The following is a 72089-nucleotide window of genomic DNA, read 5'->3' as shown; positions in this document are numbered from 1 at the left end:
GGTTCTGAGCAGCGCTATCATAAATCACCAGAGTGGAAATCCCAGAACAAGATTAACCTTGAATTAATGGATTGATAAACTTGTTTCTTTTTAGCAGTCATCAATGAATAAGACTTTAGGAGATTATCTGATCTTGGTTCCTCATTTTATATTTACCTTTTGGGGTCTAATTTAACTAAAAATACAGCCTGACCCTGTAGTCTTTACTCCCATGACTCATCCAGTTAAAGTCAGTAGGAATTTGAGGAAGGATTAACCCCCTCCTATACTGCAATGAGCCAACATTGCTCAAAAAATGGGAGGGAATATGGCTAACAGGTTAGAGAAGAGATTCATGGGCTGTGTCCTGTACTGATTATGCCAACAGTTCACTTTGTGGCATGGGGACAGTTATTTGACCCTACCACCTCAATATATCCACGTCTACAAAGGAATAAACACCTGCCTGCCTCAAAGAAAGGCTATGAGGCTTAATTAACCTTTCTAAAGTGCTGAGATCCTTGGATGAAAGGTGCTTTATTCAGTGCTTACATAATAAGTAGGGCCCTACCAAATTCACGGCCATGAAAAACACATCACGGACTGTGAAATCTGGTCTTCCCCCATGAAATCTGGTCTTTTGTGTGCTTTTACCCTATACTGTACAGCAGGGGAGATCAGCGTTTGTCAAATTGGGGGTCCTGACCCAAAAGGGAGTTGCGGGGGGGAGGGGAGGTCACAAGGCTATTTTAGGAGGGTCGTGGTATGGCCACCCTTACTTCTGTGCTTCCTTCAGAGCTGAGTGGCTGGAGAGCGGCGGCTGTTGGCCGTGCGCCCAGCTCTGAAGGCAGCGCCCTGCCAGCAGCAGTGCAGAAGTAAGGTGTCTGTACTGCAACCCCCCATACAATAACTTTCTGACCCCCCCCCCCACAACTCCTTTTTCGGTCAGGACCCCGACAATTACAATGCCGTGAAATTTCAGATTGAAATCACTGAAATCATGAAATTTATGAGTTTAAAAATCCTCTGACTGTGAAATTGACCAAAACGAGCCGTGAATTTGGTAGGACCCTAATAATAAGGCGGTAGGCCTATGGCTCCAAACCTGCAAACACACACATGCACAGTTTTTAAACAAGTGTACAGCCCCATCGTAGTCAATGGTACAACTCACCTGATTTGGGTTAAGCACGTGTGCCCGTGTTTTCAGGACTGGAACTCCAGGCGGCTGGGAGGAGCTCTAAAAATGATATGTGAGGCATACAGCCTATTCCAGTTTTTATTTATTTGTACCTATTTTGCCTGTTGATAGATTTTCAGGTATAAAGCCCCCCAAAGCAGGGAACAATTAATATCCCTTACTGACCAAGGAGCTGATCCTGCAAAGGGAAGTCCATCTGCAAGGGTCCTTTTTCTTTTTTTACATTGGGCTCTGTTTCTGCAAAAACAGAATATTAAACATTTATACTGTTACTTTTCTTTTTTCTTACACTGCCCTGACCCTGTAAACACTTTAGGGCTTGTCCTCACTACTGGCTAAATCAGTGCCACTGCTATTGATGCAGCAGAGTTGATTTAGCGGGTCTGGTGAAGACATAATAAGTTGATGGGAGATCCCTCTCCCGTTGACTTCAGTACTCCACCTCCCTGAAAGGCAGAAGCTATGTCAACGGGAGAGCATCTCCCATTGACGTAGTGCAGTGTAGACACCTCTGTAAGTAGATCTAAGCTACATCGACTCAAGTTACTTAACTTATATAACTTAACTAGCGTAACTTGGATTGATTTACCTCGTTAGCGTAGACCAGGCCTATCACACATGCTTCAAGTTGATCACAAGAGTAATCCTACTGAAGTCTATGCAGTACTCACCTGTTGAAAGGTACGCAGGTATGTAAGTATTTACAGGATCAAGGTCTTAGTTTGGATAACGGAAGCTCAGTGGTCAATTCCTTTTGGTTTATATACCATAGTCACTTTCATGTGTGGATTCTCATCTACCATTAGTCTGTTCTGGGTGGGTTTCTAACACTGTGCAGGAGTGTCTAAGGGAGGGAATTAGGCTCCCAATTCGCATTAAATTCCAATGGCTGGAATTGTCGAAGGAGTTTAAATGCCTATTGGCTTTTGTAAATCGTTAAAAAACAGCCCCCAAAACTAAATGTTTGTAATACCTGCTTGCCATAGTTTCTTTAATAAAAGTTTGAAAATTCTACTCTTCCTTTGCAATTTTAGATATTTCTAGTAAACATGGAAAACGATTGAAAAGTAAGGGTCTCAGCCATTCTGCCTATTTTTCATAGGACAGTTTTACATTAAGTTAATATTAACTAATTGCAAAATGAGCTCTTGTGGCTTAATAAGAAAATCAGATCTAAATCTAGCTGCTGTGTAATTATCTTAAAATTATGCAAGCAGCAATACATAATTAAAACTATTCTTCTAGTGCAAAAATAGGAAGTCAGGCATGTAAAACCACATCTAACCTTAGAATGAAATAATTATTTGCGTATGTTGTATAATTCATAAACAATCCTGCATATCAGAGGTGAGAAAAAATGCCAAATAATTGCCATAAATGATTGTTAGACTTTAAATATGAACTTGCTCTGATCATGTTTACTGTTCATTAGTGCAACTCTAGGCCCTGGTTTTGCAAAGCACTTAGACTCCAATCCAGGAAAGCATGTTAGCACATGCTTAACTTTAAGTATATGCTTAAGTCCCATTGATTTTGGTGGTGCTTGAATGACTGAATAGGGGCCTTAAACAAGTGGCATTGACTTCAGTTAGGCGTGTACTTAAATGCTTGGTTAAATCAAAGCCCTACTGACCAGGTTTGTGATGCAAATGTTTAGGGAAAGCTAATTTTAAAATTTGCTTTCTTCATATATTTGAGTACATGAGCTTGAAATTACAATTCCACAAAAGTGAGCCATTTGTGTGATTGCGTTTTAGAAGCACAGGTGATTGAGGAAAGGAATTCCTAGCTCACATGCTCAAATTCTCACAAAAGGCACATTTTAAAATTTGTATGAAGAACCTGATAACAAGAGCTCGATTCTTCTAATCGGGGAACCAAAAGGGTACTATATGGCTCATGTGGCCAGTCACAAGAGAGCTCAAATTTCACATGTCAAAGGGTAAACAAAATTTGTGAAAAATATTTAAAAACTGCATTGAATTTTTTTTGAATAATGAATTTAAAAAAAAAAACAACAACAGAAAAAGAGGCAAAGTTCATCTACTGCATTTGTTAGGATTTATGCACTCTGCTCTGCATATATTTGATACTACTGTAAAATATTTTTAAACAGACATAAAAAAAACATTCAAGAATCAGGAAATTGGAAAGTTTGCACGTGTAACCTTAACTTTGCCCCCTTGAATGGAGGCATTACAAGAATTTCATTACGTGGTCACATATTAATTTTCCCTGCAGGACCTCCAAACTCATTCAAAGCCTGATCCAAAACACCTTGAGATAACTGGGGAGGAAAACATCAGATTAGTCATATGGTATTGTTTCTATTCCCTCATTGGACAAGTCTTGAAGCACTTCTCTCAGAACACTGGCATATGCTCTGAAATTGACTCTGAGTATTTGTACCTGTTAACTGGACTGCTTGAATATTCCCAGAAAATGAACACAGCAAGAGATGTGACTGTTGCTGATGCAGATTCACTGGATAATTCTAATAAATATTCATGCACCTTTTTGTATTATTCTCCCATGTTTTAATGGATGGGTTTGAATGGTGAAGGTGTCATTAGCTCCTAACATAGTTTCCCACTAGGTCTGAATTGTTAAAAAAAATCAGACAGTATCTCAGTGGAAGTTTTGGGCCTGATTCTCTTCTGATTTTCACCCTTTTAAAGCAGGTGTAAACTCCATTGATTTTAATGGAGTTACTCCTATACACTGGTGTAGTGGGGAAAAAAAGAGATCCTCCTTATATTACATTGGCTCTTATTTGCTGTTCCCTTTAAGACACCACTGAGACTGGGATCCGATTACATCCAATGCATGCTCATTTCCAGCTTTTGCTTGGGAGCTGCTCAGCTGCCTCGGGTATGTATGGATAGACTAGGGATATTGGCCCAAAATCCCTGCTGGGCACAGCGACAAGGGTAATGGTCACATGCACAGGAGGGGTGATTATTGATCCGGTGGCCAGTTCTGTGTCAGCCTCAGCCACACAATCAGAAAGTACATCAGCTGCCTGTGTTTCACAGGGAACTGTCTGCCAGCTTCAACAAGGCATCTGACACGCCACTTCCACCTGGAGTTTCAGGGGTGGGGTAGGTGCTAGCTATACTGTTCTGTACCAGCTGGGGAGGGGGGACTCCGTGCTGGGGAGCTCTGGCTGATTTCCAGCCTCTTTCTACTTCCAAAATGGTGAAGAAAGAGTGGGAGCAGAGAAGAGAATCAGTGATGTTGACATTTGCCGCCCAGTGCTTTTTTCTACTTGTTTATAATTTATAGAGTCTCTGAATCTAGAAATAGAAAAGTTATTAGATTTGCTAGTCCAGAGAAGGGGAAGGGTGAGGCTAAGGTTAGACACATTTTCATATAAAGTGAAGTGCCTTTTGGAGCAGCATGTATGGGCTTCGGCCGCGGGGTATTGCCAGGACTCTTTTTCAGGGACACTCGCTTTCCCCCATATTATTTTCTTGGGTTTTGTATTCTGCAAGTTTCTTTTATGGAGACAGATTGCTATCTCCAGAGACTAGCTAGCGTCTCCAGTATTCACACACCATTTGTCATGTTAGAATACTATGAGCAGAGAAAGCTCACAGAGCAAACCAAAGGGGAGCTAAGTCTCTGTACAAGTAGAACGTTATGCTTCCATCAGAAATAAGGAAACTCTCCTTGAATGGACAGGCTGCATTATTAAAGGAGTTAGCAGACTAGATGGACCAGTGGTCTGAAATCTGGGATACAGCAATGACAATCCCTGATGCTTCAGAGGAAGGCAATTCCTTCCATCAGCGTACGACTTGGAACATTAGAGTTAAATACTTTTATTTAGCTAACATAGCCACATATGTTCTTAGTGGTCACTGAAGTAAATAAATTTCCAGCTATAGTATATTGGTCTTGATATAATAAGTTTAGATATTGTATTTGTTTCAAAGATATATATATTCACTACAATTAGAAACTGGTACTGGAGGCATTACATTGATAAACTATCTTGTACATTCAATTAGGGGATGAAGTTTGATGCAGTAACATTCCCTGAAAGAAAAATACATTGGTTTCTGCACCCAGGTCTAGCATGCATCAGGTTGTTCAGCAACTTTTATGCCTACCGTGACCTCAGCCAGCTTCCTCACAGCATGAGATGATGCCAGGAGACAATCCCAAATGTTCTATGGTCCATCCCTTGAGATCAGGCCCCTAAACTATAGGTAAATAGATCCATCATAGGAGCCTCCCGTTCCTCCTCTTCATCTACTCCAACAAAAGTCTTAGGTTACCCAATGTATCACATTGAAACAGTAACTGCTGTGCTCCTTAAGATTATCGGTATCAGACACCATGGCGGTGAAGGTCATGTAAGTACTTAGGACTGAATGGTCAAAAGAAGTTAGACGCTCAGCGTCGCCAAGCCCCACTTATAGGCACCCGGATAAAATCACTGTGATTCGCAAATCCTGAGTGAGATGCCTAAGATCCTATACAATGAATGGGGAGAGAGAAGCGCCTTAGATTGTAATTCACAAAAGTCAGCACACTATGTGGGGAGCTACCTAAATTAGCCAAAGGGAGATGCCGATGACGGGTATGTGCTACCCCTACCCTTCTCATGGAGACAGGCACCGGCATCTCCTTTTGCTTGTGATTCCCTGCTGGGTAGAGCACTCACCCAGGATGTGGCAGACCCCGGATCCAGTCCGCTGGCCTCAATTATTCTTTAATTATTTATCCAGCAGGCAACCGCTTCAACAGGAGAGGTGGAGGAAGACACCTGAAAATATCCCATAGCCCAGTGGTTGGAGCACACACCTAAGAGGTGGGAGACCTCTGCTGAAATTCTTTCTTCTCTGCTGGCAGAGAGGGGGGAATTCATCTTGGGTCTCTCACATCCCAGTGAGTGCTCTAATCACTGGGCAAAAAGAGATAAAATGGGCACCTCCTCAAGCTGTTTCATATGGAGTTAGGTGACCTCTGAGCCCCTGAGGTGAGTGAGGTGGCCGAATGCCTATTGTACCCTGGTTTGAGAATCACTGTGGGAGCTTGCTAAGAGATCGGTGCCCAGACACTCACAGGGAGGCAGCATTACACACGCTCCCCGGAAGGAGCACGGGGAACTCTTACTACAAAATTGTAGGTGTCACTGCATCTGCAGTAGAGCCCAAACCAGGACGTACGCACCTGAAATAGGGACTTAAGCACCTCGCTGCCTTTGAGCATCCGGGCCTCATACAGTGCGTCTTTTTGTTCCAACTTACAATAGTTCACATCAGAGTAGCACCCAGAGGCCCCAACGAAAATCCGGGTGCCACTGTGCAAGGTGCTGCACATAGATATAACCAGAGAAAGTCCCCTGCCTCTGAAAGCTTACAGTGTGCACAGTCCGGTTTCTCATTCAGAATGTGGCTTTGCAAAGAACAATGTATTCCAGGAGGTTAGTCCAAGAGCTATTCATTTCAGAAGGTTAATTTTATTGCCCTCTCTGTGAGGTGTTGTTATTTCTGCGCTGTTCCTATAAAAGACTTGAAATAAGATGCTTAGATGTGCTTGCCCGTTAGTGTACTTTAAATTGAAATGGGCTCTGTGTTTCTTTGTCACGCCACAAGACCGAGAATGCTCTGGCTGTTGGGCACTGCTCTGGTGATGCAAAGGAGCCATAAACCTGTTGCCCAGCTCAGTTTTCTAGGCTATCAGCATGACACCTGATACTCAGCGCCTCACCGGAATGGAACCTTAAATGTAAAGGTTCCACTGTGGTGCAAAGAGAAGTGTCCAACTATTTTCCTGAAGCACTGAAATGAAATAATACCTCAAGCATCATTTAAAAGATAATTGGCATTTGAGCATGCTGGAAGCGTTAATCCATTGTCTATTTTGTTGTCATCTCGGTTTCAAATTGCTCCCAGAAGTTCCCCTCTAAATACTACTATGATTTGGAGTACAATTTCCATTAATTGTCACCACATTTAATATATTTTTAAAAATGAATCCAGGATAATGACTACTTTGTTATCTAGTTGACATTATCCAATGAGACGTGCTTTATGTCATTACAAATTTAAAGAGACACTGCTTGGGAAAAAAACAGTATTAGTCGCTTTATAGCAAGTTGCACAAGATGTTAGCTAGGGCTATTCAAGAAACTGCAATAACCAACAGCAGAGATATTGCCCATCTCCCTCTCCTTTAGTTTACATTAATCGCACCGACCCCTTCCTGCTACTCCCGCCCTGAAGGAATTAATCCTTCCCCCGCCCCTTTTCCCCCACAACATCCCTAGCTGCTTCTGTCTCTGGGGGCCTCCCCTGGCCAGATGCGGAGGACGTATAGAAAGTTGCTGAGGGCTAGATTCAAAGCATATATAGCTCAATGGGAGTTATCTTTCCATTGACTTTATCAGGCTCCAAGAACCCACAGCTCCCATTGTTGTCAGTGGTACCTGAAGGCGTAGCATCTTGCAAAATCTGTTTGTTACTTGTTGGGTTCATCAAGACCACCAGTCCCTTTTCTGGACCCTGAGCTTCCTTTACTGTGTTTCAGTTTTCCACTCTGAGAGAAATAGTAGTATGGTTTGCAGAGTATTCAATGTTTAATTATAGTCACTGCTTTATGCACAAATCCCCACTGGATCCATCAATGGGAAATTTCAGGTACTCAGAAGCTCCTAGAACTTGCCCTACATTTGAGTTAACATTTACCCCTGTGCAGAGGGCCATCACAAAGCCTATGCACTAATTAAGTCCCTTTTAAGACAGAAGGCCTAGGCACCTCTTCAATCCTATGGGCTGAAATTAGATTGAGTTGTGCCCAGGCCTTAAGAGGGACAACTGATGCCTAGGGCTTGTGCTGGCCCTCTTTGCACAGAGGAGAATTTCACACTCAGTGCACAGTCTTTTAGGGTCCATTTATATATACCTGCACATTCATGCACAAACACACACACAAATATATAAGAGCTGGTTGGAAAAATGGAATTTCTGACTGCTAGATGCTGGGACTGAATGACAGGGGGTGGATCACTTGATAATTGCCCTGGTCTGTTCATTCCCTCTGAAGCACCCAACATTGGTCACGGTCAGAAGACAGGATACTGGGCTAGATGGACCTTTGGTCTGACCCAGTATGGCCATTCTTATGTTCTGTTCTGCAGGACATTCTGATAGTTCAAAACATAAATAAATTTTGAATCAGAACAAAAAGCCAACATTTTCCACAGAACAAAAATTCATTTTAATAACGTCCCAATAAAATAAAATTTTAAGTATATAATAAAATAAGTATTTAAATATAAGTCAAAATGAAATGAAAACAAAATGTTTTTACCTTCTCGAAACAAAACTCTTGTAAAACTTTTCCATTTGACAAAACTGCATTCTCCTACAGAAAACTGTCCAGGCAAAAAATTTTCAGCCACCTATATTATATATGTTTTCCAGGGACTTCTGTTTTTCCAGTCTACATAGCTCTCCGTTTGACAATGCTTAAGTCACATGAAGGCATTTTCCAGCTATGCCTTGGTGCATTAATCATCATTAGATTTGTGATCATAGCCAAAGCTATTACTTCAACCTCTTGTCATTTTGAGAAAGTGGGTCTCAGCTAAAGAAACTGCAATCTGTAACTCCTCTAAAATAAAATAAAAAGCAAGTACAAAAAGAAAAGTCTGATGACTGGGCACTATTATCGATGTGTAATGCAGCTTTAAACCCATTGAAAATATCAGGAAATTGAATTGTAATTTTCATCACAATCTCTTCAAAAGATACCATGAATTTTCCACTTCCCTTAAGTACTGGGGTGAAAGTTTGGTTCCACTGAAGTCAATGGGAGTTTTGCCATTGGACTTCAATAGGGCCAGGATTTTGCCTCCAAATGTTGTATACAGACAGTATCCACCCAGAGCATGAGCACCTTGCTATCAGTGCAAGTCTTCAAGAAAGATGGGGCCGTGACCTTTCCCTTTAGCCCACCCACCTCAGTTGTCAACCATCTATATAATACACTGTTATATTCTAGAACCACCAATAATTTTACTGCAGAAAGGGCTGTACATCTTCCCCCGTGACCTTATGCATGACATCCCAGAGCTTAAACATGCAGTCTGCTGCCCACACCCTCTTGTTAGTCCCCCTTAAACACCCACTTATAGCATAGTGAATCTTGTTGATTTGTATAGAAAAATCTGTTTCATTATTCCCCTTCCCTGACCTCTGTCTACCTGTCTGTCAGTCCTTAGACTGTGAGATCCTTGGGGGTGGGGACTGTCCTTTTTTGTGTGATTGGAAAGAACGCAGTTCACTGTCAGCGCTACTGCAAACAAATATCTCCTGCTGGTAATAGCTCATCTTAAGTGATCACTCTCCTTACAGTGTGCATGATAAACATCCATTTTTTCATGTTCTGTGTGTATATAAATCTCCTCACTGTATTTTCCACTGAATGCATCTGATGAAGTGAGCGGTAGCTCACGAAAGCTTATTCTCAAATAAATTGGTTAGTCTCTAAGGTGCCACAAGTACTCCTTTTCTTTTTGTCTTCCAACAGTGGCCAGTGCCAGGTGCCCCAGAGGGAATGAACAGAACACGTAATCATCAAGTGATCCATCCCCTGTCACTCACAACCAGCTTCTGGCAAACAGAGGCTAGGGGCATGATCCCTGCCCATCTTGGCTAATAACCATTGATGGACCTATCCTCCATGAATTTATCTAGTTCTTTTTTGAACCTGTTATGGTATTGGCCTTCACAACATCCTCTGGCAAGGAGTTCCACAGGTTGACTGTGTGTCGTGTGAAAAAATACTTCCTTTTATTTGTTTTAAACCTGCTGCCTATTAATTTCATTTGGTGACCCCTAGCTCTTGTGTTATGAGAAGTAGTAAACAACCCTTCCTTATCTACTTTCTCTACACCAGACATGATTTTATAGACCTCAATAATGTCTCCCCTTAGCCATCTCTTTTCCAAGCTGAAAAGTCCCAATCTTATTAATCTCTCCTCATACGGAAGCCATTCCATATCCCTAATAATTTTTGTTGCCCTTTTCTGAACCTTTTCCAATTCCAATATATCTTTTTTGAGATGGGGAAACCACATCTGCACATGGTATTCAAGATGTGGGCATACCATGGATTTATATAGAGGCAACATGACATACTTAACAAGATACACTTAAAATTTTGAACACTCTTTGGTATGACATAAGCCCTTGGGACCTATAAGAGGGCATCAAGTCAGAATATGTAACTGATAAAAAATTAATAATTTTAACATCTCCTTTGCAAGAGCAATCCATTACTAAGCCCTGGTCTACACAGGGGAGGGGTGGGAATTGATCTAAGTTACGCAACTTCAGCAATGTGAATAATGTAGCTGAAGTCGATGTACTTAGATCTACTTACTGTGGTGTCTTCACCATGGTGAGCTGACTGCTGCCGCTCCCCTGTCGGTGGAGTACTGGAGTCGACGGGACAGTGATCGGGGATTGATCGCTGCCCACTGATCCGGCGGGTAGTGTAGACATACCCTAACAGTCCTACTGCACTTTTAAAAGCTTGACTGAAGCGCTAGTAAACAGCAGTATTGTAATAAATGCTAATAGCTTCTTGCTTCTAAGTGACTTTTAGAACTCTTTGCCTGTCTTATGTACAAATACAAATATTTATGAGGAAGGCTGCTTAAACTTAGTCAGACTTTAAAGAACTGACCAAAACTTACCTGCCAAATTCAAACTCCTGAAATCTGAGCCCCCCAGCCCTTCGCAGAAAAAGCAATGGTAAAGCCTAGAATGCTTAACCCCATTGTGCGAATATGCTGTTACTAATATATACTAATCAGCAACTTTTGCCAGTTGCTCCAGAACATCCCTTCCTACTGTGTCAAAGCAGCGTTATATTTTGGAGAATTTTCTGAAACCGGGACTATAAAAAAGCCAGATGCTGTAATGTACCAGCGCTGGCTTGCCTTTACATAAATAGTCATTGCTCTACTGGGCCAGATCCTCAACCGTTGTAATTAAGTGTACCTCTATTTCCGTGGAAAGAAGCCAGTTTATACCAGCAGATGATCTGGCCCATATATCTGTGTTTTTGGTTTCATCATCAGTACAAAGGGGCTGGGATTACTACCAACTTCAGAGTAGTATCGGGGTGTTTAATTCATGGGCGTGTATAAAGCATTTTGCAGTCTTCAGATGGAAGGTGCTAGAGAAGTGTGGCATATTACCATTATGTAAATAAGCTCAGGTGTCCTTCAAAGGGTGCAAACCTTTGTAAACCTTTTAACAAACCTGGGCTGAATTCCAAGTGCATAACAGGCCCCGAAAGCTGGCAAATTTTGCATGGCTTCTGATTTCCCTGGGACTATGTTACACAGCTCTAGAAACACCAAAGGGCACTGTGTAACATTGGCATGCATCATCTTCCTTCTCAGCAAGCCGAAATCCGAGTCTCACCTCAAATTACCACACATTCTGAAATAGCAAACCCAAGAGAGAGATGAATCAGGAGTCTCTCTCAGATAAAACATAGGCTGGGTTTTAAACTGCATTTCTGTGAGCAAATTTCTATCCGTTACCATGACAGGAAGTTAATCGTTTAGAAATACCGTCGAACCTCAGAGTTCCGAACCCCTCGGGAATGGCGGTTGTTCATAACCCTGAAATGGTTGTAACTCTGAACAAAACGTTATGGTTGTTCTTTCAAAAATGTACAGCTGAACATTGACTTAATACAGCTTTGAAACTTTACTATGCAGAAGAAAAATGCTGATTTTAATCATCTTCATTTACATGAAACAAGCACAGAAACAGTTTCCTTGCTTTGTCAAATCTCATTTTTTAAAAAGTTTCCCTTTATTTTTTTTTCATAGTTTATGGTTAACACGGTACTGTGCTCTATTTGCTTTGGGGTTGGTTTGGTGTTTTTTGGTCTCTGCTGCTACCTGGTTGTGTACTTCAGGTTCCAAGTGAGGTGTGTGGTTGACCGGTCAGTTCGTAACTCGAGTTCTACTGTATTATCACTCTCTATAAATCTCCATCCCTGTGCCGTTGGTTTTCTCAAGGTAAATTCTTTGCTCCCAACTGATTTTTGTCTCTCAACTATACATTTGTTTGCTGAAGCGGTAACCCCTTCTGCATGTAGCTACCAATCAGCTCTCCTTATCACCATCACTAAATGCAAGGGTTGTAGGATTAGCAGACCCAGAATTATGAAGATGTTAGGGAAGAAAAGTTCTAAAGCAACTGAGCTGCAGATGTTATCTGGCTGGTGTTTCACGTTACCTTAACATTTGCTATTTAGAAAAAAAAGTCCTGGAAGAATTTTCCCCTCCCACAAAGCATTATGCTTCATAGTCACTTCTCGGTCTAAATAATAAAATGAGTAATGGTTGTGTCCTAGATAAATGTATTCTTCTATTCTTAAAAAGCATGAATTGCCAATCCAGCAAAAACCCAGTTTCTCTGGGTTTCTAAAGCAAAGTGAAACCCATGTTCTAGGTTACGTGTGGGTCAAGCCAGGGCTCATTTTATTCAGCTGCAATGATTTCAAGTGTTTTCCTAATGTGTCCTTTGTCATTTCATTCTTTCTGTCTTGCCGAAGCCATGCTGCACAGGGCAGAAGCCGTGACTGAGGAGACCCTTTCTGAGGTGTGCGCGTCAACACAAGCAGGTTTAAGGAAATCAGAATGAAAGGGATAGACATTGCTTCCTGCTAAAGAGAGAGGCATTGAATGTGACTTTTGTCTTTCAAGGCTGTAGCTGCTAGAAGTGTTTCAAGAGAGGAATTCTTATGTATCTATGCTGATGAAGGAGTAAGAGGTCAGCTTAGGGCTCTGTGTACACTACAAAAACAACCATGTTCCTGAGACTCCTCTGACATTGGGTATGTCTACATCGGAGCTGAAGGTGTCATTTCTGGCTCAAGTAGACATATCTACACTAGCTCTGACTGAGGTAGCATGCCAAAAATGAAAGTGTAGCCAGGGCAGCGTAAGACGTGGGATAGGCTAGCTGCCTTGAGTATGATCCAGCTGAGAGCCTAGATACGTACTGTGGTGGCTAGCCCCTTCTGTTACCTTTGCAGGTGCAACTCAGTTCTATTTTAGCGGGCTAGTTTTGATTACATCTAGGGTGGGTATGTCCACTCAGGCTGGAAATTACACCTCCAGCTTCAGTGCACACGTACCTGTTCTGACACCAAACATGACTGTGGCAACAGAGCAGGCGGTCGTCAGAAATGTGACACCTGCGGTTGCCTATACCGAGTATGCATTAATAAAGTCATTAAATTAATAATGTCATTAAACCAGTAAATAGCCTGAGGCCAGCCCAACTGGGAAAGCACTTCTCTCCCCTTTGAGACACTGCAAAAGGTGAGGCACTGATCCTAGATGCCCTACAATATTATAGAGAGGCAGGTGGCTGGCCAGGCATTCTTCATAAGGCACTCCCTGTGCAATTCCTTTCTGGACCTGGATTTGTTGAATACGGGGCACGCTGCTGGCCACATTTGTTTTGCTGGGGCTTTGAGGAGAGTACATAGAAAGTAAAGAACTGGCAAACTTCCTGGAGTGGTGGAAGAGGTGAAAGTGACTGAAATTTGTATCTCATTTTGTAAAGCTGTTTATGGGCACTTTTTTAGTGTTCCAAACGGCAAGAAAAAAAGAGAAGGTTGTTTCTTTAAGTTGTTTCTTCAAGCTATAACAGCACTTCAGTGCTGTTGCACCTAGCAAAAAGTTTACCTTGCAGAAATCTTTAATTCAACATCACCCATTTTTATGGGCAAGAGTCCGGTGTAGAGTCCCCTGTTATACATGTGGGGGGTTCCACTTAAGCCACATGTGCGGCAAAGTGAGTGGATTGATTCAACTGTCACTAACTATGCATGTAAAGCTCTGAAACTGCCACTGCCTGTAATTAATGTCTTCACTCGATCATTAGAACCACGTGTATGCCAGCAGAAATGAATGACAACTGGAATTCCTTTGCTCATAGCATAATGTAATTCAAAAGACCTGGCTGTTCCTCTGCTTATAGCGTACACCACTGTGGAAATGTATTATTTTAATCTGTTCTATGTTCCTTCTTTTGCCATCCTGTAAGTGTGGGCCTGTCTTCACAGCAATGTTAGTACAAGGTTAGTAGAACTCGAGTCAGCAGACCCTTGGTTTGTTAAACTAGGTCTTGAGAATCTACACTTATTTGTAACTCCAGGTTAGGAATGGCTGAGCCCTGGGCCCCAACCTAGGGATCCAGCATCTCCATGGCATTAAGAGGGGCCAAGTCCAGCCACTCATATCCCAGTCATCATAGTGCCCTCCCAAAATGTGGCTGCTCTAGCCATTTGATTGTGGTGGAGTGTGGAAAAACTTGACTCTCCCGAGGACAAAGAAAGCCAGATTGTGGGATTCCGGGATACCTTTGGCAGATTGCCACAGCAGGAGTCCAGTAGGCCTGCATCTACACTGCAAAGCAATAGGGCTTGAGCCCTGGGTCCCAGCTTGACTCAGGCTCAGGCCCTCCACCCCCCTGGGGTCCTGGGACCTTGGGTCCAAGCCTTGGGTTAGCACAACTTGTGTGTAGACTGAAGGGGTGCTAGGAGCCTGAATTCAAACCCTGGGCTTACATTGCAGTGTTAACATACACTGTATTCCCCCAGTGGGCAGACAAAAAAGGCTATTGATTTGTAATAATATAGCATTGTAATTAAAAGAAATAGTGAGGCTCTTGTAAGCATGCATGGCCGTCCCTCCCTGTCAATCTGTGAGGGAGGCCACGCCTCCTCCCAGCCACGCCCTTGTTGCGGTGCTCACTCTGAGGGGACTTAGCTGTCTTTAAAAGGGGCTGAGGCCACCTGACCTGAGCGGAGCAGCAATAAGTCTCGGCGCTCAGCAGTGTTCCCTCTAATTTTTTCCACGCAGCTGCATGATATTTTTGATTCACATTTAATTTATGATCCATTATAGCTCACAGACCATTTTCAGCAATACTGTCACCTAGCCAGTGATTCTCTATTTTGTAGATGTGCATTTGATTTTTCTTTCCTAAGTGTAGTATTTTGCACCTGTCTTTACTGAATTTCATCTTGTTGAATTCAGACCAAGTCTCTGATTTGTCCAGGTTGTTTTGAATTCTAATCCTGTCCTCCAAAGTGCTTTCAACCTCTCTCAGCTGTGTGTCATCCACAAATTTTATAAACATATTCTCCACTCCTGTATCCAAGTCATTAATGAAACTATTGAATAGTACTGAACCCAGGACAGACCCTTGAGGGACCCCACTAGATATGTCCTCCCACCTTGACAGCAAAACACTGATAACTGCTTCCTCGCCTATAGCTTTCCCCATCCACTAGGCCAGCAATCCAATCAAAGACTAGTTTGATTTGGCATGATTTTCTCTTGACAAATCCATGCTGGCTATTCCTTATCCTCTAGGTGCTCTCAAACTAATTGTTTAATAAACTGTTCAAGTATCTTTCCAGGTATCAAAATTAGGCTGACTGGTCTATAATTCTCTGGGTTCCCTTTGCTTCTCTTTTTAAAGACAGGTACAATGGTTGCCCTTTTCCAGTCCTCTGGGATCTCACCTGTCCTCCATGAGTTCTCAAAGATAACTGCTAACGGTTCCAAGATTGCTTCTGCTACTTTCTTAAGTATTGTACGATGAATTTCATCAGGCTCTGCCAACTTGAATACAGCAAATTTATCTAATTATTCTTTAACTTCCCCCGTATTTTGGCTTGCAGTCCTTCCCCCTTGTTGTTAATATTAATTGTGTTGAGTATCTCGTCACTATTAATCTTTTTAGTGAAGATGAAGCAGAATAGTCATTACACACCGCAGTCTTCATGATGTTATGTTTTAGCTCTTCTTCCCTGCTAAATAGAGGACCTACACTTTCCTTTGTCTTTCTCTTGCTTCTAATGTTTTTTTCAAAAAACTCTTCTTTTTTGCTTCTTATATCCCTTGGTACGTGTAATTCATTTTGTGCCTTAGTCTTTCTGATTTATCCCTACAGGTTTGTGCTAATATTTTGTATTTATCCTTAGTTATTTGTCCATATTTCCATTTTTTTAATAAGTCCTTTTCCATTTTCAGGTCAGTAAAACTTATCCTGATGAAGCCATATTGGCCTCTCAGTAGTCTTCCGGTCTTTCCTTTGCATCAAGATAGTTTGCAGTTGTGCCTTGAGAAACTGCCAGCTCTCCTGAACTCCTTCATCCCCTAGATTTTCTTCCCATCGGACCTTACCTACCAGTTCTCTGAATTTGTTAACGACTGCATTTTTGAAGTCCATTGTCCTTTATTCTGCTGCTCTCACTCCTTCCTTTCCCTGGAATCATGAAATCTATCATTCCATTGTCACGTTTACCCAAATTACTTTCCGCCTTCAGATTCACAACCCTGTGCATACACACAATGCCTATGCTATTTGTGCCACACCTGCAGTGCTTGTATCTCCATTTCAGTACCTAGCTTATTGAAGCCTGAGTGCATTCCTCAGAGATTTCTCTTGCTAGATAGATGCTTGGAACTATATGTTTCTCTTACCCTGAGTCTGTTACTGTGGGAGCATGGCCTGTTGTAACCACAGCAAAAATCCCTCACAATGAGAAACGTGCTACACAGTTTGCATTCCCACCGGTGCATTTCATTACTTCAGAACAGGTAATTTGATGGTGCCAGTTGAATCTGAGGGTTCATTATCATTGAGTACGAACAGCAACTGTGCTGAGTGTGGTCCAATGGAAAGGATACTTGTCTGGGTGTAACAAGACCTAGGTTCTGCCACTGTCTTGCTGTGACCTTGGGCACCTCTCTGTGGCTATTTCTCTTCCTGCTTTTTAGTCTGTCATGTCTACTCAGACTGTATGCTCTTCAGGGCAGGGATTGCTATCTGTATGTAGAATGCTTAACACACCGGGGCCCTGATCTTTGATGGGTCCATAAGGTTCTGCAGTAATATGTACTATAATTATTTGTATAAGTATATATTGTGACAGAATCAGCTGTTCGCGCGGGAAGCCGAGGGGGGGCAGGCTGAGAAGCAAGCAGTGGCTTCGCGCTCAGCCCCAAGGAGGCGGAGGTGAGCTGGGGTGGGGGGCGCAAGGAGGGCTGCCCGTGCCCTAGCAGGTAACCTGGGGAGCGCGCAGGGGAATTGCTCCCCACCCCAGCTCACCTCTGCCACCCTGGGCCTGAGCACGAAGCCACCACCTGCTTCTCAGCCCTCCCAGGCTTCCTGCCGAACAGCTGATTTGCGGGAAGTCAGGGGGGAAGAATCAGAGCGGGGCGGGGAGCTGCCTTCAGGGGAGGTGGCGGAGGTGGAGCGGAGGTGAGCTGGGGCTGGGTGCGGGGTGGGGAGCTGCCAGTGGGTGCTCTGCACCCACCAAATTTTCCCCGTGGGGGCTCCAGCCCAGAGCACCCACGGAGTCGGCGCCTAAGGAGCCACTTTTGATGTGATCAGTGGGGAGAGTAGCTGCTCCCCCTGCTCCCCCCAGCTATGCTACCCCGCCCCTAGGAGCCAGAGGGACCTGCCGGATGCTTCCTGGGAGCTGCCCCAGGTAAGCACCACCGGGACTCCCCACCTCACCCCCCAGCAGGTCCCTCTGGCTCTTAGGGTCGGGGTGGGCACCCACTACGGTGGCCCACAAGACCCTCCTGCCCAGTTCTGGGGGCAGTCAGGGAACAGGGGAGTGGGGTGGATGGGACAGGGGTCCTGGGAGGGCGTCAAGGAACGCGGGGGGTTCGATGGTGCAGGAGCCCCGGGGGCTGGGGTTGGGCAATGACCCCCTTGTGGGGTGAGGAGGGAACCGGATGTTAAGTTTTTGGCAGCTCATCACTGGCTCTGACTGACCAAATACAAACACCTGACATCTGCCTCAGTGGGCCGTTTTTCTAGCTTTCTGATCAGTGCCTGAAGGAAGTAGATTTGGTACTAAAGGCACTCAGAGTCCTGTAGCAGAGGCAAGGATGAGTTGTCTAACTGCTCATTTGGAGACCCGTGCTCCACTGATATTCTCAACACCTTTCCTAACACCAGAAAGACGAGTGACAGCTGCACTGAAGCCAAGCCTGTTGAGTACACCATAAAGTTCCCTTGGGGACAAGTGGGGATCTCTGTTCATGTAATTCAGGACAGCTGGTCACCAAACAGGACACTTACAGGCAGACAAGACTCGCCTACATCAGTCAAGTCATCAAGGTCACCAAGTAACTCAGAATAAACCCCTTTGCAGGTTTGACTAACATGTATTGGTCTTATGTTTTATTCTTCCTCCAAGTCCACAGAGCTCACACTAACTTCTGTCCTTGTGCTCTCCCCTGCTCTGATTGGCTCAGCTCTCAGACTGTGAATGAAATATACCAAACTGCCCACCCATGATGACAGCTTTCTTTACAGCTTCAAGAAAATGTCTTGAGCATGCCTAGTAACCACCGCACCCTTCTTCTGGAAGTTTCTGGGCCCTTCTAGACAAGTTGTCCTGCCCTGCTCATGTGTGGAGATACAGGTGATCCATACAAATCAATGCCTCCTCCCCACTGCTTCAGACACATTAGTTAAATTTATTCCCATTGGTTGTCTCCTTGACATTTGCAGGTAGTGCTTCAATTCACAAGACTAGAAAAAAGTCAAGAAAGATTCATAAGTAACTGGATAACTGGGTGCCTGGTAGTGGGCTTTAAATCCTTCCACCTCTACCTCTCCAGTTCAAATCAAGGCCAGAGAAGTGGCAATTGAGGTCCCAGTCCTGCTCCCTTTGAACTCAGGGTCAATGCTCTTATTTACTTCAGTAGGAGCAAGATCAGCCCTCGTAACTGTCATGCTGTCTGGAGTGATTCACCGCTGTGAGTGCCTATCTCAGGGCAGACTGTTGAAAGCAGGGTAAACACCCCAAACTGGTTGTATGTTCTATAATTGGATTTCACCAACTCAGTCACAAATATGAAGTGCTGGATCACTGTCTTACCATGGAGTCACAGACAGTCCCCTTAGGCTGTCCAGTCTATCTTGCCACCCAGGCAAGCTTTATTTACTGATAAATGGTCATTTACTCCAGGAATCACAAAATATTCAGGTTGCTCCGAGTCCCAAGTGACCAATCACTTACCCCAGACCATTTTGTACCGGAGATCTCACACCAAAGACAACACTTGCAGCCAGTCCTGTAATGAACAAACTCAAGGTTTATTAACTAGGAAACAGGAATAAGAGAGTTATTTACAGGTTAAAGCAAGCAAGCGTGCATACACAAATGAGTTTCAGTCTGTGATTCAAATGGTGACAGAATTGTAGTAATCTGTCAGTTCAAAATGTCTTTCAGGGCTAACCCATGCCAAGCAGCGTGGGGATCTCTTTGCTTATGTTTAGGAATCTTTGGCCCCTCAGAGTCCAGACAGTATCAGAGAGAGTCAGTTTCTTCTTGCCAGAGATTTTTATTCCCTCCACTCCAGAGTCCCAAACTGATGGGATGAGTTCATCTGTAGATCTCCTCTTCTTGGAGGGAGTTAGGAATACAATCCACAGGGCCCCGCTCTGTGGATGCTACACAATACCTCATTTGCCTTCAGTGAGCCATCTTGAACACTTTCCCTTAATTAATGCTTCTTTTCCTTTTGGGTGAGTTACACAATAACAGAGGTTTACAAGGCAACCACTCAATATAACTTTATACCATGGCCTGTAGAGGTAAAAAGTGAGATCAATACCTGCAGTATGCTACAAGCATTTTTATAAAGTTTAAACACATTCTTATCAACTTAACATCTAATCTAATATATATATATCTATATCTATATACTATATATAGATAATGCTAACACACAGGTGTAACAATGCTGGTTCTGGTGGGACCTAACTGAGAGTGCCAATTCAGGAGAAATTGCTAAAAGCAGGGCAGTTACAGCCCAAGCCTGGGGTTTCTATGCACACCAAGGCAAACCAAACCAGCCAGACAGAGAGGACTTTGGTTTTACCTCACTGGCTAACCACAAGTCACACAAGCAATTCCCTTAGGCACTCCAGTTTCCCAGTATCACCACCAATGTCACTCCTTATGGGGACAAATGGTTATGAAAACCAATACCCCAGAAAAGGAAAAGAGGTTCTCTCGATCTTAAAGGACCAAGCCCCAGACCCAGGTCAATATACAAATCAGATATTACCCACAAAGCACACTGTTGCCAATCCTTTAGAATCTAAAATCTAAAGGTTTATTCATAAAAGGAAAAAGATATAGATGAGAGCTAAAATTGGTTAAATGGAATCAATTACATACAGTAATGGCAAAGTTCTTGGTTCAGGCTTGTAGCAATGATGGGTTAAACTGCAGGTTCAAATCAAGTCTCTGGAGTACATCCACAGCTGGGATGGGTCATCAGTCCTTTGTTTAGAGCTTCCGTTTGTAGCAAAGTCCCTCCAGAGGTAAGAAGCAGGATTGAAGACAAGATGGAGATGAGACATCAGACTTTTATAGTGTTTTCCAGGTGTAAAAACACCTCTTTGTTCTTACTGTGGAAAATTACAGCAAAATGGCATTTGAAGTCATATGGGCAAGTCCCTGAATACTTTGCTGAGTCACACGGTGTATCTGCAAAAAGAATCAGGAGTACTAGTGGCACCTTAGAGACTAACAAATTTATTTGGGCATAAGCTTTTGTGGGCTAAAACCCACTTCATCAGATGCATGGAGTGGAAAATACAGTAGGAAGATATATATACACAGAGAAAAAGAAAAGATGGGGGTTGGCAAACCAACTCTAATAGGACAAATCAATTAAGCTGGGCTATTATCAGCAGGAGAAAAAAAAACTTCTGTAGTGATAATCAGGATGGCCCATTTCAAACAGTTGACAAGAAGGTGTGAGTAACAGTTGCGGGGAAAATTAGCATGGGGAAATAGTTTTTAGTTTGTGTAATGACCCATCCACTCCCAGTCTTTATTCAAGCCTAATTTAATGGTGTCCAGTTTGCAAATTAATTCCAGTTCTGCACTTTCTCGTTGGAGTCTGTTTTTAAAGTTTTGTTGTTGAAGAATTGCAACCTTTAGGTCTGCAGTTGAGTGTCCAGGGAGGTTGAAGTGTTCTCCGACTGGTTTTTGAACGTTATAATTCTTGATGTCTGATTTGTGTCCATTTATTCTTTTACGTAGAGACTGTCCGGTTTGGCCAATGTACACGGCAGAGGGGCATTGGTGGCACATGTGTATCTGCCGTCTCTCAATGAGTAAATTGTATAGCTTATGGGCCATCAAGCAGGCTAGGTAGAGCTGACACCAACGTGTCTGGGGTGTTGTCATAAATATAAAGGGAAGGGTAAACCCCTTTGAAATCCCTCCTGGCCAGGGGAAAGCTCCTCTCACCTGTAAAGGGTTAAGAAGCTAAAGGTAACCTCGCTGGCACCTGACCAAAATGACCAATGAGGAGACAAGATACTTTCAAAAGCTGGGAGGAGGGAGAGAAACAAAGGGTTTGTGTGTCTGTCTGTAGTCGTCTTGGCCGGGGACAGAACAGGAATGGAGTCTTAGAACTTTTAGTAAGTAATCTAGCTAGGTATGTGTTAGATTATGATTTCTTTAAATGGCTGAGAAAAGAATTGTGCTGAATAGAATAACTATTTCTGTCTGTGTATCTTTTTTGTAACTTAAGGTTTTGCCTAGAGGGGTTCTCTATGTTTTTGAATCTAATTACCCTGTAAGATATCTACCATCCTGATTTTACAGGGGGGATTTCTTTATTTCTATTTACTTCTATTTTTTATTAAAAGTCTTCTTGTAAAACACTGAATGCTTTTTCATTGTTCTCAGATCCAAGGGTTTGGGTTTGTGGTCACCTATGCAAATTGGTGAGGCTTTTTATCCAACATTTCCCAGGAAAGGGGGGGTGCAAGTGTTGGGAGGATTGTTCATTGTTCTTAAGATCCAAGGGTCTGGGTCTGTAGTCACCTAGGCAAATTGGTGAGGCTTTTTACCAAACCTTGTCCAGGAAGTGGGGTGCAAGGTTTTGGGAAGTATTTTGGGGGGAAGGACGCGTCCAAACAGCTCTTCCCCAGTAACCAGTATTAGTTTGGTGGTGGTAGCGGCCATTCCAAGGATAACGGGGGTAATATTTGTTACCTTGGGGAAGTTTTGACCTAAGCTGGTAAAGATAAGCTTAGGAGGTTTTTCATGCAGGTCCCCACATCTGTACCCTAGAGTTCAGAGTGGGGGAGGAACCTTGACATGGTGGCAGCGGTGGGATTAACCTGAAATCATTTTGAGATCCAGTTGAGATTTTTTGAACTAGAAATACAGATTTTAAAAAGGAATTTTTAGGAAGTCCAGAAGGCAGCTTTGAAACTGAAAGCAGCTTGGTTTCTCTCTGCTTTGTGGCCAAGCAGAGACAAAAGGGGATTATCTTGTGAATTGCAGGTTTTCTTGCCTGGAGGCAGGGTACTTAACTCCTGCAGGGAAATTCACAGTCTTCCAACCCAGAGGTTTTTTTTTTTTTTCTTTTCTTCCTAAAAGTAAATAGGGGGTGTGTGCTCTACCCATTTGCCTGGAGACAAAAGTGGCAGGGTTTTTTTTTAGGATTTTGATTTTTTTTTTGTTTTACAAGGAGCACAGGTTTGAAAAGAAATTTTTTTTCTTCTTTGGGCTGGGTAAGCAGGTTTCCAAGTAGTTGGAGGTTTTTTGCTTTAATTTGGGCCCAGAGCAGAGACAAGGGAATTGTCTTTTTCTGTAGGCTGACAATCACTATCAGAGAATAGGTATTCTATTCCAGCACAGCAAAATTTTACAGCCAAGTTTGTTTGTTTATTTCTAAACCTCGGGTGTAAAGTTAGTTAAAAACAGAGAGGTTAGAATGGCCAAATCCTCAGCTCGACTACAGCTGGAATTAGCCAAATTTCAGGCTGAGGAAAAACAAAGGGAACATGAAAGACAGATAGAACTCATGCGGCTGAAGGAGGAGGAGAAGGAAAAAGAGAGGAAGCATGTGGAGGAGATGGAGAGGATAAAGGCCCAGCAGAATATACCAACAAACCCTAGCAATCCTTCTCCAGGTACCACTTCCCATCCCAGAAGGTTCCCCACCTACAAGGCAGGTGATGATACTGAGGCCTTCTTAGAAAACTTCGAAAGGGCCTGCCTTGGGTACAACATCTCTACTGACCAATACATGGTAGAGCTGAGGCCGCAGCTCAGTGGACCCTTAGCTGAGGTGGCAGCTGAAATGCCTAAAGAACACATGAACAAGTATGAACTATTTAAATCCAAGGCGAGAGTCAGAATGGGGATAACACCCGAGCAGTCTCGTCGGAGGTTCAGAGCCCTAAGGTGGAAACCAGACATGTCATTTACCCGACATGCCTACCACATTGTGAAACATTGGGATGCCTGGATATCAGGAGCAAGTGTTGAATCTCCAGTAAATTTGCCCTTCCTAATGCAAATGGAACAATTCTTAGAGGGTGTTCCTGAGGAAATAGAAAGATACATCCTAGATGGGAAACCCAAAACTGTAATTGAGGCAGGAGAGATTGGAGCCAGATGGGTGGAGGTGGCAGAGAAGAAGAAAACTGGTCGCAGTTGGAGCGGAGACCAGAAGGGACCACCCCAGACCACACCCTATTACCGGGGGCCGCCCAAAGCCCCACCTACCTCCCAAAGAACCCTCCAGACCCCTTATCGTCCCACCACCCCGTTCTCCAGCAACCCTCCTCGCCCCAGTGACCCGTCAGCTGGACGATGTTTTAAGTGTAACGAGCTGGGGCATGTAAAGGCCAACTGCCCCAAGAACCCCAACAGATTACAGTTCATTGCACCGGAATCACACCAGAGGTCCACAGGCCCAGATACCTCCCAGATACCCTTGGAGCGGAGGGAAACTGTGAGTGTGGGTGGGAAGAAGGTCACCGCGTGGAGGGACACCGGAGCTCAAGTGTCAGCTATCCATGCTTCCTTAGTGGACCCCAATTTAATCAACCCAGAGATCCAAGTGACGATTCAACCCTTCAAGTCCAACTCTTTCAATTTGCCTACAGCCAAGTTGCCTGTCCAGTACAAGGGCTGGTCAGGAATGTGGACTTTTGCAGTCTATGATGATTATCCCATCCCCATGCTGTTGGGGGAAGACTTGGCCAATCATGTGAAGCAGGCCAAGAGGGTGGGAATGGTCACCCGCAACCAGGCTAAACAAGCCGTGAGGCCTAGCTCTGTTCCGGAAACTTCTATCAGGACCCAGTCAGAGGTGATGGACCTGGACCCCAGGCCAATGTCTGCAACAGCAGTAGTGGATCCAGTCCCAGAGACCCAGACGGAACCAGTCCCAGAACCGGAACCAGCCAAACAACCAACACCAGACCCCGTGTCAGCACTGAATCCAGTACTTGCAACCTCAACACCAGAGGGCCCCACCGAACCTGAACTGGCAGCAGCCGATAACCCTACACAAGAGGCTCAGCCGGAGCCTGAATCCCAACATAGTGCACCAGCGGAGAGCGGTTCACAGTCAACAGAAACAGCTCCATCCCCTATATCGCTTCCAGAGGGACCAAGCCTAGGTCCACAATCCCATGAGGAACTGATGTCTCCAGCATCAAGGGAACAGTTCCAGACCGAACAGGAAGCAGATGAAAGCCTCCAGAGAGCTTGGACGGCGGCACGGAGCAACCCACCGCCTCTCAGCTCTTCTAATCGATCCAGGTTTGTTGTAGAAAGAGGACTTTTATACAAGGAAACTCTTTCTGGGGGACACCAGGAAGACTGGCATCCTCAGAGACAGTTGGTAGTTCCAACTAAATACCGGGCCAAGCTCTTGAGCTTAGCCCATGATCACCCTAGTGGCCATGCTGGGGTGAACAGGACCAAAGACCGTTTGGGGGGGTCATTCCACTGGGAGGGAATGGGCAAGGATGTTTCTACCTATGTCCAGTCTTGTGAGGGGTGCCAAAGAGTGGGAAAACCCCAAGACCAGGTCAAAGCTCCTCTCCAGCCACTCCCCATCATTGAAGTTCCATTTCAGCGAGTAGCTGTGGATATTCTGGGTCCTTTTCCGAAAAAGACACCCAGAGGAAAGCAGTACATACTGACTTTCATGGATTTTGCCACCCGATGGCCGGAAGCAGTAGCTCTAAGCAACACCAGGGCTAAAAGTGTGTGCCAGGCACTAGCAGACATTTTTGCCAGGGTAGGTTGGCCCTCCGACATCCTCACAGATGCAGGGACTAATTTCCTGGCAGGAACTATGAAAAACCTTTGGGAAGCTCATGGGGTAAATCACTTGGTTGCCACTCCTTACCATCATCAAACAAATGGCATGGTGGAGAAGTTTAATGGAACTTTGGGGGCCATGATACGTAAATTCGTAAATGAGCACTCCAATGATTGGGACCTAGTATTGCAGCAGTTGCTCTTTGCCTACAGAGCTGTACCACATCCCAGTTTAGGGTTTTCCCCATTTGAACTTGTATATGGCCGTGAGGTTAAGGGGCCATTGCAGTTGGTGAAGCAGCAATGGGAGGGATTTACACCTTCTCCAGGAACTAACATTCTGGACTTTGTAACCAACCTACAAAACACCCTCCGAACCTCTTTAGCCCTTGCTAGAGAAAACTTACAGGATGCTCAAAAAGAGCAAAAAGCCTGGTATGATAAACATGCCAGAGAGCGTTCCTTCAAAGTAGGAGACCAGGTCATGGTCTTAAAGGCGCTCCAGGCCCATAAAATGGAAGCATCGTGGGAAGGGCCATTCGTGGTCCAGGAGCGCCTGGGAGCTGTTAATTATCTCATAGCATTCCCCACCTCCAACCGAAAGCCTAAGGTGTATCATATTAATTCTCTAAAGCCCTTTTATTCCAGAGAATTAAAGGTTTGTCAGTTTACAGCCCAGGGAGGAGACGACGCTGAGTGGCCTGAAGGTGTCTATTACGAAGGGAAATGTGCTGGTGGTGTGGAAGAGGTGAACCTCTCCATGACCCTTGGGCGTATGCAGCGACAGCAGATCCAGGAGCTGTGCACTAGCTACGCGCCAACGTTCTCAGCCACCCCAGGACTGACTGGACGGGCATACCACTCCATTGACACAGGTAATGCTCACCCAATTAGGGTCCAACCTTACCGGGTGTCTCCTCAAGCTAAAACTGCTATAGAACGGGAGATCCAGGATATGTTACAGATGGGTGTAATCCGCCCCTCTGAAAGTGCATGGGCATCTCCAGTGGTTCTAGTTCCCAAACCAGATGGGGAAATACGTTTTTGCGTGGACTACCGTAAGCTAAATGCTGTAACTCGCCCAGACAACTATCCCATGCCACGCACAGATGAACTATTAGAGAAACTGGGAAGGGCCCAGTTCATCTCTACCTTGGACTTAACCAAGGGGTACTGGCAGGTACCGCTAGATGAATCTGCCAAGGAAAGGTCAGCCTTCATCACACATCTCGGGCTGTATGAATTTAATGTACTCCCTTTCGGGCTGCGAAATGCACCCGCCACTTTCCAAAGACTTGTAGATGGTCTCCTAGCGGGATTAGGAGAATATGCAGTCGCCTACCTTGACGATGTGGCCATATTTTCGGATTCCTGGGCAGACCACCTGGAACATCTACAAAAAGTCCTTGAGCGCATAAGGGAGGCAGGACTAACTGTTAAGGCTAAGAAGTGTCAAATAGGCCTAAACAGAGTGACTTACCTTGGACACCAGGTGGGTCAAGGAACTATCAGCCCCCTACAGGCCAAAGTGGATGCTATCCAAAAGTGGCCTGTCCCAAAGTCAAAGAAACAGGTTCAATCCTTCTTAGGCTTGGCCGGTTATTACAGACGATTTGTACCGCACTACAGCCAAATCGCTGCCCCACTGACAGACCTAACCAAAAAGAAACAGCCAAATGCTGTTCAGTGGACCGGAAAGTGTCAGAAGGCCTTTAACAAGCTTAAAGCGACACTCATGTCTGACCCTGTACTAAGGGCCCCAGACTTTGACAAACCGTTCCTAGTAACCACAGATGCATCCGAGCGTGGTGTGGGAGCAGTTTTAATGCAGAAAGGACCTGATCAAGAATTCCACCCTGTAGTGTTTCTCAGCAAAAAACTGTCTGAGAGGGAAAGCAACTGGTCAGTCACTGAAAAAGAATGTTATGCCATTGTCTACGCTCTGGAAAAGCTACGCCCATATGTTTGGGGACGGCGTTTCCACCTGCAAACCGACCATGCTGCACTAAAGTGGCTTCACACCGTCAAAGAAACTAACAAAAAACTTCTTCGGTGGAGTTTAGCTCTCCAAGATTTTGATTTCGACATCCAACACATCTCAGGAGCTTTTAACAAAGTGGCTGATGCACTCTCCCGTGAAAGTTTCCCAGAATCAACTGGTTAAAATCGTCCTTGAGATGTGGAAAATATTGTTAGTCTTTATGTACTTGGTAGTATATTTAGAGATGCATGTGTCTTATTAACTCTGTTTTCCTAGAGCTCCAGGAAGAAATCCCAGCCAGTGTTTCACCCTAGCTGAGATTTGGGGGGCGTGTCATAAATATAAAGGGAAGGGTAAACCCCTTTGAAATCCCTCCTGGCCAGGGGAAAGCTCCTCTCACCTGTAAAGGGTTAAGAAGCTAAAGGTAACCTCGCTGGCACCTGACCAAAATGACCAATGAGGAGACAAGATACTTTCAAAAGCTGGGAGGAGGGAGAGAAACAAAGGGTTTGTGTGTCTGTCTGTAGTCGTCTTGGCCGGGGACAGAACAGGAATGGAGTCTTAGAACTTTTAGTAAGTAATCTAGCTAGGTATGTGTTAGATTATGATTTCTTTAAATGGCTGAGAAAAGAATTGTGCTGAATAGAATAACTATTTCTGTCTGTGTATCTTTTTTGTAACTTAAGGTTTTGCCTAGAGGGGTTCTCTATGTTTTTGAATCTAATTACCCTGTAAGATATCTACCATCCTGATTTTACAGGGGGGATTTCTTTATTTCTATTTACTTCTATTTTTTATTAAAAGTCTTCTTGTAAAACACTGAATGCTTTTTCATTGTTCTCAGATCCAAGGGTTTGGGTTTGTGGTCACCTATGCAAATTGGTGAGGCTTTTTATCCAACATTTCCCAGGAAAGGGGGGGTGCAAGTGTTGGGAGGATTGTTCATTGTTCTTAAGATCCAAGGGTCTGGGTCTGTAGTCACCTAGGCAAATTGGTGAGGCTTTTTACCAAACCTTGTCCAGGAAGTGGGGTGCAAGGTTTTGGGAAGTATTTTGGGGGGAAGGACGCGTCCAAACAGCTCTTCCCCAGTAACCAGTATTAGTTTGGTGGTGGTAGCGGCCATTCCAAGGATAACGGGGGTAATATTTGTTACCTTGGGGAAGTTTTGACCTAAGCTGGTAAAGATAAGCTTAGGAGGTTTTTCATGCAGGTCCCCACATCTGTACCCTAGAGTTCAGAGTGGGGGAGGAACCTTGACAGGTGTCACCCAGAAGCATAGCACCAGTTTGAGCATAGCACCGGTATAGAGCCAATACTTATAACTTTAAATACAAAAATGATACATGCATACAGCTAGCATAATCATAATGAGCAAATCATAACCTTTCCATAGACACCTTACATGACAACCTTTGAACAATATTTGCTGCAGATATAAAACAGTGGTGTCAGGTTATGTCAATAACATCACAACAGGTAAGCAAGGTAAGTTTCTAGCTATTCATTTACGTGTTCAGTGAGGCTTGGGACCTTGGCAAGAGCTTGCCAGTGTCACAGTAACATCTAATGTGGGGGTAGGCAGGCTAAATCCGGCCCTCCAGACACTTTTGAACAGACCCTGAAATCTTTTTATTTACTTGTTATCATTATTGGGTTTTTTTTTTCCCTCTGGAGTCTGGACCTTGACTATACCTTGATCAAGAAATTTCAACCTTGACAAAAAAATAATTCACTATCCCTGATCTAATGTCTGCTTGGTGACTTCTGGAAAACAGTCTGACCATCTCAATCCAGTAGCTCTGTAGTGGGGTGGCTGCCCCACTCCTGCAGAACAGGGGATGAAAGTAGCCTTGGGGAGGGCTGCAGATGGGATAAGCAGTGAGAGCAGCTGAGGGAGTGGTCAGGTGTGCTCAGCTCAATCAGGCCACAGCTGGCCCTATAAAAGGGCTGTGAGCAGTGATGAGCTGCCAAAATCTTAACAACTGGTTCCCTCCTCACCCCACGAGGGGGTCGTGGCCCACCCCCGCCCCCCGGGGCTCCTGCCCCATCCAACCCCCTTGTGTTCCTTGATGCCCCCACCCCACCCCCCGACCCCTGCCCCATCCACCCCCTCCCCTGTCCCGACTGCCCCCAGAACCGGGCAGGAGGGTCTCATGGGCCACCGTAGTGGGTGCCCACCCCGCCCCTAAGAGCCAGAGAGACCTGCTGGGGGGTGAGGTGGGGAGTCCCGGTGGTGCTTACCTGGGGCAGCTCCCAGGAAGCATCCGGCAGGTCCCTCTGGCTCCTAGGGGTGGGGTAGCGTAGCAAGGGGGAGAGCAGGGGGAGCGGCTGCTCCCCCCACTGATCACATCAAAAGTGGCCCCTTAGGCGCTGACTCCTTGGGTGCTCCGGGGCTGGAGCACCCACGGGGAAAATTTGATGGGTGCTCGACAGCTCACCTCCTCTCCGCCTCTGCCTCCTCCCCTGAATGCGCCACCCCGCTCTGCTTCTCCATCCCCTGGTTTCCCGTGAATCAGCTGTTTGCGCGGGAAGCCTGGGAGGGCTGAGAAGCAGGTGGCGGCTTCGCGCTCAGGCTGAGGGTGGTGGAGGTGAGCTGAGGCGGGGAGCGGTTCCCCTGCGCGCCCCCTGGGTTACCTGCTGCAGCGTGGGTAGCCCTCCTCGCGCCCCCCGCCCCAGCTCACCTCCGCCTCTCTGGGCCTGAGCGCGAAGCCGATTTGCTGATTCGCTGGAAACCAGGGGATGGAGAAGCAGAGCGGGGCAGCGCGTTCAGGGGAGGAGGCGGAGGCGGAGCGAAGGGGAGCTGGGGCCAGGCGCGGGGTGGGGAGCTGCCAGTGGGTGCTCTGCACCCACCAAATTTTCCCCGTGGGTGCTCCCGCCCCGGAGCATCCGCGGAGTCGACGCCTAAGGCGCCACTTTTGGCCGGTTGTTAAATTTAGACTCCCTTTTAGAACCGGTTGCTCTGTGAGGGACAACTGGTTCTAAAAGGGCTTCTAAATTTAACAACCGGTTCCAGCGAACTGGTGCGAACCGGCTCCAGCTCATCACTGGCTGTGAGCCAGGGGCTGAGGAGTCTCTCTCTAGCTGTGGAGAGAGAAGGGCCTGACTGCCTGGGAGCGCGGGGTACTGGGAGTAGAGCAGGGCTGGGGAAAGGCAAGAGGAGCTGTGGAGCTCCAGCCTGGTAAAGCCCCAGGCTGCAAGCCTTGGTGAAGGCCTATGCGGGTACTGGGGCTGGGAGGTGCAGCCCATGGTTAGGCAGAGGCAGCTGGTCCAACCTCCTTGCCAGTGATGCGTGGCCTTTACACTGCAGTCTGCCCCAGAGAGCGGGGGCTAGATGATGACTGACAGTAGCCACTGAGGCAAGGTGGGTTTAGAGGGTTGGGGGTTCCCCAGGGAGGGGAGACCCAGAGTGTGCCCAGAGTGTGGGGGTACTGCTGGGGCAGAGCCCCAAGGTAAAGGGCACCAGGTCTGGGAGGGACACGGGGCCAGCGGCAGGCGAGACACTGGCCTGCAGAGGATGCTCCGTATGCTGGAAGAGAGCTAATTCCCAGGACGACCAGAAGGAGGCGCCACGCCGGTGAGTCTTCAACCTTCGCTTTGCTACAAGCCCTCATTACAAAAAACCCACCACCTTACTTGGCATCACAACACAAGGCAGGCGCCTCTTCCTTGACACATGAGGTGGAAGCTTGACCTCCTATAGCAGGGCTGTGACTGCTATCTGGCTAAAGAGAGGTGGTCCATCCCTGTACCTCATTTACACCATTCTGGGGACACAGAATTTAAAATCACTTCTTCGTTCTGCTACTTCTCCCTTAAACTACTCATAAGCCACCAAGTTTCCCCGAGGTGCCTTACTAACAGTTGAGCTCTGGGCAAATGAATGACGTCAGTAAAAACCACCTGTTGTTTTAACATCTTGCCACGCTGGCTATTAAAGACAGGTGCGCATGCTTCAGAACTGGGGAGAAGCAAGAGAGAAACTCAGGTCCGATGTTTTCTAGAGTGTCCTGCATACTTCTGGGACTGCTGTTTAAAAAATATGCCCGTGTGGGGTCCATTTATGTCCACTTTGCCAGGAGTACTATTCTCAGGCAGTCAAGGCCCATCTATGAAGGAATTCATTATAGACATGGAAGTTACAGCCTCATAGGAAAGACTCATTGTTGGAATGGAGTTCTGGACTGGATGCTATTCAATGACAGTACTATTCTAGACCTTGTCCTTGTTCCCCTCAGCAATTAGCACTCCAACTTGCAAGCAGTTTCACTGCAGTGGAGCAGAGTATTAATCACTGTGAATAGGAGGAGCTTCTAAGAGTTGTGGAAGAAGTTATCATGTGCCCCCACTAATCCTCCAGACTGTGGAGAGAATCAACTTTTAAAGTCATCTAAAATCATCACCCCCAAATGAGAAGCGCAGTGCGTACACTGACTTGTAGGTATTGGACTGGAGTTACACTCATGCAGAGTCAGGTTCATTATATTTTTTTAAGAAGGTAAAATCATTTGACAGGATTTAGAATTGTACTACTAGTCGATAAACACAACCCTCCTCCCACTGAAAGCAGTGGTGGAGTATTGACATGAATTGCAGAATCACAAGCCTTTTATGTGGCAGGGCAATCATATTATTCTGGAGGGATAATTAGCTCTGCACTTTGATTGGCCCAACACCATTACCTGCAGTATAAGGAGCACTTAACAAACTTTGTTTTGTCTTACTGCTCCCATTTTTGTTGGCTTTCAGTTGGCAGCTGCAGCCTATAAATAGCAAGCTAGATGATTAGCTTGAACAAGGAAAGCAAATGATTCACAAATAAAAGAGTTGTACTCGGGGCCGGCTCCAGGCACCTGTGAAGGAAGCAGGTGCCTGCGGCGGCCAATAGAAAGGGGCGGCACTCTGTCCGTGATTGGAGCAGCACATCCGCATCTTCCGTGGCAATTTGGTGGCAAGTCCTTCACTCCCTCTCTCCCTCTTCGGTGGCTAGAGCTCTAAAAATAACACTGTTGCCAGGGTAACATGGGTGGCAGCTTGGCCTAGCTGTCTGGGTATGTACCCTAGAGGTCTGGGGGGATTTGTACTCAAGAGGCTCATCTGAACTGCTGCCTTTTAGCTACATGGCTAAAAGGCTATTTTTAGCTACACAGCTATTTTTAGCATGCTCTCTCAAGCAGAGCTAGCCCCTGTCTGTCTACCCAAGCTGAGTAACATACTACCCACTACAGAGTAGACGTACTCTCAGGGCCTGATCCAAACCCAAAGGAAGTCAATGGGCTGGGCTTTGGATCAGACCCTAACTATACTTTATTCTAACAGTATGTGCTTTTCAAAACATAGCTGAGATGTGCTGATGCAACTGGAAACAGCATAAAACCCAGTTTTCATTCGGCAGAAAATCCGATCTCGTCATGCGGTGGATGTATAGCACTCCCCCCTTTCGTACCATATTATTATTGGGTTCACCCAGTTAGCTGAGTCATAATAATTGCTGTTGGCAGTCTACGCTGCCTCTAGCTATATTGATTTCTCTCCCATGGCTTGTAAAACATGTTCCTTTTCACTGGTCCATGGGGAAGCTTTCGCTGCAGGAAGCAAAGGCCTATAGTCCTGTGTTGCTGCAAAATCCCTTCATGCAGGACCATTTTTTTTGTCTCCTCTCTCTGCCTGCAGTGCTTGTCTGCATATCTGAAGAGTGCCCAGACAATCAGTGGATTGTCGTAACCAAATTAGCAATACTAACCATTGCATTTTCCCATCTGTTGGGTTCTGAAGTTCTACAATGTGGTATAAATGCAATTACACACTTATAAATGGAACTTAGAGAAGAAAAAAAAAAACCCTCTCTCTTTCCTGAAAGAAAGAATACTTAACACAGCTCAGACACAGAGTGCTTGAAAGGCTAGTAAAATGTATTTATCCTGCTGGCTTTTAAACAAAGTAGTAGATGTTCTGATATCCATAGATGAGATGATCCTCAGGGAACTCAGCCAGCATGTGGTTCAGAATTGCCAGAAGTGCTTTTTAAATCCCAGTACAGACTCGCTTGGTCCGATCTCAGGGTGTCAATAATAGCAGTCTAGAACATGCGAATTTCAGAACAAATCCCTTCTCCTCAACAGTGGCAAGTTGCAAAGTGGGAATGTTCATACAAATACACTCCCTATGCCCCCCTAAGGACTAAAAAGAAGCCACATGTATAGGGAGGGTAGTGTATAGCTGTAATGGTCTTCTGGACAGATTGGTATACTATGCCATGTTAAAAACTGTGCAAGGGGGAGGGAAAGAGACCTCAGCGACCACTCCTTAAAAACATGTTCATGCTTAAGTTTGCTCTTTTGTGTCCCTAAAGGTTCGGTTCTCTTCTTTTCAGGTGTATGGCCTTAATCACACTCTGTGCAGCTGTTGAAAAATGGCTCCTACCCTCCTTTACACATTGCCTGAGCCTGAACCAGGCCTTGGCTAAAGAAAGAGAAATGGGGCTACTCCAACGTGGAGCTAACAGCTATGGACCATTAGACCCATGGACTAGCTAGGGATCAGTGGAGTGCATTGGCTTCTGGCTTTTGTCATGTCCCTTCCGCAAACCCTTGTACGGGAGAACCCTCCTGTGCCCCTTTGAGGTCACACTGGTAGCTCAGTGATCGCAGCAGTCCTCAGGATCTGTCCATTTGTGTCTAGACTCAGGCCCCAGCTGGCTAAGAGGTACTGATTGCCCTAAACTCAAAAGGAAGAATCCATGTTGACTAAAACCTCATTATATAGAAAATACTCTAGAGCTGAACACTGAAAAAGCTTCAAAGCCTTGCATTGAACTGCACGGATTTCTAATTTGAAGCAGCTGCATTTTACCAGCTAAGCATTTTAGTTTTTGTAAGGAAATAATTATATAGTGTACAAGCAGATTCTGAGTCTTAAAAAAAAACCCCAACCTGTCTATATGACAAGCTGACTGTTTCCCAGCTCTCGTCAAATGGCAGCATAGATGTTGGGGTGGCTGCATGAATTTATCCTTGTTGCAGCTGCTGAATATTTACATACTCTGCAAGTACCGGAATTCTCTGAACTCTAAAGAAGATCAAATCTTTAGCTGAAGTCCCTGCACTAGACTCTCAGCTTGTGTCATACAGTATGGCTTCATAATATACCAGCTGAGAATCTGGCCTCTGGCCAGAGCTGGGCAAACTATTTGCAGCAGACAATTTAATTAATTTAGCCACTATTTCTGTTCAAAAGTTATCAAGCCTTGCCAAATATGGGCAAATGCCAGTAACATCCCAGTAGCTAACTGTGAAGAACTTTCATGAGATAAATTGCAATGTATACAAATGGTGCAAGAAACTATTCAAGTGGTTGGGGAAAATTAGGAAAACATTATTGCAACTGGACCACAAATCAGCTTCCTGGGGATAATAGTGGGCTATTGTCTGGATGCATCTCTTGTTCCTTCAAACATTTATGGATGGAAGACACTCAGCGACTGATCCAATGAAGTCAGTGGAACAAACAAAAACTTTCCTCGGTATGCTCTTGCCTACAGAACCCAGTGAGTGTCTGGCCGTACTTTCTTTACAAGTTCAAAACATTTTTTCCTTCCACAAAATTTAGTGAGAAAACTTCAGCTTCATCCCCTTCTTTTTCTTCTGCCTCAAATTGGAGGTCAGACGTTCGCACTCTTTCCAGAGCAGCAGGTCTGACAGGGGCATTGGGAGTCACCCAGGAGCCTGTAACCACCTTTGGGAACCACCTTTCCCAATGCTCGGGCTGCATGACAGCCAACAAATGGGTACTAGGCTTCATGGTCCAAGGGCATCCTATCCATTTCTACTCCTTGCACGGTTCCTGTCCACTTCAGGGACTATAGAACCTGTTACCAAAAAATGGCCTCATTGATTTATCTAAGACCCAAAGAGGAGGTACCTCTGGAGTACAGAGGAAAACATTTCTAGTCTTGCTATGTTCTTACCCTGAAGAAGAAAGGGGGTAATTCAAGTTCGTCAAAGGGCTGTTACAGACTTATCCACTGGTCAGTTTCTCTGACCAGTGGGTAAGTATGTTATAGCCCTTTGAGGAACGTGAATGGTCAGAGAATTTACTCCTGCCTGGGATCTCTGTGTAGTCCTCCCCAGCCTCATGGAGCTCCCCTTTGAAATGTTCCTTACATTTCACTCTAAAGATGGTCTTTTAGTGGCCATCACTTTGGCCAGAGACTGAGCACACTCTAGGAACCTATGGCTTATCTTACTCCACATTTCATAAAGTTACAGTGATGCTAAAACCTTACCCAAAATGTATCCCCCTAGGGTGATCTCAGAATTTAATCTGAAAGAGCTTGCCCATCTTCTTCACAAGGCCCCAGTCAGCACTTGGAACCACTTCCCCAAAACAGGAGGAGAAAGAGCTGCTAAATGAAGCACAGTTGTTGTGATGGGTGCCTAGCAGTACATACTTGCCCGTGTTGTATGTGTGGGTGGGAGCTACCATGAGGCAGTGGTTATAGATCCTAGCCCCCAACAAAGAGAAACACAACCAGCACCTAAATGAACAACTATCCAGTTAAAGCTGAAGGAGGACCCCTTTATTCCTCCTCCTCCTCCATTCATGTGGCTGAGGCCAACCTTCCCCAGCCAATGAAGCTGCTAGTTGTCCCAGAATCAGAGCCATGGCCTCATCCTGCCAGCAGAGGAACACCTCCCTCTGTTCCTCCAACAGGTCATGGACCTGCTCCCAGGATTCCACTGCCCAGCCCCCGGCTGCAACTCCTGCTGGGCCCAACCAGCTGCGGAGAGCAGCTCAGTCACCTGCTCTCTTGCTACTTGCAGGCCCAGCCGCGCTTGGTTCCAAAGTAGGAGCCGGGTGAAGTGGTTTGAGCTACATCTGCAAGGGCCCAGGTGTTGCGGAGATGGCTTGATGTTGGGCAGTGGCAGATGGCAGGGGGCTAGTGGCAAGGGGGGCCTTGGTTCCCCCTCACCCGTTAGGGACCACACAGTTGCTGCACTGGGGAGTCGCTGTCAGAGCGGTGACAGGTAGCCACATACAGTTGCTTTGCCACCACAGGGAAGTGCTAAGTGCCCCCAAGCAATGGACTGCTTGAAGCACCTTCAGGAGCATTGAGAACACCCCTCCTCCCATTCCTCTCCCCTCTCCCTTTCATCCACCAATACCTCTTTTCAGGGTTTTTTCTTGACATCTAACCACTTCATTCTCCATTCCTTTCCCTGAATGATGCAGCAAAAAGCGGTCTCTTTAGGTCCTTTGACTAGGTCCATCATCAAAGGCTCTTAAGCAAAGTCAGCAGTCTTGGGATAAGAGGGAAGGTCCTCTCATGGATCAGTAACTGGTTAAAAGATAGGAAACAGAGGATAAGAATAAATGGTCAGTTTTCACAGTGGAGAGAGCTAGATAATGGGTTCCCACAGGGATCTGTACTGGGACCTGTGTTGTTCAACATATTCATAAATGATCTGGAAAAAGGAGGAAACAGTGAGGTGACAAAGTTTTCAGATGATACAAAATTATTCAAAATAGTTAAGTCCAAAGCAGACTGTGAAGTGTTACAAAGAGATCTCACAAAACTGGGTGACTGGGCACCAAAATGGCAGAGTAAATACAATGTTGATAAATGCAAAGTAATGCACATTGGAAAACATAATTCCAACTATACATATAAAACGAGGGGTCTAAATAAGCTGTTACCACTCAAGAAAGAGATCTTGGAGTCATTGTGGATAGTTCTCTGAAAACATCCACTCAGTGTGCAGCGACAGTCAAAAAAGCGAACAGAAAGTTGGGAATCATTAGGAAAGGGATAGATAAAAGGAAAGAAAATATAATGTCATTATATAAATTCATAGAGTTGCCCACACCTTGAATAATTCATGCAGTTCTCGTTGCCCCATCTCATAAAAGATATATTAGAATAGGAAAAAGTTTAGAGAAGGGTGACAAAGATGAATGGTTTCCATACAAGGAGAGACTAAAAAGATTAGGGCTGTTCAATTTAGAAAAGAGATGACTAGAGGTCATGGAATAGAGCACTGTTATTTACCCTTTCACACAATACAAAAACTAGAGGTCAATCAGTGACATTACAGGCCGCAGGTTTAATACAAACAAGAGAAAGTACTTTTTCACATAACACAGAGTCAACCCGTGGAAGTCATTTTCAGGAAATGTTGTGAAGGACAAAAGTATAACTGGATTAAAAAAAGAACTGGATAAATTAATGGAGGATAGATCCATCAATGGTCATTAACCAAGATGGTGAGGGATGCAACCCCAGGCTCAGCGTGACCTTAAACTTCTCACTACCACAACTTGGGTGTGGAAGGCAGAGTTTGATCACTCCATAATTACTCTGTACTGTACTCTCCCCCAGAAGCTCTGGTACAGGCCACTGTCGGAGATGAGATACGGGGCAAGATGGACCACGGTCTGACCCAATATGGCAGCTCTTAGGTTCATATGTAAGGGTATTATTCCCTGGTAAACTGTCTGGATTATTAGTAAAGGGAAGGAAGACTTGTTTGAATAGTCACCAAAAGCTGACAAGAGAGACCTCTGAAAAGACACTATTTTGCTTTACTCTATTTCCATAAGCTATGAAGAAAACCTATAGCTCATTTACTGGAGAACTCTGTAAGTGTGGCTTCAGTGGGCAGAAAGATATACTGACTAATTAAAATGAGTATACTGGACTAAATGAAGAGATTCATCAGGAGGAAAATATCACAAGGCGTGTGGAAGATCACACACTTGATTAATTGCTGCCTGAAGTTCAAATTGAGGCTGAAGATCAACCTGGAGAACCCATCCAAATGAAGAACAGTGACACTTCCACGTAGGATGAAGTACTCACAACAGGATGACATCACAAAAGATCCAGAGCATTTGCAGATACATGTCAAACGACCATAGCACAGCTAAAGTGTACATGATACACAGATACATTCTGCAAACCATAAGAATGAAATCATGCCACTGTTTGCAAAAGAAGCCGTTACATTTTGCTATTGGTGCTGTTGAAACTGCAGAGAGTTCTCATTTATACTTTGGCTCAGATGCATCAATTATAACAGCTCATATTAGTGTGACTGCATACAACGTTAGAGGGATTACTCTGCACAGATTAACGTTGCTACCTCTTGAGCATGGAAAACAAGAACAAAAGATTGACAGGAGAAACTGTTTGGGAATATGAAGAATATTTATTGTACATGAAGCATGGTACATAATTTCATTTTTGCTTTAATACATCTGAAATCCTGAAGAAAAGTCTAAATCAGCTATTTGCCAATAAAAAAGCACGCACATTTTACGGGGGGGGGGGGCGGGGGGGAGCGTTGTTCTTACACAAAATGTTGAGTTGCTATGACACAGAGACTACCAGAGAGAATTTGGGGAATGTAAATTTGTGGAAGAATTTTAGTTCAGACGAGTTAACTATAAATAAGTCAGGCTGAAGATCCTGCCCACATACAGATACTGAAGACAATACTTATTGACAATAAGAAAGCCAAGGAAAGTGTGGGCCCCTTACTGAATGAGGGAGGCAACCTAGTGACAGAGGATGTGGAAAAAGCTAATGTACTCAATGCTTTTTTTGCCTCTGTCTTCACTAACAAGGTCAGCTCCCAGACTGCTGCACTGGGCATCACAAAATGGGGAAGAGATGGCCAGCCCTCTGTGGAGATAGAGGTGGTTAGGGACTATTTAGAAAAGCTGGACGTCCACAAGTCCATGGGGCCAGACGAGTTGCATCCGAGAGTGCTGAAGGAATTGGCGGCTGTGATTGCAGAGCCAATGGCCATTATCTTTGAAAACTCGTGGCGAACCGGGGAAGTCCCGGATGACTGGAAAAAGGCTAATGTAGTGCCAATCTTTAAAAAAGGGAAGAAGGAGGATCCTGGGAACTACAGGCCAGTCAGCCTCACCTCAGTCCCTGGAAAAATCATGGAGCAGGTCCTCAAATAATCAATCCTGATGCACTTGCATGAGAGGAAAGTGATCAGGAACAGCCAGCATGGATTCACCAAGGGAAGGTCATGCCTGACTAATCTAATCGCCTTTTATGATGAGATTACTGGTTCTGTGGATGAAGGGAAAGCAGTGGATGTATTGTTTCTTGACTTTAGCAAAGCTTTTGACACGGTCTCCCACAGTATTCTTGTCAGCAAGTTAAGGAAGTATGGGCTGGATGAATGCACTATAAGGTGGGTAGAAAGCTGGCTAGATTGTCGGGCTCAATGGGTAGTGATCAATGGCTCCATGTCTAGTTGGCAGCCGGTATCAAGTGGAGTGCCCCAAGGGTCGGTCCTGGGGCCGGTTTTGTTCAATATCTTCATAAATGATCTGGAGGATGGTGTGGATTGCACTCTCAGCAAATTTGCGGATGATACTAAACTGGGAGGAGTGGTAGATACGCTGGAGGGGAGGGATAGGATACAGAAGGACCTAGACAAATTGGAGGATTGGGCCAAAAGAAATCTGATGAGGTTCAATAAGGATAAGTGCAGGGTCCTGCACTTAGGATGGAAGAATCCAATGCACAGCTACAGACTAGGGACCGAATGGCTAGGCAGCAGTTCTGCGGAAAAGGACCTAGGGGTGACAGTGGACGAGAAGCTGGATATGAGTCAGCAGTGTGCCCTTGTTGCCAAGAAGGCCAATGGCATTTTGGGATGTATAAGTAGGGGCATAGCGAGCAGATCGAGGGACGTGATCGTTCCCCTCTATTCGACATTGGTGAGGCCTCATCTGGAGTACTGTGTCCAGTTTTGGGCCCCACACTACAAGAAGGATGTGGATAAATTGGAGAGAGTCCAGCGAAGGGCAACAAAAATGATTAGGGGACTGGAACACATGAGTTATGAGGAGAGGCTGAGGGAGCTGGGATTGTTTAGCCTGCAGAAGAGAAGAATGAGGGGGGATTTGATAGCTGCTTTCAACTACCTGAAAGGGGGTTCCAAAGAGGATGGCTCTAGACTGTTCTCAATGGTAGCAGATGACAGAACGAGGAGTAATGGTCTCAAGTTGCAGTGGGGGAGGTTTAGATTGGATATTAGGAAAAACTTTTTCACTAAGAGGGTGGTGAAACACTGGAATGCGTTACCTAGGGAGGTGGTAGAATCTCCTTCCTTAGAGGTTTTTAAGGTCAGGCTTGACAAAGCCCTGGCTGGGATGATTTAACTGGGAATTGGTCCTGCTTCGAGCAGGGGGTTGGACTAGATGACCTTCAGGGGTCCCTTCCAACCCTGAGATTCTATGATTCTATGAATAGGCCAAAAGAAGAAATTTTAAAAGTGAAAAGATGACACACTTTGCTGTGAGTGAGCAGGAACACTTTAAATCTGAAATTTAAAAAGAAATTGGACTAAAAAGAGATTCTTATCCTCTGTATGTTTAATGCCAACCCTGAAAGTTTGCTGTGCCTTTAACAAATAATCATTGATAAGGAACAAGAAGAAATTTTAGAAAATAAAAATGGACAAATTGGATTATAGCCCATTTTTTATACCTGCTAATATTGAACATGCCCCAAAATGCTTTGCAGAGCTACACCACAATGTGCCTTGAACTGCAAGAAGGGAAGTAATGTTGGAATTACCAATTAACTCTATTCATCGGATGCATCCGATGAAGTGAGCTGTAGCTCACGAAAGCTTATGCTCAAATAAATTGGTTAGTCTCTAAGGTGCCACAAGTACTCCTTTTCTTTTTGCGAATACAGACTAACACAGCTGCTACTCTGAAACCAATTAACTCTATGTTAATTCTATGACACAGTATAGATATATATAATCAGGATTAGTGAATTGGGCAGTAAGAACTGTAACCTCCATTGTTTTACATACTTCTGGAAAACATGTGCTAGTGGTGAATATCAAATGTGATCACATTCACCATATACACAGAATTGAGGTCAAATGTCAGCTCCTCAGAACTGTTTGCACTACACAGCCTACTTCCCATGTGTGTTTTGTACAATTTTAATTAGAAAGTGAGAGGATGTACCCTGAATCATCTGATTGTGTTTTAAGAAGCTATGTGGCATTGTCAAAGGTTAAAACTTACCATCACAGAAATATAGGGCTGGAAGGGACCTGGAGGGGTCTTCAAGCCCAGCCTCCTGTGCTGAGGCAGGGCCAAGTAAATCTGGACCATCTCTGACAGGTGTTTGTCCAACCTGTTTTTTTTTAAAAACCTCCAATTAGAGGGATTCCACAACCTCCCTTAGAACCCTACTCCAGACCGTAACTACCTTCATAGTTAGAAAGTTTTTCCTAATAGTTAACCTAAATCTCCCTTGCTGCAGATTAAGCCTATTCTTTTAAAGAAGCTATGTGGCATTGTCAAAGGTTAAAATTTGAGCAGGCCTACACATATTTGACTTAATACTTGGCAAGGGTGATGTGCAATCCATTTGAGAGCATAGCTGGTTGCATGAATCTTGTCCATGGTACTTTCCAAAGCTTATGCAACCCATACTGCGTGTATGGCTTTCTGTAAAGGATTCACAGTAATGAGTGAGTTTAAAAATGGATTGTTTTCTTTTATATATATTGTGACGGGGCAAGGCTAGATGGCTATAGAAAAGTAGTGGGAGATAAATATATTAGCTCCAGGCTAAACAAATCCCTGGTACCATGTTAAGTGAAATGGCAGCTGCTCCAGGTCAATTAAGACACCTGGGGCCAATTAAGAACTTTCCAGAAGGCAGGGAGAATGCTAGGTTGATTGGGACACCTGAAGCCAATCAGGGGCTGGCTGAAACTAATTAAAAGCCTCCCAGTCAGTCAGGTGGGTGTGCATGTCAGGAGCTGTGGGAGGAAGTTGTGCTGTTGGAGAGGCTGAGTAGTACACACCACATCAGGCACAAGGAAGGAGGCCCTGAGGTAAGGGTGACGTGGAGCTTGAGGAAGCGAGGGCTGCTGTGGGGGAAGTAGCCCAGGGAATTGTACATGTCATGTTTCTAAAAGGTCAGCTACCATAGCTGATACTATTAGGGTCCCTGGGCTGGAGCCCGGAGTAGAGGGTGGGCCCGGGTCCCCCCCCCCCAACCTTTGCCCCCTGATTAATCACTGAGACTGGGAGACAACACCAGTTGTCCTCACATCCCTTGCTGGCTTATGATGAAAATGGCTCAGTAGACTGTGACCCTTGTCTCTATAGAAAGAAGGGTTACGTGGAGGGTCCCAATGAGCCTCTGAGGCTAGCGAAATCCGCCAGGAAACGTGGGACCCACGGAGGCAAGGACAGAGCTTTGTCACAATATGCTTTGAGTAAGAATCCAGTGAAACAAACAGCGAACACGCTAGCGGAGATCCAAAGGCGAAAATGCCAGAGTCTGTGATCAAGAGGTATGATGAGAATTATTTAAAATTTGGTTTTGGATTTGTCGGCCCATAGAAAATCCAAAACCACAGTGCCTGGTATGTTCTGAAGTATTAGTAAATGAGTCACTGAAGGCAAGGAAATTGCAGCATCGTTTGAATAAGACATCCACATTTATAAATCAGTAAATTTCTTTTTATGCAAACAGCGAGAAAAAAACACAACAACAAAGCCTGCTTATTTAAAGCTGCACTGGCGCTGAGGGCATCTACCTTGTATCACTCAGAATATGAAACAACAAAAAATCTCACCTGATTGGAAAACATCTATTTCCAGCAGTTATTGACATGTATGAAGTCATGAATCTGCCCGAAAACTGAAAACCATCCCTCTATCTGACAGTGTAACCCTGAAGAATTTATGTGCTATCAAAATACAGCTCATTGACAGCATTAAGGTTAATGGTACATATATGCAACAACTGGATGAATTGACTGATGTGGCTTCAAAAAGCCAATTAGTACAGTTTGTGCGAGTGGAAGGGTGCCTCCAATGAAGAAATGCTTTTCTGCAGAGACATGCGACAGGAAAGGAAATTTTCAAACTGCTCAATGAATTGAAAATCACCAACAATGTAAATTGGAAAAACAGCACGGGCAGCTGTACAGATGTACACTCTCCTTTCCCTCTGCTGCACCCCACTCGCAGTTGGCTGTCCCGGTGAGCAAAGACCCGGAGCTCAGAGGTGCATTCACATGGGTTCACCTCCCACCCCTCTGCTGCAGACGCTGCCTCTGCAGCGGGCTCACTGCTGCTGCTCTCTCTGCTGTCGCTGGCCACTGCCTTTGGCCGCTGCTGCCGCTGTTTCCTTTGCCTCCACTGGCCACCGTCTGCAGCTCACTGCCAGCTCTGCCACTGTTAGTGCTGCTGTTGCTTGCTGCTTGCGGTACTTCTGTGATGGCTGCATTCTGATGTTCCACTCCACCGCTTAATCCAGTCCTTAGGGTTTCAGCTCGTACTGAACGCACATCTGAACTCTGGGACTTCACTGGCCAAGGACAACCAACAGAGAGTGGGGTGCCGTGGAGGGGAAGGGGAGTGACATGTTGACAGGACATTTTTGGTCAGGCTTTCACACTACAAAGTGGGAAACTGAGGCAAAGGACACTGCCCAGCTTGGGTGGCCTGATTTGCCTACCTTGTGAATATCTTTTCCACAGCATATACAGCTAAATTTATCTTTGCAGGGTAATAATACCAATACTTTCCTTTTGCAAGATGAAATAAGAGCTTTCCAGAGGAAACTTCATGTTTGGAACATATGAATTTAGAATGCAGTTGCAGACATGTTTCCACTTCTTTCAGAATACCTTGACAGCACTGACAACATTCTGCTTGATAGCATCAAACAAAACATCATAACACGCTCAGCGCTTCACCAGAAATGGTCATGTTACTTCCCTGAATTGGAATCTGACTGCAACGACTGGGTTTGGGACCCATTCTCGGTAAACTCAAAAAGTCAGCATTCCCCCAACAGCAAAGGAAAGGATGAGCTGATTGACTAGTTCTCTGATGCTGAGATTTCCTTCCCAGTTATTGGAAACTTTCCGGTTGGGAGTTAGATAGGAGTACCCTGTATTGTCAGAAAAAGCAGTAAATGTGCTTTTTACCATTTTGCTGGTCTGTGTGAGACCAGCTTTTCTGTGCTGACAGCAAATAAGACCAAACAATGCAACAAACTTCTTGTTGAAATTACCTCAGACTCTGCCTCTCCAAAATTGACCCAAGAATTGAAAGGTTGTGCAAAGCAAATAAAGGACATCCTGCTCATTAATAATGTACAGTGGCAAGCATGTAATATTGTCTTTCTTTCTTTCTTGTTTGAATTAGTGGCTGATTTTGATTTAACTGCATGTTCTATTTCACTGTTGTATATTGGATACAGTAATGTTTTATGAAGTTAATACAAAATCAATATTTCTGTTGCACAGTTACAGGATTTAAAAAATAGCAAATAGTTTCTTTATAAATATGAGAGAGAGAGTGTGTGTGTAATGGTGGGTCGCAAAAAAGGACAAAATATGAATTGGTTGGTCACCTTACAAAAAGTGTGGGAACCACTTTGATCAAGAACATTGTATGTAGAAAATTATTCAAAACACAGTTCATACACCCTATAGATAGGATATGGAATGATTACCAGCTATGAAAAAAATCATCCACAACAAAATATTTGAGAGTCACTGTTGCTGTACAGATAACATTCCTGCCACAACCACAAAGCAAGAAAATGCAAAAAAGGAAAACAAAAAAAGTCAGCTCAGCTAAGATTACATTTGCACGACTCCATCCAAACACACAATTCATGTTTTCCATACTGCTACATGCAGCAAGCTCGCAGCCAGAGCTGGTGCTAGGCATAGACAGACTAAGCAATTGCTTAGGGCCATGAGCAGCTCAAGGAGGGCCCCTATTAATTATTAGTATGTCTTGTGGAGGTGGGGGGGAATATTCCTCTTTAGGGCTTACAGCACAGTCTTAGGTCTGCACCGTCTTAGGATGCCTGCCTTTCAGTTCCCCTTTTCCACCCAAATATCCCCATCTCTACACAACTGCTATCCTCTCTTTTCTTCTGTATACATTTAAGACTTGACTCCATGTGAAATATATCACACAGCTTTGGTTCAATTGCATTTTCAGAAAAGGGGAGTCACAGCATTGTGATTTCTCTGTCTTCTGCTAGAGTAATTGTACCAAGGGAGTGTGATCAGAATTTTCCTGAGTATACATGGCATTATTTTTTCCTAGAAGTCTCATAACTGTAAAAAGCCATTCATGCTATTTTTTACTATTACTGAAAAAATATGAATAATTTTCACTTATACAAGTATACTAAAATCAACATTTTAAATGCAGAATGGATTGAAGATTAGTGATTTAATTTGCAACACATACTTCAAACAGAAAACAGAGGTAGACTTGCTACAATATGTACATGAATTGATAACCTGTTGAAACTGAAAGGTAATTTCAAGAGAACATATTCAAACATTCTGTCCCAACACCAATACCTCAAGAAGGTAGTCACATATTCACATGTGACTGCAGACTGACATTGGCAACAGAGGAATTCTGATTCCTTCTGCAAATTAGACTTAACTGCTTATAAAAATAATAAATAATTCAAGTGAAATGCACATACAACCAAAATGAATGTTAACCTGCAAGTTTAAATTAATGCAATATTCATGATCAGGTTATTTATATAGCAACCTTAATTCTCTCTCAATGATATTTTTGTTAATGAATTAAACAGCCAAAATAATCTTATATTCTCAACAGAGGAGGAGGCTGCAGGATTTAATAGGCTTCTGCATTTAGACTGGAATACATCTGTCCTCTGCAAAGCTAGTGAGATATTCTTACAGACTATTAATGTTTCCCAGCAGTGCAATGGCAGCTAACATGCCAGGCAACCATGGCTACCGTTGTGCCATCTTCAAACGTCTTTTCATAGATGTAAATATTTGTAATGGAGCCAAATTAATGGCAGCATTTTTTGTCAGTGTTGCCTAGGTAACATCAATACCTACTTTAAAGAATGCCCCACCTCTCAATCTCCTAGAGGCTACTGAACGGATCTGTCAGCACAGCGGTCTGGTCTGACCTCCCGCATACACAGCACAAGAGCTATATTTTATGTTAGGCTGGAAATATGTTGTGACAAGATACATACTGGGGCTTAAAGAGCACCTCTGTCTGTTATTTATAAGGAACCCAGGTTCCCTGCTTGTTACATATGGGGTATGCTATAAAACTACAGGGGGAGCAGCCACATGGGTGCCTATCCAGGAGGAGGTCTCATGTCCCCTTCCAGCTATCAGCATGCTGGAAAGTCCTCCGGTAGCTGTGACTGAAGTGTTACAAGTTGCTTTGCATCCGTTTGTGTTTATAAAGCAGGCTAGAGGAAAGGACATTAACTATAGTTTGGGGCTTTGTTTTACCTTCCCTGGCTGACATATCTGTCCACTGGTTTATGAATGCCATTAGAGTAAAGTTTACTAGTGCTCCACATGAACCGCCAAGCAGCAAAACAACCACCGCCACTACTAAAAAAAGTTTAAAAAAAAGTGAGTATCTAGTGCAGAAGACGCAGTTCAGGCACAAGTCATGCTCAGATTGTAAAGGAAAATAGTATCAGCCAAGTTGGAATGGAACAACACAAGTTTAGGAAACATTCAAAGTTTCACTGAACATCTTCAGGAAAGATAACCTCTAACTGCTTCCCTGCCCTAATTAACTGCCTCTCATTTACACAGTGAGTTAACTTCTCCTAGGTGAAGCTGAACCACCTGAGGCTGGATTAACTGAGGGGGCTGCAACCCTGACCTTTGATTTCTTAGAGGGCCTCCAACAATTAGAAATACACACTATATAGAAGGGAGATATTGATCATATTCACACTAATACTAAAAATAACAAAAAACACATGTATGCCTCCTGTTGACACTGATTTTGTCCCAGTTTATTAAGCTTTCACAGTTAAAGTTTCATTTTTTCAGACTTTCGATTGCTGGCAACAGGGATGCGAAGTTGGGGGCGCTAAGTGGAGACGCTAATCCTCGGTCACCGGCTGCTAATGACAGGACTGCACAGTAAGTTACCCAAACTTACTATTTCTTTGCTACTGCTTCAGAATCATCTTCCAAAGACACTGAACCATTTTCCTCAGAAAATAATAATCAAAGTGTTATGAACTTGGATATGAACTTGCTCCCTCAGGAGACAGCAAAAGGAAAAGCAAGTGTTCTTGAAATCCAGGACAAAAACGATGATGAAAGAGATGACCCACTTTTCCTACCACATGTCCATGCAGAAGGCAGTGAGAATAGCAGTGATAAAGAGGATAATGTTCCCGTTAGCATCAAAGAAGACCCAACTAAATGGCCTTCTCTGATAACAGGAGTTTTGCACACAATGGACATTTTTTGGATACATTCCATTTTCAGAATTGCAATGACCAATTTGTAGGTTCTGAGCAGCAGCACAAACATCAGAAACAATATCTCCCACCCCTTCTTTTCGAATGAAAACTTCCAAATGGAGAGCATTATCAGAGGCATTGGTGGAGCTGTATTCTGTTCTATGTGCAAACGCTGTTCATGTCCTATTGTAGCACCTTCATATTACCAGGCTTTTCTGACTGGAAAAAAAACAACAACCAGAAGTGAAGACTCATTCTCACAAAAACAGTACGGAATGTGGCAATGCCATGGCTGCATAGTAAGCACGTTTACAAGGCAAGAAGCGCACACTTACAGGGAGATGGTACAGCTTCCTGGAATGCAAACTGCTTATAGCAAGGAAGTTTTAAGGCATATTGCAGTGTTTAATGTGTGCTGGGGTGGAGCCTTGGCACTTCTAGGCTTGGCAGTTCGTAACCCTGGCATCTGTGGGATTGCCACATCAGTTATGAAAGCAAAACAAATCTCTATTTTTTGGTCTGAAATGTGTTTTTCTTAAAATTCTCAACCAAAGTTGTATCCATTCTGCAAGTTCTTCTGCGCGTGTAAGAGAGTCAAGCAGCAGCAGGTCAACATTCAGCCTCCACTCACACGTCACTCAGCTGCCAGAGGAACATCCCCGGAGCGCCGTGCTGCTGCTTACGTGATCCACCCAGCAACCAATAGTTTTCGTTGAGGCGGTAAGTGTCATTAGTGTTTGTGATAATGTTGCAAGAAGATATGGTTGTATCTTTCTAAATGGGGTGTAAGTGAGAATGAGTCAGCTAGTAAAAAAAAAAAAGAAAATGGACACAAAGATGGCTGATAAAACCCACAGAAAAGAACCAGAAGATTTACCAGCTACTTCTGTTTAATATGTCAGTATCAGCCGTACAGTAGAAAAGTAAGTTCACAAAACTGCAGGCGAAAGTTGCATAGAAAGCGCTTTTGATTATCGTGATTATGAGCACTAGTAAGAAAGACGATGAAACAGCTCAGCATGTTGCAGCTCATAAAGATTTACTTCCTGCAGGATGAAAACGTGAACAATTTTTTTTTTCCCCAAAGCCAATACCTTTAGTTAGTCATCAATGGATCAAATCTCAGGTGTAGGGTGTATCAGCAAGTCGGTAACTTGGGTCCTGAAAAATCTGCAGGAATGAAGCTGTCAAAAGAATGGATGTTGCATCTGAAGAAGTGTTTTTTTTACCCATGAAAGCTTATGCCCAAATAAATCTGTTAGTCTTTAAAGTGCCACCAGACTCCTCGTTGTTCTTGTGGATACAGACTAACATGGCTACCCCTTTGATAAAAGAATAGATAGAAGCTAGTGGCAGGTCCTGTTGTACTGATAAAATCAAGCAACAGAAGGCATCCCAGAAAAAGACAGGAGAATATGCACAACCCAAAGCACATGTCACAGCTTCTGGTATTTGAGAGCAGGCAAAGAAAGACACATTATTTTAAATAGCTGCAAATGCCCAGTCTGCTCAAATATTGACAGAGGTCAGAATCTTCTGTACTGCGTACAAAGAAACAAAGTGCAACGGGCGCTTTGAAGAAGCAATGGACTGCCAGCAGTTGCATGGACTGGACATGGGGCAGATTCTGCATTCCAATGTGGTACTCTCTAACATTCAAAATCACATTTCCTCTCAAATGAAGAACAAGCTATCTGACAGAATTATAGCACTTGCTCCGAAAGTGAGTCTTTTACTTGATGAAGCCACAGCCTTAAACAAAAAAACTGCTCTCGTTGTGTATATGCAGATGCAGTTAGACGGTATGGAGGCTCCTCTGGATGTTTTTGTCGACCTTGTTGAGCTCAGTGATCTGTCTGCTGGGGGAGTAGTGAACAGGTTATTGTCTGCGCGCAGAAAGGTTAAGACTTTCTTGCCAAGTGCAGAGTAGCAGTTGCTTCTGATGGTGCTTCAGAGATGTTTGGGCAAAATACTGGTGTTGTGAGCTGGTTGCAAGACATGTTTCTGAATATTATAGCATAGCAGTGCTCTGCTTGTCAGCTAGAGCTTGCAGTCAGTGATGTTATGAAAGATGTGGGAGTTACAAATCACTTTAAAATCTTGCTAGCCAAGCTATAGCATATCTGGAAAAAACTGATTATGGATAAAAGAGTGTGCAGTAAGCTCTTGACATTTACCTTGCAAAATAGGTCAAGTGTTAGACACTAGATGGGTTGCATCAAGCTTTAGAACGGTGGAAGCTGTTTGGAAAGCTTATCCAGTTCTGAATAAGCACTTTAATTCGGCAGCTAAAGGCATTTCCCATAACAGTGCAATGTGCCAAAGTTATGCAGATCTAAGCAAGCGGTTATCATCACATCAGTTCATCAGTAATCTTGGTATTATGTATGATGCAGTGCAGGAGTTGTCGGAGTTATCTCTCAAATTGCAAAAACATGACTGCATAATCATTGAGTCCCACAGAGCTATCTGCCAACAAATATTGGTGTTTAAAGCAATGGTAGAAAAGAAAGGGAGATATTCTGTGCAGTGTCAGAATGCCATTGAAGAGGATATGTTTCAGGGAATGCACTTGTGTGAAGGAAAACCTTGCAACAACAAAATTCACAGGAGATAGTTTTTTTATAACTTCACAGAAATTTGCGAAATTGTATGTTGTCTACTGAAGGCAGGATGGGTGACAAAACTGGATACAAGAAACTGATTGACCTATTGGAAATGTTGTATAATCAGTACTGGCCCAAAAAGCTACCTACACAGTACAAAGAAAGCGAGACTATTACCTCAGGAAATAGATCACCTGTTATGCCTAGGGGCCATAGAACTGGTCCCTACTCACCTCAGAGGCAGATATATATTCCATATATTTCTTGATCCCTAGGAGAAAAGAAGGTTGGAGACCCAAACTAGATTTAAGGACACTAAACAGATATGTGAAGGTGCAAAAGTTCAATATGTTCACACTAGCAGCCATTATTCCTTCTCTGAAGCATGGAGATTGGTTCTCAGCCCTTGACCTACAAGATGCGTACATCCATGGTTCAATCTGACCATCCCGCAGGAGATTCCTCTGATTTACCTTTTGGCAGGACCATTATCAAAACAGAGTGTGCCCACTCAGTCTCTTGTTCGCACGTAGGGTATTCTCCCTGTGGTGCATCTATGAACATTAGGGATTATCATATACCAATACCTGGACGACTGCCTTCTCAGGGCCTGTTCCTTGGAAGACACCCAGTGAACCAGCCAGAGGACCATGCACATAGTAATGCAACTGGGTCTACAGTTCAATACCCAGAAATTGACCTTGACCCCAGTACAATGTCTGGAGTTTATTGGGGCCGAGCTCGACATTCTAAAAGCGTTCCTCTTGCTGCACAGATTCAACACCCTGACAAGTCTCATGGAGACAATCCAGGGCAGTCCACAAACATCAGCCAGGAATTGCCTCCAGCTTCTCGGGCACATGGCGACATGCACACTTGTGACCCCACGTGCGCGATTTCACATGAGATGTTTACAGATATGGTTCAGATCTGTCTACTCTCTGAGCAAGGATGGGCTAAAAAAGCTACTGTTAATGCCCTCCAGGGTCAAACACTCCTTGGACTGGTGGAAAAAACCATCCAACGTCAGTGCAGGCATCCCATTCACACAGCCCCCACCAACACTGATTCTAATATCAGATGTCCCTTTAATAGGCTGGGGAGCTCACATAAACAACCACAAAGCCCAGGGCAAGTAGTCTTCCATGGAATCGGTTATCCATATCAATCTTTTGGAGCTAAGAGCCATCAGAAATGCCTGTGCACACTTTCTCCCACTCATCAGAGATACACAAAAGTCATGACAGACAGTACAGCATGCGTGTTTTACATAAATCACCACGGGGGCGCCAGATCACCCTCCCGTTGCATGGAAGCACTGAAACTTTGGAATTGGTGCATCCACCACAATGTGCTCATTTCAGCCGCTTACCTGCCAGGGGCACAAAATATGACAGTAGACAGTCCCATTTGGAATTTCTCATACACCCATGAATACGAGATGAACCCAGCAATGGCATATTCGACCTATGCAGAACCCCGACAATAGACCTGTTTGCTACTTACCGGAGCAAGAAATGTCTCTGCTACAGCTCCAAAGGCAGACTGGGGAAACAATCTGTAAGGCACTCTCTCATCTTCCCATGGGGCAGGAAGCTGCTATACGTCTTTTCTTCATTCTCTCTGATGTCAAAGGTCCTATTAAGGATATGGCAAGAGAGAGCGAAAGTCATACTGAGTGCCCCCTCATGTCTGAAGCAAGTTTGGTACCCATACCTTGTATAGCTGGCAATGTGTCCTCCAATTCTTCTTCGACCCATTCCTCATCTGCTCCAGGCTTGGCTTCTTCATGGTTCCAACACTTAGAGAGAGAATGCTCTGAGGAGGTGAAAGAGCTTTTACTGCACAGTAGGAAATCAATGATTCATCGCACCTACCTGCGGATGTGGAAACAATTCCAAATGTGGTGCAATTCCAAACAAGTAGTTCTGACATCTTCCTCCCTCCCTTTGAGGCTAGACTATATTCTAGACCACAAAAAAGACTGGTCTCTCTCTTAGCTTGCTGAAAGTACATCTGGTGGCCACAATGGCCTTCCATGATCAGTTGGACAGATGCTCAGTATTTGCTTATCCAACAACATGCAGATTCCTCAAGGGCATGGGAAACCTCTTCCCACACATTGCATCACCCTCTACAACATGGGATCTCAGTCTGGTTTGGAACAGTCTAACTAGGCCACCCTTTGAACCTATGGCCACTTGATCCCTCCTACACCTGCCCATGAAGACAGCATTTCTAGTGGCTATAATCTCAGCACGATGAATAGGGGAATAGCGATGTTAATGGCACTCCCACCATTCGCAGACTTTTTTAAAGACAGTCACCCTGAAGCCACACCTGAAATTCCTCCCCAAAGCAACCCTGTCCTTCCATATGAACCAACTCAATCACCTCCCCACCTTTTCCCCAAAACCACATCATGACAACAGGGATGTCTGATGTTAGGAGAGCCCTAGCATAGTATTTGGAGAGGACTAAGGACTTTAGGAAGTCTACTAAATCCTTCTGTTCATTCACAGAAAGATCCAAAGGCTGCGCAATATCAGCTGAAAGACTCTCCAAATGGGTCTACAGTTGTATTGAGCTCTGTTATCATGTGGGTAACCTGCTGCCCCCATCAGAAACCCACATACACTCCAGGAGATTTGTCTCTACTTCGGTCATGTTTGTTAAAGATGTCCCCATCTCAGAAATCTGTGGGGTAGCAACCTGGGCCTCTGCCTATACTTTCATGAAACACTACATGATTACTTGAGACTCAGCCTCTGAAACCATCTTCGGTTCCACAGTGTTATCATCAATAGCAGACTTTACACTTTTTGCCAGGGTTATTCCCAGATTCAAACAGTGCATCAGTTCACAATACTGATGATGCATGACGATGCTACCGCCACATCACAGAGCCTCTGAGACCTCTTGATGGCCATGAAGATGACAGGAACTTGTGTCAAATTTGCCCCAAATGCAGAATTCATCCGGTTCCTTTATTCTGTTTTATTCAACATACTGTTATGAGCTGGGTGAAACCTTGTCAAGTGTTGGTTACAACACCTTTGAGATTGGTAGGTGTGAACTCACCCTTCAACTAACATAACTGTAAACAAACAAAAGATGTCTGTGAGCCCAACCGGGAGATTTTAGGCAGAGTATTGTTTTGGGTAGGTGTGTGCGGGCATGTGAGAGAACACATAAAAACTGAGGACTCGTATAAGAACAGAGAGAGAGAGGCAGAGGGAAAAAACAACAACAAGGAAGCGTAGGAATAGCCTCTGAGTGCAGTTCTGACGCTGGAAAAAGCTAACGAGAGAGCTTTGGGATATGTTGGCTAAAGAGGCTTGCAGCTGTAAACTAAGGGACTGCTCCTTTTGTTCTTGGTTCCAATGGTTCCTTCTGCATTCAGAGACACAGGACTTTGCACATTCTTTGTAAATCAACAAAGCGGCATCAAAGAAAACACCAAATTCTATCTATTATTACTTCCAACTAGAACATCCCTGGGGCTCCAAAATTTGACTAGCCACTCAGGTCAAAAGGGGAAACAATACCTATGTTTTGTTGCAGGTGACCTTTAAGAATGTAAGCCTGTTGTCTGAGGTTCTAAAAGGGAACAGCCCTGTCCAGCCATCTATTGGTGACCTGAAGGAAGAGTCAGAATGAGGCAGGCAGGGGCTTGGACCTTCTGGTGAGGAGTGAATCCCTGGTGGCAAGGACTCTGCCATTGAACCCCTCCTTCACAATACAGTGCTACAGCTAAGTGGAGTATGGTAAGGACCTCTTGCACACATGGCACCACAAGAAGTGACTGCTACAGTTCTGTTAGGTGGCAGAGACTCCAGACCAGACCCAGCACGGAAATGGCATTGCAGCAAGAGACGATGCAAAAGCGGTGGTACGGCACCTCCCAGCCCAGCCCACCTCTCACCACTAGAGCCAGGTTCGGTGGTGGAGCCTCAGAATCAGGCCAGACTGTCATCACAGTGAGAGGTAGTAGAAAAGCATCTCTTCACAGAAGCCAGACAACACGCCTGCCCTGAGGACTGGAGAGGGAAGCGCCCCAGTGCACTTCTGGACTCTGGGACTTCACTAACCACTGACTACACACCAAGACTGGGGTGCACCACCAGGGAAGGCAGGAAAATGTGGTGTTAAAGAGACTTTTGTTCATTAAATGTCACAACAGTGTGGGGGTGGGGGATGAGGTGCAGTACTCTGCCAAAGATACCTGGTGGGATGGTCCACTTCTTATTTACATAAATATATTGTTAATTTACCACTGCTGTGTTCCTTTTCTCTTTAATAAAGTTCCCCTTGTTTTATACAGACTCTGCGAGCAGGAAGGTATTGCCTTTTATGGGCCCCCAAGTTTCTGGGTGGGGGCTCAAGCAGGTGGGTTTGTTAGTTTTCAGAGGATCCCCTATGTATTTGAACTCAGCCCTTTTTGCTGCCGGCTACACCTGGCAGAAGAATTACATGAATCTGGTACGGACAGAAATCGTACAGGGGAAATGTTGCCTGACTGGCCATTAATTTTTTTTGTTACATTAAAGCAGAAATCAAAGATAACTTTGTGTCATTGTTTCCTTACTCTAGTCTCTTCACTGCTCAGTGGATGGCTGATATGGAAGCAGCTAATGATGAAAGGCGTAGTGAAAAGAGCCAGTGACAAAAGATGGTGGACACAATCCCACTTGCTGCAATTAATGCTACCTCACGTCCAAGCATGGGTTCTGCTTAGCTTGTAGCACCCAACCGGACCAATAACAAACACTACGAGTGCCCGCTAAAAACAGATGCTGGTAGCACCGTGTCCTTCCACAGATTTTGAAGGGTGCCATCTAACAGCCTGACACCCCAATGAGATCTGAAATCCATGCTCCCCAATGCCAATGTTAAAACCCATGTCACAAACATCTTGTAAACGCCTGCCTTAGTGAGAACACTGAGACCCTAAACTCTTCCGGAGCCGTGCTACTGGCCGAGTGCTGCCATAGTAACCATTCATCTTCATTGAAACTGTACACGGTCGTCGTATTTGCCTTTTAATAATCTGCTTCAGCAAGAGAACATTCTCACCCACTCTCAGGTGTGTTTTCCTTGTCAGACAAAGCAGCCGCCTCCCATGTGTAATGCTACTCCAGGATAGTGCATACCAGAAGTCCCCACACTTCCTCTGCTCGCTCTGGGGAGTGCAGGGCCCCCCACCTACTATATGGGGCTGAAAAAGGGGTAGGGAAGAGGCAGTGCTAGCCTGCTGGAGGGAGCATTGTGTGATAGCCAAATGGCTGGTGCAAAATGCACACACCCCTCCCTTTCCTCCACCTCTTATACAGAGCAGAGCCTCAGAGACTGGCCTTCAGGCAAGTCCAGTTTCTATAGTCCTCCACCTACAAGAGACCAACTCTGCACTGTCTGGTACTCAGGGCTCATTGCTAGCTGCTTTGGATCAGCCCTCTCTTGCTCCACTTTGAATTCATGTGTCATGTTCCTGAATGTAAACTCATTATTCAGACACGGTGACATCATCACCCTAGGGCCATCCGCCCCCCTACAAGCTTTCAAAGGTTGGTTCCAATATCGTTTTTCTTCCTGTTTCCTGGAGATAATGGAGGGGGAAGATAAGTAGGAAGAAGTTTTGCACATACTAGAACAGTACAGTCCTTTTCAAACAAGAGTGCATCATGCCTGCCTATACCTGCGGCATGGGTATTAGTCTAAGGTTATGTCTACACTACGGACCGTACAGCTGTAGTCACTCTTTGCTCTCCTGCCGGCATAATTAAACCACGCCCAAAGAGCGGCGTTACCTAGGTCAGCAGGAGAGCATCTCCCACTAACCTAGCGCTGTCCAGACCAGCGCTCTTGTTGATGAAACTTATGTCTGTCAGGGGTGTGTTTTTTTCACACCCCTGACTGACAAAAGTTTTGCCGACAAAAGTGCTAGCGTAGACAAAGCCTTAGAGTTTCCAGGCCAAAGACAAAAAATCCCATCAAAGTCTCTCGCATCTTTCAAACCATAAGACACAAATTCCAAACCTGCTAATTCCCTCCTCCCTGTGAACTTCTCTCCTATATTCATCCATTTGCAGTCTCCTACTTTCTGAAAATAATGAAGATAAGTATCACAGAAGCTCTTAGCTGCAATTTTATCCTGTGATTTAGATACTTGTGTTACATTTTCAAAGTCCCATGAAAATATCATGCCGCCCACTTCAGGAATCACTGGGTGAGGTCTATGACCCATGTTATGCAGGAGGTCAGACTAGATAATCATAATGGTCTCCCTCAGGCCTTAAAAATCTATGAATAATGGGAGAAATTGTTAAACTACTACTTTATTAGCTGGCCACTGCCCTCGCATTACAGACTTCTGAAGGGCAGTTTGTATATCAGAATTTGCATGTAGGCCAACCCTATTCTTCGATTGTAAAGTTAGCACTGAAGAAACATTATTGCAACAATTGATTGGATCCACTAAAAAATAAAATCTTTTTAAAAAAGACTATGTATTGTATTATTTGGTATTACTGCAATCCGGTTTCATGGTTTATAAGGGTTGTAATTTCCTCACTCCAAAAAGAGCAACATAAAGCCAGAACAAAAGATGTATCTGTTCTCCTTTGCTCTTACTGCATCTCTTCTGTACCTTTGGGAAAGGGAATTTTGACTCTTCCCAACACAGGTTAAATATTATGGACACAATATTCGGTAGTGACAACTGTTTCCGTTTCGTAGAGATGATGCCCTGATGAAGCAGTAAGACACAGAAATTTGTCAGGATGGGTTACTCGTCGTTTCTGTGGAAAGAGCCAGGGGTCTTTCCCAGAAGAAGATGCAACATCCCATGCAACTAGTGTAATACAAAAGAATAATAATCCAAAGAGTTGTATTACAAGACCTGCCAGCAGAAAATAGCTCTCTACCCTCAGTTTGTTAAGCCTGCACCTTTCCCATCTCCTGAAAATTCAACGGTACTTGATGTTTACTGGCCCAGTTAGGCCCGTCTTTATTGGGAGCCATGTTTCTAATTCTAATTGAAACTTATCTTCTATTTGTTTCATGGCTCAGTGGTGCTTTGAGGCACCGAACTGGCTAAGGGAAACTCTCAGGTTAAGGTTTAAATAGGCTCTGTCATCATTCATTGCATTGTAACAGGAGGGGTGTTGTGCTGTCGGAATAGTCCAGAACGTCGCCCTGGCAGCTGAAATCCAAGCCAGAGCAGTGCTCTGGCGCTTCACTTGGTGCATGTGGTCACAGCGCCACTCAAATTTGGCCCATCTGTCATGAAGAGAAGGGGCGACCGGGCCAAATTTGAGTGAGTGGGGTTTGGACTGGCCATTCCTCCGTCATCACAGAGGGGCAACTGCTTGGGTCAAATCTGAGTGGAGCTGTGAAGCAGCTGGATATACCAGTAAATCTGGCATCTTATGCATGACAGAACTACTAACTTGAGAGCATGTTTGCAGGGCTCCTGCACGATAAAGTGCAGGACTGCATCCCTTGCGTATAAGTGCGGGTTTACAGAATGCTAGCAGGAGGATAGGAAGGAAGAGATGTGGTGGCTAGGCAGACAGAAGACCGCATGGCAAATCAACTTAACCGAGAGCTGCACATGAGCAACTGAGGGTGAAGACAGTGCAAAGAGCATGTACCCCTGGTTGAGAACCAGCTGATCCCAGCCCCAGCTGCAGGCCCTCATTCCTGACCATTGGTTCCTCCAGGTCACTGCACAGTCATACAGGTGGGTACGCATGGGCAGGCATTTAGGGTGATGCTCGCTAGCTACAGACCTCTAGGTAGAGCAAGGATGGCTGTTGCCACAACCCCAGTAGTGCCAGTTCTCACAATTTCATTGTGATTCTAACTATTTTGAAGTATTTTTACTTGTCATTTGAAACCATTATGAAAGGCTGTCAACTCACAAATTTTTCCTTAATCAAAATGGCTAACAGCTCATTAGAACGGCTAACGTGGGTCAGACCAATGGTCCATCTACCCCAGTATCCTTTCTTCTGACAGTGGCCACTGCCAGATGTAGTAGGAAGAGGGCCTGAAACATAAGCCCATGTAGTAGAGGCCTGGTATGAGACCTGAGCTAAAGTAGTTAAAACGTTGCTAATATAAAGCAAAGTTAAGTTGTGAGCAAGAGGCAGGCCTTGCTAACAAAATCTGGCAAAAAACAGGGCTAATACTGCAAAAACACACATTTTTAAGTGGTGCTAGGTACAAGAATATATATGCACACATATTTTTAAAAGATGGTACTAAAACAGCTTAATACCAGCACATTCCTCAAAGATAACAGAAATGCCCTGACCCATTCTAAAAATAAGGTTAAAATAACAGCATAATGAATAAAAATGTGTTGATTAAACCAATATGTACAAGGCAATGGGTGACAATGGGTGGCAAAATATATCTCAAAGGAAGTGTCTTTGGCCAGCCAAGGGGGAAGGACAAAGTCCCGCCATTCACTAAGCTGCATCCATTGTCACAGGCATACATGTGCTAGTATAACTGTAGACATTGATCCGAGGAACTAGGACCATGCTTCGTTGACAATAAATCTGGCTGGGTGCCTTCGTGCCTTAACGGATCTTGTAGTCATTGGGCAGTTCGCTCAAGGTCTGATGTGCCAGCTGTCTGCACAGAGCTGGGATGGCACACAGGGAGAACACACACACACAGCAGAACATCTGGCGACACCAGATACTTCAGAGGGAATGAACTGAACAGGGAAATTTTGAGTGATGCTTTCCCTGTCATCTAATCCCAGCTTCGGGCATTTGGAGGCTTAGGGTCACCTGGAGTATGGGGTTACATCCCTGACCATCTTGGCTAATAGCCATTGATGGGCCTATCCTCCTTGGATTTATCTAGTTCTTTTTTTAACCCAGTTATACTTTTCACCTTCATAAAATCCAGTGGCAACAAATTCCACAGATTGACTGTGCATTGTGTGAAAAAGTACTTCCTCTTGTTTGTATTAAACCTGCTACCTATTAATTTCATCAAATGACCACTGGTTTTTGTATTGCAAGAAACAGTAAATAACATTTCTCTATTCCCTTTCTCCACACCATTCATGTGTTTTAGACCTGTATCATATCCCCTCTTTGTCGTCTCTTTTGTAAGATTAACAACCCTAATCTTTTTAGCCTCTTCTCCTATGGAAGCCGTTCCATACCCTTGATCATCTTTGTTGCCCTTCTCCTATTACAGTCAAGGGGGTTGAAGCCAGCAAGCTGGCCACCATTTCCCGACAGTCTATTTGCATGTGGAAATGAGGCTGCCTTAAAAGTTGTCTGCCATCTCCCATTGTTTTCAATTAAATTGAAGCCAGGCTCAAAGGCAAAATGGCTGCCATTCTCTGGTTCAGGGGGCTAGACAGGACAGAGGGAAGACTGAGAGGAGCAGGGGAGACACTTTGAAAGGTGGATGTAAAGAGCAAGGGGGAGCAGGAGGGAGGTTGAGAGGGGGTGCAAAGGCATTGATGGGGTGGGAGATGTTGGGGATAGAATGGCAGCTTCTCCAGCCTGGTGGTAGGGTAGGTAAGAGGAGCCCATTCCCCCCAGTCAGGGAAAGGCAGTATTGCCAAGTCTCATGAATCAATCACGAGTCACAGGATTTTGGTACTAGCAGGAAGAGCTGTCACAATGATGCAATAAGCTCCTCCCATCCCTTGATTTTCAGGGCTGGGCAGAGCTCTATGCAACAGCCTTGGGGCTGAGGACACAGACCTACCCTTCCACTGTGCCTTGCCTTCAGAGTATGGCCCTAGAGTGGAGAGAGGATCCTGGGGCAGCAGGAAACAGGGGTGTGGTGCTGCTGGGCCCTGGGCTCAGTAGAAACCCTGAGGCAGTGGGAGGTAAGGGAGGGGCAGAGGCAAGAGAAGTGGTGCTGCCAGCTTCCAGGTAGAGAAGTTCTCGGGCAGCAAAAGGCAGAGAAGAGTTGCTGCTGGGTCAAGACAGCAACAGGAAATGGATGAAGAAAAGGAGGACTTGTGGCACCTTAGAGACTAACCAATTTATTAGAGCATAAGCTTTCGTGAGCTACAGCTCACTTCCTCAGATGCATATCGTGGAAACTGCAGCAGGCTTTATATATACACAGAGAATATGAAACAATACCTATTCCCACCCCACTGTCCTGCTGGTAATAGCTTATCTAAAGTGATTTCCAGCACAAATCCAGGTTTTCTCACCCTCCACCCCCCCACACAAATTCACTCTCCTGCTGGTGATAGCCCATCCAAAGTGACAACTCTTTACACAATGTGCATGACAATCAAGCTGGGCTATTTCCTGCATAAATCCAGGTTCTCACATCCCCCCACCCCCATACACACAGAAACTCACTCTCCTGCTGGTAATAGCTCATCCAAACTGACCACTCTTCAAGTTAAAATCCAAGTTAAACCAGAACATCTGGGGGGGGGGTAGGAAAAAACAAGAGGAAACAGGCTACCTTGCATAATGACTTAGCCACTCCAAGTCTCTATTTAAGCCTAAATTAATAGTATCCAATTTGCAAATGAATTCCAATTCAGCAGTTTCTCGCTGGAGTCTGGATTTGAAGTTTTTTTGTTTTAAGATAGCGACCTTCATGTCTGTGATCGCGTGACCAGAGAGATTGAAGTGTTCTCCGACTGGTTTATGAATGTTACAATTCTTGACATCTGATTTGTGTCCATTTATTCTTTTACGTAGAGACTGTCCAGTTTGACCAATGTACATGGCAGAGGGGCATTGCTGGCACATGATGGCATATATCACATTGGTGGATGTGCAGGTGAACGAGCCTCTGATAGTGTGGCTGATGTTATTAGGCCCTGTGATGGTGTCCCCTGAATAGATATGTGGGCACAGTTGGCAACGGGCTTTGTTGCAAGGATAAGTTCCTGGGTTAGTGGTTCTGTTGTGTGGTATGTGGTTGTTGGTGAGTATTTGCTTCAGGTTGCGGGGCTGTCTGTAGGCAAGGACTGGCCTGTCTCCCAAGATTTGTGAGAGTGTTGGGTCATCCTTTAGGATAGGTTGTAGATCCTTAATAATGCGTTGGAGGGGTTTTAGTTGGGGGCTGAAGGTGACGGCTAGTGGCGTTCTGTTATTTTCTTTGTTAGGCCTGTCCTGTAGTAGGTAACTTCTGGGAACTCTTCTGGCTCTATCAATCTGTTTCTTTACTTCTGCAGGTGGGTATTGTAGTTGTAAGAAAGCTTGACAGAGATCTTGTAGGTGTTTGTCTCTGTCTGAGGGGTTGGAGCAAATGCGGTTGTATCGCAGAGCTTGGCTGTAGACGATGGATCGTGTGGTGTGGTCAGGGTGAAAGCTGGAGGCATGCAGGTAGGAATAGCGGTCAGTAGGTTTCCGGTATAGGGTGGTGTTTATGGAAATGGATGGTAGCTCCTGTTAGTATGTAGGCCTGTTTGTTAGCCTGAGGTAGAATTTTGGGTTTGATTTTTGATACTCTTATATCCTTGCTAATACAAAGAACAAAGACACTGTGTGTTGCTTCTGCCCAGCCAGATGGGTTCGTTAGTATATTGAGAAAGATAAGGAAGACAGTTAAAGCATTACTAGGCATGGTGGGAGTGTAAAATATGAGCATACACTGGAAGGCTGCCTGTCTCTTCTCTCAAGCCAAGGTGAAACAACCAGTTAGGAGGGGCAAGGGGGTCCGAGGGAGGAGGCATAAGACACACTAAAAGCCAAAGAAATGCTTGTCCCTGACCAAAACACAACCTCACTCCCTACCCCTCCCATGGGATACTAAAGAGATGGTACCAAGCCCCCAGACTCATGACCCCCCAAAACAGAACATGAGCATAAATTGTAAGAGGTGGGACCAAGGGTGTGGGCTACAGGAATAATTAGGCCCACTAAGAACAAGGAGGTGGGAACAGCGACACTGGGAAAAAGGCTCTCATATGGATATGCTTGCTTGAAACTAACCCCAATAAACATCGTATTGCCTGCACTTTGGACTTCTGTTCTTCTGCTTTCTGTCTGCATGACAAGAACCAGGGGAGGGGCAAAGGGAAAGCCACTAACAGTTCCCCTACTTCCAGGGTGAGGAGAGGATAAGTGAAGTCTCCCTCTGAGCAGTCATATAGTGGCATGTGTTTCTGCATGCATTACAGGTTGACTTTTAAACCTGAAACTCTCACACACGCATCGGCAGAGGAATAGATAGGAGCTAAAGTCAAAAGACAGACTAAAAAAACCATCATTTCATTTTTTTCTTTCAACCACATGGTTTGGGGGGTGGGGGGTCTGATGCGTGATTTGTAATTTCTTGCGGTGGGCAATACTTTCAAACCCCATTCCAAACCAATTTCCCCCCCCCCCACAGGACCTTTCATGTTGGATTCTGCTGCTGCCTCATGGCACACCACGGAGGTAACATTAGATTTTACCCCCATTTTACAGCCGGAGAATAGTCATCAATTTGCCCACTGTGGCAGGAAGAGTCACTGTCAGAGCCTTGATTAGAACTCAGGTGCACCTGGCCCTTACTCCCCTGTGCTACAGAGTTCTTTCATTCCAGTACTTGACAGCATGCCCTTCAGCCCCACATATTCTAGGAGGAGTTGGCACTGGCTGACCCAGGCATTCAATACTTTCGGGCTACAAGTATGACTCCATCTGTGCTGGTTTGAGGGAGCAGAATCACAGATCAGAAATATGGTAGCTACAATCAGCTCCCTCTGGACTGATTTTCCCAAGACAGACAAGGGCAGAGAAAAAGTCTAAGATTATTTATTATTTACTTTTAAAAAAAATCATTGATAATGAATAAAAATCTCCAGTGCCCCAAACCTCCAACGTCAGCTGGAAAACGCACTTCCAGTGCCAGCCTCAACCCCAGGGGCAGGTGATTCTGTCTTTGAAGTAGTTTGGGTTGGTAATTAAGCTGCTCCCAGCAGGAGAAAAATCAGAGCTTCTTACAAAAATTGAAAAGCTTTTTTCTTGCAGCCTGGTAACCAGTCAGTGGCAGCCTGGGTATAAATAAGGCAGAATTAAAGTCTATTATGGTTTCTCTGTGAGTGGCTCCTGCTGATACTTCAAAGACAAAAATGTCACAGCTTTCTCTCCGGCATCACAAGTGCGTCTCCGCAGACATTTCCTCCAGAGAAGGCCCGGCAGCTCCTGCATTTTGAAACACACTTGGGGAGTCACTCTCAAAGAGACTTTCTGCCTACTCACACCAAGCAGGCTGCCCTCCAAGCACTGATAAGTAGAGTTGGTCGGAAGGTGGGATTTCTGTCCGATGGAACATTTTGACATTTCAAAAGTAGTTTTCCTTCTTTGAATCTGAACAGAAAAAGTCAAAAGTGTGAAAAAAAAATTGCAGAAGAAAATATTCTGAAGAGTTTAGACTCGTGAAAGTCTAAATGGAATATTTAGCCATTTCTGATCATAAGGTTTTGTTTTGACACTTCAAACTGGAAAAGGAAGTCCTAGAGCAGCCATTTTGAGTTCAGCTTTCAGTGTGTCAGTTGGTCAAGATTAGGAAAGGGTCCTTGGCTCCTGTACAACACATACATTCCCACCAGAGTGGGAGAGAAGGTGGAAGTGAGGTGGCTAGTGGAGAAGAAGCAGCCAGGGGTAGGAGGCGCCCCAATGTGTGGGAACATTTAACTTTGTGGCAGACCACCCAAACTGATGTAGCTTCCCGCTGGCACTGTAAATGAGGCCTCCCAAAATGAGGGATGCTGTGACCAATGGCCAGTGGTGGAACCACAGGAGGAACCCAGAGGTGCTGGGCCATATGCTGAAGACCCCATCTCAGAGCCAAAGGCCAGGGGTCACCTGTCATCCATCACATCAGGCTGGCTCCTCAACCTTTTCCAAATGCAGCCACAACAACTTGCCCACCTCCATCCCCTCAGAACTGGTCCAGGCATGTTTGTAATGGGAGCCAGTGAGGCCACATGCTATGGTGCTGCTCTTCCCTGTGAGTCGTAAGAGGGAGGAGATGAACTCACAGGACAGGGTGCCCAAAAAGAGAGAGATGGCATGGTAGCCCCTGCAGGAGGAAATCCTGCAATGGCAGGAAGAAGCCACCAAGTGGCTCCTCACCTCCGTAGTTGTTATGGAAACCCATCTGCTCACCTCTCCCCCCACACACAGGCTATGCAACACCAGGTCCCCTTTGCAGGTCAAGGATGCTTAAAGGGGGCAGCCATCTGCCCTGTGTACCCGTTCGTTAATAAATAAAAAATAAGCCACCGCCATTACAAAACCCCAACATTGCTATGAAGTTCCATTAGCATTCCTGTTAGTTCTTTCTGTCTCTCTCATTTGAGGAATGTGAGCTCGGGAGATGAAACAGCAATCACACTTCTTCTAATATATCTACAAACAACAAGCCTCAGAAGCAAAGTTACTGAGTGGAAGAGGACCTGTGCTCAGACCACTTTTAGCCATCAGCTCCCCAATTTAGCAGTCGTAAAAATCTGCATGATATTTTTAAAAATAAGCCTCCGATGGCTGTTAATATAGATATTTTTCAAGGTGTTTGTAGCCATACTAGCTTTTACTATTTATTTGGCTGTATACCCACAAGGGGTAAAACCGGGAGGGCTAGGGTTCTTTGCGGGAAACATCTCACTGAGCCTCATCAACCAGATGTTTTTATCTCTTCATAGTGGGCCAGACCAAAGGTCCATCTGGGCCATATCGGGCCAGACCAAAGGTCCATCTAGCCCAGTATCCTGTTTCCGACAGTGGCCAATGCCAAGTACCCCAGAAGGAATGAACAGAACAGGTCATCATCAAGTGATCCATCCCCTGTTGCCCATTCCCAGTGTCTGGCAAACAGAGGCTAGGGACAATGTCCCTGCCCATCCTGGCTAATAGCCATTGATGGAGCTATCCTTCATGAACTTATCTAGTTCTTTTTTGAACCCTGGTATAGTCTTGGCCTTCACAACATCCTCTGGCACGGAGTTCCACAGGTTGACTGTGCATTGTATGAAAAAATGCTTCCTTTTGTTTGTTTTAAACCTGCTTCCTGTTCATTTCATTTAGTGACTCCTAGATTTTGTGTTATAAGAAGGAGTAAATAACAATTCCTTATTTAATGAGCCTTAATGAGGCTGATTATTATTTGTAATCATTTAAAGAATGTACAGCAATTATCTTTCTATAACATGTACATTTATATATTTGATAAACATTATACAAAGAAGTTGGAAGGGTTTTAAGGTAATATTTAAAAATGCATTGCATGTAAGAATTGATTTAAAAACATTACTATTTAAAAAGAATGAAGGCTGACTTTTCAATCTAAATTATCACAAATGAATGAGAAGAGGAGTACACAAGTCAAAATGATGATTATAAACATCTTAGAGGGATTCTTTGTTGGTGGTGGGTTTTTTTTTGGTGGTGGGGAGGAGGGGAAGGGAACTCATGCCACCAACTCCCTTTCTTCTTCCTTCAGTTTGCAAATAAATCCATGTATGGCACTTAAATGGCCTCTTACCACAGAATCTGAGCGCCTCACAATCATTAATGTGTTTATCCTCCTAACACCCATGAGAGATAGGGAAGTACTATAATTCTTGTTTCTCGGGCGGGGAATTGTGGCACATCAAGATTAAGTGATTTGCCCAAGTACGTAATTCATTACTGTTTAGATGGGTTTTACATTAGCAACTAAATGGGCAAAGCTCCTCTCCGTATACATCACAGATAGATGGTTTCCTTTCGTAGATCCCTTCTTGGAACTTCAGAGTAACAGCCGTGTTAGTCTGTATTCACAAAAAGAAAGGAGTACTTGTGGCACCTTAGAGACTAACCAATTTATTTGAGCATGAGCTTTCTCTAAGGTGCCACAAGTACTCCTTTTCTTCTTGGAACTTCGAATTTCCTCAGATCCATCTTTAGAGTAATATTTTTCTGAGAAATCAGTCTCTCTTCTAGCTTAGGAGCAATCCCTACCGGCTTCTTGAACTTTGCTTTCTCACACTTGATCAAGGTGCTTTTGATGTCCTGCAGGAATTTATTAGCTGGCTGCTTACAGTTCCCATCTATCTCACTAATCAAATCACCAGGTTGGGACCTCTCTGAGAGCTTGGTTACATTTTCCTTCTGGTTCAATCTCCTTGTCCCGCTCTCCCAGCTTGGCCAGGAATCACTGTTCTTGTCCCTCCAGAAACTGGCACAATTGGTCTAATTCAGATACAATTTTCTACCTCTCAGTTTCTGTTTTTTCCAAACACTCCAGGCCTCTCCACCCACCAATCACTAAATCCCAGGAATTTTTCGCTCTCTTCCTTCAAAATCTGCACTCAGGTTTGAATTTGTTTGTTGTATCCTGAGCAGCCTCCTCTATGGCACAGAGGGAGGGAACTCTGTGAGCCCAGGATTCTCTGCAGATTGAACAAGTTAGTTATTGGTTCTCAGAACAGTTTCAGAGCCTCTCACATGCTCTCATCTCCTACTGCTATTGATGCCCGCAAACTCAAATCTTTGGCCATTTCGACAACATCCTCCAGCTTCCTGTTTGCCCTGAAGTTTCTCTGCACTGAGAGCAGAAGTTTGCATGTGATTCCTCCCACCCCAACCCCTGGGTGATGCAGGCACAGCCAAAGTTGTGCCCGCAGGGTAGAGCCACGGACTCTGTACCCTGAGGAGTTCACTTAGGAGCCAGGCCACGGGCAGTGCACATATTTGGTTAGTCTGCTGGAGCTCCCTCACTGAAGAGTGTCTAGCTGAAACACAGGGAGTGCAGAATTCTTACCTCAGAAGAATAACGTTCCACAAAGGGGGCATCTTGTTCATCCGTTGAGGTCTCTTTTGTCTTGCCAGCCCACCTGCGTTTTTCAAAAGAACAGATAGCAGTTTAGTGCCCACTGCCACCTGGAGCACGTAAGCCTTGTAGGCAGGTTTCCCACACTGGAAACAAAACACCAGGCCACCATCCCTGGTAGGCCTCCTGCCACAGCACTACAAACTGTGCTTGTCTGTTTCTGCTAAGCAGCTAACTGTCCCTTCTGCTGCTTCTGCAGGAATTAGAGAGGGACTGTGCGGCTACATTAAACAGTGCCTGCAAGAAATGAACTAATATTTAACTATTTGTATTGACATTTACTGCGATACACTACATCTGTCTGGAACAAGGGGGCACCAGTTGCCTAAGGGAATTTCTTCTTGATTTATTTTACCTGTATATTGTGTGTGTGTGAATACATACCCTAAGCTAGGCACAAATTGCATTGTGTTTTATTGATACATAGGGGAAGCATGGATCTGGAATTAAGTGGGGCAGATTAATGAACTGTAAAGACGAAGAGAAACATTTCTTCATTTAAAAAAAAAATAAAAAGTTTGTGTGATCTGACCTTTAGAAGAGAATGCTTCAGAAAACAAGATGGATTCTGAATTTGGTATAGACCTGCAGTTCTCAACCGGGGGTGGGGGCAGCCTCCGAGGGGGGGGGAGGGAGCAGGGGAGGGGAGGGCGGCGCAAGGAGGTTTCATGGCCCCTGCCAAAATAAGCCAGACAGCACACAAAAATAAAAGCCATTACACCTTGCACTACTTTGACACAAGTCATGCCTGACCAACCTGATTGCCTTCTATGATGAGATAACTGGCTCTGTGGATATGGGGAAAGCGGTGGATGTGATATATCTTGACTTTAGCAAAGCTTTTGATACTTCTCCCACAGTATTGTTGCCAGCAAGTTAAAGAAGTATGGATTGGATGAATGGACTATAAGGTGGATAGAAAGCTGGCTAGATTGTTGGGCTCAATGGGTAGTGATCAACGGCTTGATGTTTAGTTGGTAGCCGGTATCAAGCGGAGTGCCCCAGGGGTCAGTCCTGGAGCCGCTTTTGTTTAATATCTTTATAAATTATCTGGATGATGGGATAGATTGGACCCTCAGCAAGTTCGCAGATGACACTAAACTTGGGGAGAGGTATATACGCTGGAGGGTAGGGATAGGTCCAGAGTGACCTAGACAAATTGAAGGATTGGGCCAAAAGAAATCTGATGAGGTTCTACAAGGACAAGTGCAGAGTCCTGCACTTAGGAAGGAATAATCCCATGCACTGCTACAGGCTGGTGACCAACTGGCTAAACAGGAGTTCTGCAGAAAAGGACCTGGCGATTACAGTGAACAAGAAGCTGGATATGAGTCTGCAGTGTGCCCTCATTGCCAAGAAGGCCAACAGCAATTGGGCTGTATTAGTAGGAGCATTGCCAGCAGATTGAGGGAAGTGATTATTCCCCTCTATTCAGCACTGTTGAGGCCACACCTGAAGTACTGCATCCAGTTTTGGTCCCCCTACTACAGAAAGGATGTGGACAAATTGGAGAGAGTCCAGCAGAAGGCAACAAAATTGATTAGGGGGCTGGGGCACATGACTTACGAGGAGAGGCTCAGGGAACTAGGGTTATTTAGTCTGCAGAAAAGAAGAGTGAGGGGGGATTTGATAGCAGCCTTCAACTACCTGAAGGGAGGTTCCAAAGAGGATGGATCTAAGCTGTTCTCAGTGGTGGCAGATAACAGAACAAGAACCAATGGTCTCAAGTTGCAGTGGGGGAGGGCTAGGTTGGATATTAGGAAACACTATTTCACTAGGACAGTAGCGAAGCATTGGAATGGGATACCTAGAGATGTGGTGGAATCTCCATACTTAGAAGTTTTTAAGGCCTGTCTTGACAAAGCGCTGGCTGGGATGATTTAGTTGGTGTTGGTCCTGCTTTGAGCAGGGGATTGGAGTAGATGAACTCCTGAGGTCTCTTCCAACCCTAATCTTCTATGATTCTGTGATTCTAGAAATTTTGTGTCTTTGGGGGCTCTTCTGATATGTGTGAGCTCTTACATTCTTTCATTCAATAACGAAACATTGACTTTGATGTAATTAAACCTCAGCTAGCAGCGCTTCTGTCTGGTCTGCTTAACAAATTTAATGCTTATTTTCCTGAACTCCTGACGGAACAAGACACTACACACATGTGGACTATAAACCCCTTTAGTGAGATGAATAAAGGAGTTTGAGGTGCAAGTGGTGTTCTTGTCCATCCTCCCCGTGGAAGGAAAAGGCCTGGGTAGAGACCGTCGAATTGTGGAAGTTTGTCCCTGTAACCTCAATGTCCCACCACGACATCACCCTTGTTGCTCACACTTCTAAACTTAATCCAGAGACCCTCAGGTTTTTCTGCAGTTTCATACCGGAGCTCTGAGCAGTCATACTGCTCTCTTACATATAATGCAACTCTCCCACCTTTTCTGCCCTGCCTGTCCTTCCTGAATAGTTTATATCCATCCATGACAGTACTCCAATCATGTGAGTTATCTCACCAAGTCTCTGTTATTCCAATCACATTATAATTCCTTGACTGTGCCAGGACTTCCAGTTCTCCCTGCTTGTTTCCCAGGCTTCTTGCATTTGTGTATAGGCACTTGAGATAACTTGCTGTTTGTCCTGCTTTCTTAGTATGAGGCAGGAGCCCTCCCCTTTCACGCTCTCCTGCTCATGCTTCCTCCTGGTATCCCACATCCCCACTTACCTCAGGGCTTTGGTCTCCTTCCCCCAGTGAATCTAGTTTAAAGACCTCCTCACTAGGTTAGCCAGCCTGCTTGCGAAGATGCTCTTCCCTCTCTTCGTTAGGTGGAGCCCGTCTCTGCCTAGCACTCTTCCTTCTTGGAACACCATCCCATGGTCAAAGAATCCAAAGCCTTCTCTCCGACACCACCTGCATAGCCATTCATTGACTTCCACAATTCGATGGTCTCTACCCAGGTATTTTCCTTCCACGGGGAGGATGGACGAGAACACCACTTGTGCCTCAAACTCCTTTATCCTTCTTCCCAGAGCCATGTAGTCTGCAGTGATCCGCTCAGGGTCATTCTTGGCAGTATCATTGGTGCCCACGTGGAGAAGCAGGAAGGGGTAGCGATCCGAGGGCTTGATGAGTCTCGGCAGTCTCTCCGTCACATTGTGAATCCTAGCTCCTGGCAAGCAGCAGACTTCTCGGTTTTCCCGGTCGGGGCAGCAGACAGATGAATCAGTCCCCCTGAGGAGAGAGTCCCCGACCACCACCACCCGCCTCCTTCTCTTGGGAGCAGTGGTTGTGGAACCCCCAACCCTAGGACAGTGCATCTCATGCCTTCCAGTCGGCGGAGCCTCCTTCTGTTCCCTTCCCTCAGACGTATCATGTAGTCCACTCTCCGCATTAGTACCTGTGGAGAGAACATGAAAACAGTTGCTTACCTGTATCTGCATTGCTGGTACATGGACGCTCCCCTTTCTTCTTCTTCTGGAGGTCACATGCTACTAGATTTCTTCACCTTCCTCCTGTCCCCGCTGCACAGCCTGCTCTGAATCTTCAGAACATTGTGTCCGTAGAAGCATATCCCAACGTCTGTTCAGGAAATCTTCAGTTTCTCTTATGCAACACAGGGTCAATACTTGTTTCTCCAGACCTTGAACCTTCTTTTCCAATATGGAGACCGGCTTGCACTTTCCACAGACAAAGTCACTTCTGTCCTGTGGAAGAAAGACAAACATGGCACATCCAGTGCAGGTCACAACAGCTGAACACTCCCCATGCATATTACCTTCCTTCTACGAGCTTCCTCAGGAGTTGTAGTAACTACTCAGAGAAGCCAGCAAGATGTACGCCTCAGTGGGCTCTCCCCAAGCAAACTCCCTCTATTAGCTTCTCTGCTGTTCGCCCCTCAGCTGGTTCGCAGCTGACTGGCTTTTTATAACAGTCAGGCCCACTCAAGGCTCACCTGGAACAAAGCACTCCCAATTCACACTTTTCAAACAACCAATCAAGTACACGGTCAAGCAGTCAAACTGTCCCCACAACAGACACTCAGATACTCACCAACACAGCCTCCCTAATGCAGCCCTTAGCGTACCTCCTCTCAGACAGATCCCAGGCAAACTCCCTCTGTAATTCCCCCAGGAGTAGATGTTCCTAGAAGACTCTCCAGTGTTGGGGTGTGTTTATGGAGGTTGTGTGTTTGATTATGCCAAAACTTTTAATAATCTCCAGTTAAAACCAGCTTCATGGCTCTTGAAGCGTAACATAGCAAAATTGTTTTTTTTTTATTTAATGGTACCATCATTTCAGACGAGTCCTACTTGTGTCAGCCCACCGCGAAGTAGTCTACACACCTACAATGAGACTGTTACTTCATGAAAGTCCAGTACACCTTCCTGTTTTTGTAACTATTTATCTTCACTAAACAGGCACAGATGTAAAACACATACAGTAATTCTATTCTGCACAGTCTTATGATGCATCCAAAGACTGTCATGAAAGCTATCCAGTATTTACTAACCAAAGGAAGATCAAACTTTTTTCACAGAATGACAGTTAAGTGTTTGTCCCCAAACTGTCCTGGACAAATGAATACCAGCATGTTTAATATTGCTGAAGGAAATCTCTATCTGGAGTTATACTTTCATAGACATTGGTGCCTTCAAATAACTGGGGAGTGTCTGGACTCTAAAGATTTTGCTAATATTCAAATTGCTTTAGCTAGTTTGATATCCCAGCTTTAGCATGTTTATCAGTTTTAAGATTAACAAAACAAAAGGACCACTGCCCAGGGTAAAGGTACTGGGAGTTTTTGCTGAATTCTCTTTCAACAAATGGACACTTTTAATGTAGAATGGGAAGTCTTGGATTTGTTGTAATTGACAAGCTATTCCCAGACATTTCTACTCATCAAAGCCTGCAGTTACAGATGGATTTTTCTGAGGGTACAGACAAAATACGAGAAGAACAGCTTCAGATCTAAATAAGAACTTATTTTTGGTGCTTATGTATGTTTTAGGCCCCAAATT

At 44.8% G+C, this 72089-nt stretch overlaps 1 long non-coding RNA gene across 1 annotated transcript; it reads right to left on the bottom strand.

Annotated features, from left to right (window-relative positions):
* Positions 1 to 36523: 36523 nt before the first annotated feature.
* On the bottom strand, positions 36524 to 67207 carry LOC311515855. The gene is made up of 3 exons (XR_014710244.1): positions 67017 to 67207; positions 51777 to 51908; positions 36524 to 36681 (listed from the first exon to the last, which is right to left on the bottom strand). It is a non-coding gene; the product is annotated as an uncharacterized lncRNA (long non-coding RNA).
* Between the last annotated feature and the right edge of the window lie 4882 nt (positions 67208 to 72089).

The sequence above is a fragment of the Lepidochelys olivacea genome (assembly GCF_965140295.1).
Source record: "Lepidochelys olivacea isolate rLepOli2 genome assembly, chromosome: 2".
NCBI classification, from domain to species: domain Eukaryota; kingdom Metazoa; phylum Chordata; order Testudines; family Cheloniidae; genus Lepidochelys; species Lepidochelys olivacea.
The sequence above is the reverse complement of the archived record's forward strand: the minus strand, read 5'-3'. Positions and strand labels throughout refer to the sequence as shown.